The 72,089-nt window shown below is 32.1% G+C and overlaps 5 protein-coding genes and 1 long non-coding RNA gene across 9 annotated transcripts; 3 read left to right on the top strand and 3 right to left on the bottom strand.

The window, feature by feature from the left end:
* Positions 1-20,744: 20,744 nt before the first annotated feature.
* On the bottom strand, positions 20,745-24,754 carry LOC109810052 (Basic-leucine zipper (bZIP) transcription factor family protein). Of its 2 annotated transcripts, none has more exons than XM_020373416.3 (4): positions 24,217-24,745; positions 23,957-24,089; positions 21,956-22,040; positions 20,745-21,544 (listed from the first exon to the last, which is right to left on the bottom strand). In XM_020373416.3, exons 1-4 carry the CDS (start codon positions 24,498-24,500, stop codon positions 21,174-21,176), a joined length of 873 nt encoding a protein of 290 aa, XP_020229005.1. In that variant the 5' UTR covers positions 24,501-24,745; the 3' UTR covers positions 20,745-21,173. The 2 variants fall into 2 exon arrangements, with proteins under 2 accessions (XP_020229005.1, XP_020229006.1); XM_020373417.3 differs by lacking the exon at positions 20,745-21,544 and adding an exon at positions 21,577-21,786 and having other exon boundaries at positions 24,217-24,754.
* Positions 24,755-31,629: 6,875 nt separating this feature from the next.
* LOC109810081 (RING-H2 finger protein ATL74) lies at positions 31,630-33,330 on the top strand. The gene has a single exon (XM_020373460.3). The coding sequence runs from the start codon at positions 32,506-32,508 to the stop codon at positions 33,082-33,084; it is 579 nt and encodes a 192-aa protein (XP_020229049.1). The 5' UTR covers positions 31,630-32,505; the 3' UTR covers positions 33,085-33,330.
* A 5,754-nt stretch (positions 33,331-39,084) lies between these two features.
* Positions 39,085-40,963, bottom strand: CHIL (Chalcone-flavanone isomerase family protein). The gene is made up of 5 exons (XM_020373454.3): positions 40,727-40,963; positions 40,525-40,608; positions 40,092-40,247; positions 39,544-39,770; positions 39,085-39,458 (listed from the first exon to the last, which is right to left on the bottom strand). Coding segments are annotated over exons 1-5 (630 nt in total). The 5' UTR covers positions 40,728-40,963; the 3' UTR covers positions 39,085-39,296.
* Positions 40,964-43,984: 3,021 nt separating this feature from the next.
* LOC145958894 (uncharacterized) lies at positions 43,985-47,518 on the top strand. The gene is made up of 3 exons (XR_014434443.1): positions 43,985-44,352; positions 46,803-47,121; positions 47,233-47,518. It is a non-coding gene; the product is annotated as an uncharacterized LOC145958894 (long non-coding RNA).
* A 1,512-nt stretch (positions 47,519-49,030) lies between these two features.
* LOC109810083 (uncharacterized) lies at positions 49,031-50,185 on the top strand. The gene has a single exon (XM_020373462.3). The coding sequence runs from the start codon at positions 49,312-49,314 to the stop codon at positions 49,957-49,959; it is 648 nt and encodes a 215-aa protein (XP_020229051.1). The 5' UTR covers positions 49,031-49,311; the 3' UTR covers positions 49,960-50,185.
* Positions 50,186-63,536: 13,351 nt separating this feature from the next.
* On the bottom strand, positions 63,537-68,338 carry LOC109810150 (RING/U-box superfamily protein). Of its 3 annotated transcripts, none has more exons than XM_020373539.3 (8): positions 67,624-68,333; positions 67,237-67,537; positions 66,319-66,400; positions 65,337-65,394; positions 64,954-65,042; positions 64,714-64,803; positions 64,556-64,626; positions 63,537-63,909 (listed from the first exon to the last, which is right to left on the bottom strand). In XM_020373539.3, the coding sequence occupies exons 1-8, from the start codon at positions 68,069-68,071 to the stop codon at positions 63,789-63,791; spliced, it is 1,260 nt and encodes a 419-aa protein (XP_020229128.1). In that variant the 5' UTR covers positions 68,072-68,333; the 3' UTR covers positions 63,537-63,788. The 3 variants fall into 3 exon arrangements, 2 of the variants coding, with proteins under 2 accessions (XP_020229128.1, XP_082932582.1); XR_002240714.3 differs by having other exon boundaries at positions 63,842-63,909; positions 64,714-64,808; positions 67,624-68,337; XM_083076456.1 differs by lacking the exons at positions 63,537-63,909; positions 64,556-64,626 and having other exon boundaries at positions 64,713-64,808; positions 67,624-68,338.
* Positions 68,339-72,089: the final 3,751 nt, after the last annotated feature.

Below are 72,089 nucleotides of genomic sequence, written 5' to 3'. Positions count from 1 at the left end.
CCTCGAGATTTGAGGTCAAATCCTTTTCAAGAGGGAGGGGATGATAGACTATGGCCAAGGCCAAGGAATCCAAGAGGTGATATCATAAAAGAACCAAGAGGAATGAGATGATCTTCAAGACCTTTTCATATATTTTGTACATAGTTTCTTTTGTATAGTTTATTTTTGCCTTTGTATTTGTAAGGCACTTTATTTCCCTTTTTAGTAGCTATTGTATATTGATTCTAGGGTAGGTTACTTGGACACTTTGACTCCATTTAACCTAACCTAGAAATACATTCTTTTCTTAGTTTTCTAGTAGGAGTGGCATTAGCAAATTAGAGAGTGTCCTTAGTAAGCTAGAGAGTGCTCCTAGCAATTTAGCCAAAGGTGGTCCTAGGCTAAATTTTTCATATTGGACTCATTTTACTCCTAATTTTTCATAGATTTGATTTAGCTAGGTTCCATTCCCATTGAATGAACCTAACTAAACCAAATTAACCATTTTCAAATCAAAAGGAGTAAATTAATTCCAAGAAGCCGCCCACCTTAGAAGTGTGTTCACACTTGTGTTCACACTTGTGTGAACACTTGGACGAAATTCATGGAGTTTCTTAAGCTTGGAAGCTTGAAGCACAAGCTTCTCCTTGGCTAGCTTACCAAGCAAGCCAAGTGAGAAGCTTGCTCTCCAAGCCTCTTGACCTTGGACGGTTTATCTAGACTCAACCATGGTTCCTAGTGAACCATGGTCAAGACTAGCTCGCTCTCCAAGTTTCCTACTCCTATAAACTTGTAATTCTTTGATTGTAAAACACTTTTGACCAATTTGAGAAATGAAATCTGAATTTTCTCTCTAAATCAAGAGTCACAAAAACCGAAGAGAACTTTCTCTCCTAAGTTCTCTCCAAAGGTGCTTCAACCTTACCTTGGTTCCTTAAGCTTCTACCTCAAGCTAAGGAGTAACCGAGCCACTTCAAGGCTTCTTCTCCATTGAAGAACACTTCAAGGAGCTTCAAAGAGTCATTGGAGTCTTAACCTCAATAGCATTCACGGTCCTAAGCATGGAGCAAGTGAAGGAATCATCAATCTCCTCACCTAGTTCCATCATTTTTGGTATCTAGAGCCTAGTGCTCTTGAGGTTTTTGTTTCTAACTTTTTGTTCTTGAATCCGTGTTGTATCTTCCTCCTTTTACATGTCTCTTTGTGTTGCTGCATGGATCTAGTTTTAATAAATATGTTGATGGATCCTTATGTCACATATGAAGTAATTGATTCATAGTTTTGCTTGTTCCTTATTCTTGAATCAATTTGTGGTGCGCCTAGGTTCCTATACTTGTGCGTTTTGATTTTTGTTTGAGTCTTCTCTATTCCTATACATGAGTCCGTGATTGGACATTGATTTTGTTTAGTGTATGTTTTTGTTTTTGAATCATATGTTTTGTCTAGAGTCATGTGTAGTCCTTTGAATGTCATTGATTCCTAGACTAGCTTGTTTTAACCTAGTTTTTGTGTTGTGTTGATTGAGTCCGAAATTTTTGTGGAATTTTCTTATTGAATCTGTACCTCACCATATATGCTTTTGTTTTACATCATTGAGTTCTTAATTTGCTATTAGTCCTAGCAAATTTCCTAGAGTTAGGTTTCTATTATGTCTTGTTAAAAGTTTGTCAAAAAAAAAATTGTTAAACACTACTCCTATTAGGTTTCTTGTGTCTTGTTGAGTGGCTGAAACTTATTGAAATTTTTGAACATTAAAACAGAACCAAAACAGAGGTGTGAGTGTCTTAAATGCATTAGAAAAACAAGAGAAAGAGTGCTTAAAAATTTGACAAAAAAATAGTACAAAATTGTGTAGCACTAGTTGAAAATTGCATGTGAACACCTCTTGTTTTGTGTCCAATTTTGCTGCAGTTTTTCTACCTTAAAACCGAGACTCCTAAGTGATCAAAAGGCATTTAAAACTCCTGAACATTGAAAGAAAAATAAGAGAAAAATATTTTACTAAAAAGAAAAGAAAGAAAAAGCAAAAGAAAAAGCCAAAAGGAGTGAAAATTTTGCTTAAAATTGCTCTCGGTTTTGATGAATTTTTGCTTACATTTTTAGTTGGTCCAGCCACCTATTTGTGTCTTGTTTTTGTTCATAATCTTAGCTTTTAATTTTGTAATCCATTCTAGTGCCTTTCCTAGGATACTCTTGTGTGTGCTAGCTTCCAAATTTGCCTTAATTTTTGCTTGTCAATTTGTGGAACTCTTTCTAGTCTTGTCTCATTTTCTTCTACCACTTGGTGTAGCCATTCTAAATTGTTCATTTTCAGTTTTAGCACTAATATTCTAGTCTTAAAGGTGGTTGAGTGCTTCTTAAAAGGTGTAGGAGGCCAAGGCAAGGGATATCTACTTGAAGGCTTTGGTGGTTGCTTAGGGAGTTTGTTCTCTCTTGGTGGCAAGGTTCTTGAATACACCTAGAAGTGACTAACCTCAAGGTTACTTCTAAAAAAAGGAGTGAAACACCTTTGTGAGGCTGCAGTTGGTGGCTGAATTGGAGCAAGAAAGAACAAAGCTAATTGTGAAATTTTTTTGTGAAAATTTAGAACAAATTTTAGTGACGGAAATTTTTGATTCTAAAACCTACTTCTCCTTACAAAATCCGTGACTAACATTTGCTTCTAATTAGTGGCTAATTTGTTTTTCTTAAAATTAGGTGCAGCCACTAATTTCATTTGAGTGTGAATTTACATTTCATTTAGAGTGTGAATTTGCATTTCATTTGAAGAAAAAAGTGAATTTCATTTTCTTTGTAATTTTGCTTTCTAAATTTTTGTACAAGGCCTTTGTTAAGGAGTGTCTTGGAGTGCCTTTGGTGTATCTCCATCTCTCCTTAAGAACTCTTATAGCTAATCACGTGTAGTACTTGTGAGAGTGGTCCTTGAAGGTCTTTGGTACCTTTCAAGCTCTCACTTAGGTTTACTTGCTTTCAACGTCTAGTTTATGTTTTCTTGTCTTTAAGTTTTCAAGCAATTTATGTTTTAAGCAATTTATGTTTTCAGTCATTTAAGTTTTCAAGCAATTTATGTTTTCATGCTCTTTATGTTTTCAAGCATCTTATAAATTGTACACATAGGCACTTGCTTATTATTTTTCCTTTAAGAAAAGTTCTTTGTGAAAATTGTTTTGTGCAAGACAAAAGTACAAGGGGGTTTAGAGATTTTTACTTGAAGAGGCTTGGTTATTAAGTGGCTCTTTAGTAGCTCACCTCCCTCCAAAGTTCAATTTGTACTCTTAGACCTCTAAGTGCCAAGTCTAAATCACTCCAAAACCTTATTTTCATAAAAACTATTTTTGTGTGAAAAATATCTCTTGAATTAAAATGTCTCAAAATTCCTCCAATAGTGAAAGTGATGGCTCTCCAAAAAGTCTTTCTTATATCACTAAAGAGCTCAAATCACTTAAACTATGGAAAAAGCAAGAATCCATTGAAAGAGAGAAGGAAAGAATTGAAAGAGAAGGACATCTTGCTTATCTTGAGGAAGAGTTGAGAATTTTAAAGCAAGAGGAAGAAAAATTGAAAGAAGATATGAGAAAACATAGGAAAAAGAGTAGGAGTTCACATTCACAATACACATCTCCTAATGAAAGCCTTAATGTAGGTAACCATTATCAACCTCCCCCAAGAAGAACTATTAAAACTAGGGAATCCAAGGTGGATCTCCCTCAATTTTTTGGGAAGGATGATGTGGAGGCCTACCTTGATTGGGAGATGAAGGTAGAACAACTCTTTGCTTGCCATAGGGTAAGTGAAGAAAGAAAAGTCCCTCTTGCAACCCTTAGCTTTCAAGGGCATGCAATGTATTGGTGGACCTCTTTGGAAAGAGAAAGACGTCTCCACAATGATCCACCTATCCAATATTGGAATGATCTTAGGAGTGCATTGCGGAGGAGACACATTCCCTCTTACTATGGTAGGGAGCTTATGAATAAGCTCCAAAGGCTTCAACAAAGAGATATGTCTGTAGAACTCTATAGACAACAAATGGAGCTTTTAATGATGAGGGCATGCATAAGAGAAGAGGAAGCCACTACAGTAGCCAGATTCTTAAGTGGTCTTAACTTAGAGATTAGAGACCAAGTGGAGCTACTACCCTACAGGGACCTAAATGACTTGGTCCAACTTTGTGTAAGGGTAGAACAACAAATGTTGAGAAAATCTTCTAAAAGAGAAAACTCCCACTCTAGATCTCTTAGGAAAGACTACTTGGAGGAAGAAAAACCTTTTGAAAAGAAAATTATTTCAGAACCCTCCAAAGAATTAGCTAAAAGGAAAGAGAAAAATAAAGATAAGGATAGAGATCTCATCACTCCACACACTAGCACAAAGACTAGTGATATTAAATGTTTCAAGTGTCTAGGGAGAGGTCACATTGCTTCTCAATGTCCTACAAAGAAAGTTATGATCTTAAGGGGGCATGACACTTATAGTAGTCAAGAAGAGACTACTACCTCCTCTTCTAGTGAGAGTGAGGTTGAAACAAAGCTCCAGAGGTCCAAAGTGGAGCCAATTTATCCTTATGAAGGAGAGCTCCTAATGCTTAGGAGAATCCTTCATAATCAACCTAGTGGTACCCTATCACAACGAGAGAACATCTTTCATACAAGATGTAATGTTTTAAATAATGCTTGTTCTCTCATTGTTGATAGTGGTTCATGGTGCAACTGTTGTAGCACTAGGTTGGTTAAAAAGTTGAGTCTAATTACTATGCCACATCCTCAACCTTATCATTTGCAATGGCTTAATAAGGATGGTGACATAGTAGTTAACCAACAAGTGAAGGTCAAATTTTCCATTGGGAAGTATGAGGACCAAGTTTTATGTGATATAGTACCAATGGAAGTTTGTCATATTTTGTTAGGAAGACCATGGCAATTTGAAAAGAAAACAGTACATGATGGTCTTACTAATGAAATTACCTTCACTCATAAGGAAAAGAAATTTGTGTTTTATCCTCTCTCACCTCAACAAGTGGCTGAGGATCAAACACAAATGAAAATAAAAAGAAAAAGTGAGAAAGTAGGGAAGAGTAAAGAGGAAGAAATATCCTCTAAGGGAGTTATGTCTAAAGAGAATTACTTTGTCAATAAAGAACCTATGAAAACTATTCTCTTTATTCATAAAGACCTTAACTCTTACCCTCACGCTGCCACTAGTCTTGAAGAAGAGATTCACAAATCCATTATTTTTAAAGAAAAAGAATCTCAACTTAAAGATTTTGTGAAGGAGAAGTGGACTTCTTTTAGTTCTACTTCTCATGCTACTTCCTTGGTGGTGCCCAAGGTAGATAGTCTTCCTACCTTAGTTGTGTCAATAATGCACCCAATTTATGGAATATATTATTTGTTGGATATAACATCTGAACCTTCAAGGTTCCTTGTGACAAATTCTTTTCATAACTATCCAACAAATAATATAATCCAAAATTGTTTAGGGAATTTCTTAGTAGTATTTTCCTTATTTTTTAGGAAAAGCCTAGCTTACCACATAGGGTACTTTAGGCAAGATATTTTAGTTTTTAGGATTAAGTCTTTAGTGTGCTATAGTTTTAGCTTTAGCACATTTTTAGGATTTAGAAATATACCTAGTCTATGTTTAGGAGAAGATCCTATTCATTATATTAGTAGGTCTAGTATCATAGATTTCTTTAGGGTTCATGAAAGGATTCCTTCTAGGATATTCCTTTCACATTTATTTGTTGAAAATATCACTTCTAATGAATTTCATTATATATTTGTAGGTATGGCCAATAATCATGAGGACCCTCGAGATTTGAGGTCAAATCCTTTTCAAGAGGGAGGGGATGATAGACTATGGCCAAGGCCAAGGAATCCAAGAGGTGATATCATAAAAGAACCAAGAGGAATGAGATGATCTTCAAGACCTTTTCATATATTTTGTACATAGTTTCTTTTGTATAGTTTATTTTTGCCTTTGTATTTGTAAGGCACTTTATTTCCCTTTTTAGTAGCTATTGTATATTGATTCTAGGGTAGGTTACTTGGACACTTTGACTCCATTTAACCTAACCTAGAAATACATTCTTTTCTTAGTTTTCTAGTAGGAGTGGCATTAGCAAATTAGAGAGTGTCCTTAGTAAGCTAGAGAGTGCTCCTAGCAATTTAGCCAAAGGTGGTCCTAGGCTAAATTTTTCATATTGGACTCATTTTACTCCTAATTTTTCATAGATTTGATTTAGCTAGGTTCCATTCCCATTGAATGAACCTAACTAAACCAAATTAACCATTTTCAAATCAAAAGGAGTAAATTAATTCCAAGAAGCCGCCCACCTTAGAAGTGTGTTCACACTTGTGTTCACACTTGTGTGAACACTTGGACGAAATTCATGGAGTTTCTTAAGCTTGGAAGCTTGAAGCACAAGCTTCTCCTTGGCTAGCTTACCAAGCAAGCCAAGTGAGAAGCTTGCTCTCCAAGCCTCTTGACCTTGGACGGTTTATCTAGACTCAACCATGGTTCCTAGTGAACCATGGTCAAGACTAGCTCGCTCTCCAAGTTTCCTACTCCTATAAACTTGTAATTCTTTGATTGTAAAACACTTTTGACCAATTTGAGAAATGAAATCTGAATTTTCTCTCTAAATCAAGAGTCACAAAAACCGAAGAGAACTTTCTCTCCTAAGTTCTCTCCAAAGGTGCTTCAACCTTACCTTGGTTCCTTAAGCTTCTACCTCAAGCTAAGGAGTAACCGAGCCACTTCAAGGCTTCTTCTCCATTGAAGAACACTTCAAGGAGCTTCAAAGAGTCATTGGAGTCTTAACCTCAATAGCATTCACGGTCCTAAGCATGGAGCAAGTGAAGGAATCATCAATCTCCTCACCTAGTTCCATCATTTTTGGTATCTAGAGCCTAGTGCTCTTGAGGTTTTTGTTTCTAACTTTTTGTTCTTGAATCCGTGTTGTATCTTCCTCCTTTTACATGTCTCTTTGTGTTGCTGCATGGATCTAGTTTTAATAAATATGTTGATGGATCCTTATGTCACATATGAAGTAATTGATTCATAGTTTTGCTTGTTCCTTATTCTTGAATCAATTTGTGGTGCGCCTAGGTTCCTATACTTGTGCGTTTTGATTTTTGTTTGAGTCTTCTCTATTCCTATACATGAGTCCGTGATTGGACATTGATTTTGTTTAGTGTATGTTTTTGTTTTTGAATCATATGTTTTGTCTAGAGTCATGTGTAGTCCTTTGAATGTCATTGATTCCTAGACTAGCTTGTTTTAACCTAGTTTTTGTGTTGTGTTGATTGAGTCCGAAATTTTTGTGGAATTTTCTTATTGAATCTGTACCTCACCATATATGCTTTTGTTTTACATCATTGAGTTCTTAATTTGCTATTAGTCCTAGCAAATTTCCTAGAGTTAGGTTTCTATTATGTCTTGTTAAAAGTTTGTCAAAAAAAAAATTGTTAAACACTACTCCTATTAGGTTTCTTGTGTCTTGTTGAGTGGCTGAAACTTATTGAAATTTTTGAACATTAAAACAGAACCAAAACAGAGGTGTGAGTGTCTTAAATGCATTAGAAAAACAAGAGAAAGAGTGCTTAAAAATTTGACAAAAAAATAGTACAAAATTGTGTAGCACTAGTTGAAAATTGCATGTGAACACCTCTTGTTTTGTGTCCAATTTTGCTGCAGTTTTTCTACCTTAAAACCGAGACTCCTAAGTGATCAAAAGGCATTTAAAACTCCTGAACATTGAAAGAAAAATAAGAGAAAAATATTTTACTAAAAAGAAAAGAAAGAAAAAGCAAAAGAAAAAGCCAAAAGGAGTGAAAATTTTGCTTAAAATTGCTCTCGGTTTTGATGAATTTTTGCTTACATTTTTAGTTGGTCCAGCCACCTATTTGTGTCTTGTTTTTGTTCATAATCTTAGCTTTTAATTTTGTAATCCATTCTAGTGCCTTTCCTAGGATACTCTTGTGTGTGCTAGCTTCCAAATTTGCCTTAATTTTTGCTTGTCAATTTGTGGAACTCTTTCTAGTCTTGTCTCATTTTCTTCTACCACTTGGTGTAGCCATTCTAAATTGTTCATTTTCAGTTTTAGCACTAATATTCTAGTCTTAAAGGTGGTTGAGTGCTTCTTAAAAGGTGTAGGAGGCCAAGGCAAGGGATATCTACTTGAAGGCTTTGGTGGTTGCTTAGGGAGTTTGTTCTCTCTTGGTGGCAAGGTTCTTGAATACACCTAGAAGTGACTAACCTCAAGGTTACTTCTAAAAAAAGGAGTGAAACACCTTTGTGAGGCTGCAGTTGGTGGCTGAATTGGAGCAAGAAAGAACAAAGCTAATTGTGAAATTTTTTTGTGAAAATTTAGAACAAATTTTAGTGACGGAAATTTTTGATTCTAAAACCTACTTCTCCTTACAAAATCCGTGACTAACATTTGCTTCTAATTAGTGGCTAATTTGTTTTTCTTAAAATTAGGTGCAGCCACTAATTTCATTTGAGTGTGAATTTACATTTCATTTAGAGTGTGAATTTGCATTTCATTTGAAGAAAAAAGTGAATTTCATTTTCTTTGTAATTTTGCTTTCTAAATTTTTGTACAAGGCCTTTGTTAAGGAGTGTCTTGGAGTGCCTTTGGTGTATCTCCATCTCTCCTTAAGAACTCTTATAGCTAATCACGTGTAGTACTTGTGAGAGTGGTCCTTGAAGGTCTTTGGTACCTTTCAAGCTCTCACTTAGGTTTACTTGCTTTCAACGTCTAGTTTATGTTTTCTTGTCTTTAAGTTTTCAAGCAATTTATGTTTTAAGCAATTTATGTTTTCAGTCATTTAAGTTTTCAAGCAATTTATGTTTTCATGCTCTTTATGTTTTCAAGCATCTTATAAATTGTACACATAGGCACTTGCTTATTATTTTTCCTTTAAGAAAAGTTCTTTGTGAAAATTGTTTTGTGCAAGACAAAAGTACAAGGGGGTTTAGAGATTTTTACTTGAAGAGGCTTGGTTATTAAGTGGCTCTTTAGTAGCTCACCTCCCTCCAAAGTTCAATTTGTACTCTTAGACCTCTAAGTGCCAAGTCTAAATCACTCCAAAACCTTATTTTCATAAAAACTATTTTTGTGTGAAAAATATCTCTTGAATTAAAATGTCTCAAAATTCCTCCAATAGTGAAAGTGATGGCTCTCCAAAAAGTCTTTCTTATATCACTAAAGAGCTCAAATCACTTAAACTATGGAAAAAGCAAGAATCCATTGAAAGAGAGAAGGAAAGAATTGAAAGAGAAGGACATCTTGCTTATCTTGAGGAAGAGTTGAGAATTTTAAAGCAAGAGGAAGAAAAATTGAAAGAAGATATGAGAAAACATAGGAAAAAGAGTAGGAGTTCACATTCACAATACACATCTCCTAATGAAAGCCTTAATGTAGGTAACCATTATCAACCTCCCCCAAGAAGAACTATTAAAACTAGGGAATCCAAGGTGGATCTCCCTCAATTTTTTGGGAAGGATGATGTGGAGGCCTACCTTGATTGGGAGATGAAGGTAGAACAACTCTTTGCTTGCCATAGGGTAAGTGAAGAAAGAAAAGTCCCTCTTGCAACCCTTAGCTTTCAAGGGCATGCAATGTATTGGTGGACCTCTTTGGAAAGAGAAAGACGTCTCCACAATGATCCACCTATCCAATATTGGAATGATCTTAGGAGTGCATTGCGGAGGAGACACATTCCCTCTTACTATGGTAGGGAGCTTATGAATAAGCTCCAAAGGCTTCAACAAAGAGATATGTCTGTAGAACTCTATAGACAACAAATGGAGCTTTTAATGATGAGGGCATGCATAAGAGAAGAGGAAGCCACTACAGTAGCCAGATTCTTAAGTGGTCTTAACTTAGAGATTAGAGACCAAGTGGAGCTACTACCCTACAGGGACCTAAATGACTTGGTCCAACTTTGTGTAAGGGTAGAACAACAAATGTTGAGAAAATCTTCTAAAAGAGAAAACTCCCACTCTAGATCTCTTAGGAAAGACTACTTGGAGGAAGAAAAACCTTTTGAAAAGAAAATTATTTCAGAACCCTCCAAAGAATTAGCTAAAAGGAAAGAGAAAAATAAAGATAAGGATAGAGATCTCATCACTCCACACACTAGCACAAAGACTAGTGATATTAAATGTTTCAAGTGTCTAGGGAGAGGTCACATTGCTTCTCAATGTCCTACAAAGAAAGTTATGATCTTAAGGGGGCATGACACTTATAGTAGTCAAGAAGAGACTACTACCTCCTCTTCTAGTGAGAGTGAGGTTGAAACAAAGCTCCAGAGGTCCAAAGTGGAGCCAATTTATCCTTATGAAGGAGAGCTCCTAATGCTTAGGAGAATCCTTCATAATCAACCTAGTGGTACCCTATCACAACGAGAGAACATCTTTCATACAAGATGTAATGTTTTAAATAATGCTTGTTCTCTCATTGTTGATAGTGGTTCATGGTGCAACTGTTGTAGCACTAGGTTGGTTAAAAAGTTGAGTCTAATTACTATGCCACATCCTCAACCTTATCATTTGCAATGGCTTAATAAGGATGGTGACATAGTAGTTAACCAACAAGTGAAGGTCAAATTTTCCATTGGGAAGTATGAGGACCAAGTTTTATGTGATATAGTACCAATGGAAGTTTGTCATATTTTGTTAGGAAGACCATGGCAATTTGAAAAGAAAACAGTACATGATGGTCTTACTAATGAAATTACCTTCACTCATAAGGAAAAGAAATTTGTGTTTTATCCTCTCTCACCTCAACAAGTGGCTGAGGATCAAACACAAATGAAAATAAAAAGAAAAAGTGAGAAAGTAGGGAAGAGTAAAGAGGAAGAAATATCCTCTAAGGGAGTTATGTCTAAAGAGAATTACTTTGTCAATAAAGAACCTATGAAAACTATTCTCTTTATTCATAAAGACCTTAACTCTTACCCTCACGCTGCCACTAGTCTTGAAGAAGAGATTCACAAATCCATTATTTTTAAAGAAAAAGAATCTCAACTTCAAGATTTTGTGAAGGAGAAGTGGACTTCTTTTAGTTCTACTTCTCATGCTACTTCCTTGGTGGTGCCCAAGGTAGATAGTCTTCCTACCTTAGTTGTGTCAATAATGCACCCAATTTATGGAATATATTATTTGTTGGATATAACATCTGAACCTTCAAGGTTCCTTGTGACAAATTCTTTTCATAACTATCCAACAAATAATATAATCCAAAATTGTTTAGGGAATTTCTTAGTAGTATTTTCCTTATTTTTTAGGAAAAGCCTAGCTTACCACATAGGGTACTTTAGGCAAGATATTTTAGTTTTTAGGATTAAGTCTTTAGTGTGCTATAGTTTTAGCTTTAGCACATTTTTAGGATTTAGAAATATACCTAGTCTATGTTTAGGAGAAGATCCTATTCATTATATTAGTAGGTCTAGTATCATAGATTTCTTTAGGGTTCATGAAAGGATTCCTTCTAGGATATTCCTTTCACATTTATTTGTTGAAAATATCACTTCTAATGAATTTCATTATATATTTGTAGGTATGGCCAATAATCATGAGGACCCTCGAGATTTGAGGTCAAATCCTTTTCAAGAGGGAGGGGATGATAGACTATGGCCAAGGCCAAGGAATCCAAGAGGTGATATCATAAAAGAACCAAGAGGAATGAGATGATCTTCAAGACCTTTTCATATGTTTTGTACATAGTTTCTTTTGTATAGTTTATTTTTGCCTTTGTATTTGTAAGGCACTTTATTTCCCTTTTTAGTAGCTATTGTATATTGATTCTAGGGTAGGTTACTTGGACACTTTGACTCCATTTAACCTAACCTAGAAATACATTCTTTTCTTAGTTTTCTAGTAGGAGTGGCATTAGCAAATTAGAGAGTGTCCTTAGTAAGCTAGAGAGTGCTCCTAGCAATTTAGCCAAAGGTGGTCCTAGGCTAAATTTTTCATATTGGACTCATTTTACTCCTAATTTTTCATAGATTTGATTTAGCTAGGTTCCATTCCCATTGAATGAACCTAACTAAACCAAATTAACCATCTTCAAATCAAAAGGAGTAAATTAATTCCAAGAAGCCGCCCACCTTAGAAGTGTGTTCACACTTGTGTTCACACTTGTGTTCACACTTGTGTTCACACTTGGACGAAATTCATGGAGTTTCTTAAGCTTGGAAGCTTGAAGCACAAGCTTCTCCTTGGCTAGCTTACCAAGCAAGCCAAGTGAGAAGCTTGCTCTCCAAGCCTCTTGACCTTGGACGGTTTATCTAGACTCAACCATGGTTCCTAGTGAACCATGGTCAAGACTAGCTCGCTCTCCAAGTTTCCTACTCCTATAAACTTGTAATTCTTTGATTGTAAAACACTTTTGACCAATTTGAGAAATGAAATCTGAATTTTCTCTCTAAATCAAGAGTCACAAAAACCGAAGAGAACTTTCTCTCCTAAGTTCTCTCCAAAGGTGCTTCAACCTTACCTTGGTTCCTTAAGCTTCTACCTCAAGCTAAGGAGTAACCGAGCCACTTCAAGGCTTCTTCTCCATTGAAGAACACTTCAAGGAGCTTCAAAGAGTCATTGGAGTCTTAACCTCAATAGCATTCACGGTCCTAAGCATGGAGCAAGTGAAGGAATCATCAATCTCCTCACCTAGTTCCATCAAGGGTTTTGGTGTCCCCTAAAATAAACTTGCACCAAAGGAATTGCCATTTACATTTAGAGCCTTTCCATTTACTTAGGAGTGAATAATCAAACACGAAAATGGAAGGTAATTGTCAAAAAATAACCAAAGAAATATTTACTCTTTAGGCAAATCACAATGAAACACCAACATTTTACTAAATTTCTATGGATTATACTTGTATACTATTATTATGACACCATTTTATTCCTTAAAATAATAAAAATAAAATCTCATATTCAATACTTATCATTTATAAACTTAATGAAATGTTTTTTGTAAATTGTGTTTAGGTCAGGTAAAAATGACAACAAGTGATTATTGATCAAATTTTGTCGTGTTAATTCTTTGGCAATTTTAACAAGATAGAAGAAAATGAGGATACTCAAGTAAATATTGCACAAATTTTTTGTTTGGTCAATTCTTTAACAATTTTAGGAAAGACACTAATAGCCTATATTTAAAGCATCTCAGCAATTTTATGTCAAACATTCCCTCATCAATCTATTGTGACTAACAAACTCTTAAGTTGTTCTTTTCCTGTTTTGCCTTGATCAATTTACAACAACTCTATTTGGAGGTGTTTTTTAGAGCTTATACAAAGTTGATTTATAGCATGTATATGTTGTACATCGGGGGTTTCACACACACATATCTTTACATTGAAAAAATATTATCTACTTTAGGTTCAAGTCTTCATGATTTTGCTTTTGAACATCATTTAAAAGGCTTTTAACTAATGAAGACAGTTGTGTGTATATAAATACATGTCCATCTTCTTATTTGAATGATGTGGGATTTTACTTGTATCCCAACAATACTCTTCTTAAACAAATAACCATGATTTATCCTTTCTTATAATGAAAGTTATTAGTCCACGAATATATTCGATGGTAGCCCATGGAATTCAATAACGCTTTAAGTACTTGCACGACAACTCTATCATTGACTATTGATAGTGGGACATGCCTCTTAACTAGGGATGGCAACGGGACGTGTCTGGTACGAGTTTCATGATACCCGTCCTTGTCCTCGTCGAGTATATAATTTTCATCCCCATCCCCGTCCTCGTCGGGTATCCTATATGCCCGTACTCGTACCCATATTCGTAAAAAATTATTATTATTTTTGTAAAAAAAATACAATATTTTAAAATTATTTTTCTATTTGTTAGTACCAGAAAATGAATTCGGAGACACTCAAAATACAGGGGCGCTCGAAATCTTAATTGATTGGAGAATAGCAAAGGAGGTCTCAGAAATGAAGAGGATCAGAGGATACTCGAAGACACTTTTCGCGAAGCTCTCGAAATCATGGAACAAGAAAGGATGCTACTCAGAAGAAGGGATCGCAGCCTCGCAGTCTCTCAAAGCACAAGCAAAATCAGGAAACATTCAAGTATAGTTTCGTGGATTACTCGAAATCCCAAGAATCTGGACATACACGAGGATACTTCGTAACCTCTCAAAATGAAGAACTTAAAGGAGACACGATCTAAGAGTGGTCGAAGTAGCATGGGATGAGGGTCAAAGGCTGCAGAACGGCTTAGGGAAGTTAATGAGCAGTTCCATGAATTATCCAAAGCCGCGCCCGGGAATAAGCCACGATGTGGAAGTTTAGAACGATTATGTACTTCCGGGGCACGTCAGAAACAATTAACTTTCCTGAATCTTTATCTATAATTGTCTATAAATTAAACGAGCATTGCTCGTAGCAAGGCATCAGAAATCTAATTCCCACAATTCTCACACGCACTCCACAGCCCAGCCCGCGCATAAGGCATACTGTGCATATGAGACAGCTTTGGGTACGATTTCTCGACCACTTTTCTTTTCCTTTTTTAGGAGTAGCGTAGCATAGCGTAGCATAGCGTAGCATAGCATAATCTAGTCTAGTGTAGTGTAGTTACTCTGAACATGTTTCGTTATCCTTAAGAATTGTAATTTTGTTACCATTTAATGAAGGATATGATTTCTGCAGTCAATATACATGTCATCTGTTCGACTCACGTTAATTATTATATGCATGAAATTGATTGTACAATTAGCATAGATCTTCTGATGTGCTGAAACAAGCATACATCTTCTGAAGTGCTAAAACTGGCATAGATCTTCTGACGTGCTCGAAATAGTGAGCATAGATCTTCTGATGTGCCAAACCAGCATAGATCTTCTGAAGTGCTCGAAACGATGAGCATAGATCTTCTGACGTGCTGAAACAACACCCTAAATTAACTCTATTCGCTGCTTGTACGAATTTATTTTCTTTCACTGAAAGTCTTCGATTCTGTCATGTCACGAACACCACAAATTGAAACGTGAACTCGTGCTAGTTCGAACAAAAAGAACCTACGAACGAAATCTCCCACAAACACTATTATATTATAATTATAATTAGGTTGTTTCTTATCTCATATTATAATAAATAATCATACATAATAAAATATTAAAATTCTTTAACATAATTAAATCAGAAGTGGGTATTAAATTGGGAACGGGAACGAGGATAGGTATGAGGATGGGTACGAGGCGGGTAAGTATATACCCGTACCCGATTTAATATATCAGGTTTTACCCGTACCCGTACCCAGTCAAACCGGGTATTTCCCGTCAAAGTCGGGACGGGTTCGAGTATTACCCATGAGTACGAGTATATTTCCCTACTCTTAACCTTCCCTGCTACCAAGAGGACACTCCTCCATACCTGGACCCACCGTAGGAAGACTTTTGATACAAGGGATCTTATATCCAAATCTACCTATTAAATCCATCATACTTGTCGAGTCGCTCGCCCACTTGAACCAACGACTCTAATATCACATGTTGTGTATCGAGGGTTTCACATACACATATCTCTACATTGATAAAATATTATTTGTTTTGAATTTGATCTCTCACGATTTTTTACTTTTGGTTATTTTTCAAATATAAACAATTGTGTGTATATAAATTCATGTATGTCAATGAGACTATGACTTTCACAACAAGAAAGTATGAAAAGAAACAAGTGAGAAAGAGGAGATGAAAATAGGGAAGAGAAAAATAAATAAATAGAAATAGACAAATAATATAATAGAAATGAAAATGTTTGATTTAAAAAAAATGAAAAAAAAATTCACAATTGATTATTATTATTATTTTCAATAGGTCATGCTCAATATTCATACAATGTCGCTACAAGAAATGTTACATATAGTGACATATAAAAAGTGTCACTACAGGTATAATATATGTAGGTATATGTCTATTTCACATATAGTTACACACAATTTTAGTGTTGATTTTGAATAAGATTTAATAACATATTTTATGTGTCACTATAGTCTATACATACACTTTTTAATAATATACTAACATATATTATACTTATTGTGTGAGTAAAATTAGTTTTTAGTGACATGTATAGTGTCACTATAGGGTGTGCGTCACTATTTGACAATTTTGTTGTAGTATGTTTTTTACGTTCAGTTTGTACTTTAAATTGATTAAACAATGTTTTAATCGATTGTTTTTAACAACATCCAACTCGGTCACTGTTCATTTACAGCCATTTCTACAAAGAAATTAACATGTATGAGACCCACTCCTTTCAATTTATTTCTTCTACTATTTCCACTCTACTAAACATATCTCACTGTTATTTCTTACGTCTTTCTTCACTCCCTACTCTGTTTATGCGATTTCATTCATACCAAACGAACACTTATGAAAAATGATTTATAACTCATGCTTTTTAACTAATTTAATCAATTCTATGGTAAAATAATTGTTATATATATATTGTTGGAGTTATTTTATAATATTTGTCTGAGAGAATATTTTATGAGAATTATTTTTATAAGGTTATTACACAAGCATATTCCACAATGATAAGATATTGTCCGTTTTGGGCCTAAGTCCTCACAGTTTTACTTTTGGTCATTATCCAAAAAGTCTCTCTTATATTAGAGTATGTGTGTGTTTTATAAGTTGTTATTTTTTTTTTTTTTATTGATGTGAGACTTGTTTATATATTATATATAGGGAGCGTATCAAGTGAGAGGAAATTTATTATGAGAGATGAGAGGGTTAAAATATAACCATTAGATATGCTATATATATATATATATATATATATATATATATATATATATATATATATATATATATATATATATATATATATATATATATATATTCTTATACGATAAAAGCTTATGCCTTATTGAATAAGAACTTAATTGACAGTGTGTTTGGTTTCACGTTTTCCGGGCTTAAATCGCGTAAATAACACGAAAATAAGACGCTATAAATTTTTACTTCCGCGTCAAATCGGTTAAAACGTGGATCGAGAATCCAAACATGCACCGAGTCTTTCAGCCAAACACATCTTTAATCGTGCCTACTTTTACTTATACAACTCAAGTGGTCAGAAAAATTTCACACTTTTACTTCTTATACGTAATATGAGGCATATTTTTCACAAGTCACTTTTACTATCCGAAATACAACTAAGCAAACAATATTGTCTGTCTTAAAACTATAAGTAAAAAAGTGTACTTAGTTCAGTTTATCTAAATAAATAAAAACTATATTTACACATTGAGAGATTTTTTTATTTTGAAAAAAGTAATTATTTTCCTTATTAAAGTTTCAAACGGTTATACTCCGAAAATTGATCAACTAATTATAACATTAAATCCCAATCAACAAAAGATCTAATAGAAATTAAATTAATTGTTTTAATTTAACATATAAAGTTTTAAACAAAGAGGGCCCGAACGAGTTTGGGTTCTCCTTGTTCGGATTCTTTGAGAGAAAGCAATAGATGTGGACTTTTTGACAAAATTAAGACCAAACTTTGGTACTGCTTTGACAAAGTTAGATGTCCCTCCAACGAGTTAGAACCTTAGCTTTTAAGCTAATCTAAGGTACCGGGTATGATAATAGGTAGAGTCTTGATAGGATCTTATATTATTTTTTTTCATACTCATATTTAAAAATAATATTCGTATTCAATCTTATATCTATGTGGATAACAATTTTAATTCTCATCCTCGTATCTACTGGATATCTATGTACTCATACATATTCACAACCTGCATTTTACTTATGTATAAAGTAAATAAATTAATAAAGAGATAACATTTCACACAAACAAACATAATATTAATTTATTATATCTTTAACATTACAAAAATCTAATATAATAATTCTTATAAATAAAAACTACAAACAGATTCAATTCTTGTAAATAAACTTAAAAAAAATTTTAACATAATAAAAGTTATAATTAAATTTTCAACATCATGATCATGTGTTAATAATATTCTCCAAAACCTATGAAAAAATTGTACATAAATTAGTTAGATTAAAATTATAGATTAATTTATATACTATAAATCCTAAAACATAAATATGTAGACATTTGATCTCATCATCGGAATCAACTTCATATTTTTGCAAGCGTTAATCTTCCAAGTTTATATATTGTTTTAGTCTAATAATACAAATAGAAACTACGTGACAAGAAAATGAAAGATTAGACAATTTAAATTAATAATTAAAACTAATAATAAAAAATAAAATAAATTTTATTAAGTAAACAAATTTTAATTATTTATTACCTTATTACTTGTGTTTCAATTAACTTTATGTATGTATAAGTGTCTTTAGAGTAATTTCATAGAGTTTAGAATGATGAGGACTCAAAAACCTACATCCTATGCTAAATGCAAATTCTAAAGTTATAGTTGAAATTGAGATTACCGAAACATTCTTAACCATTTTTTGCAAAATTGGATACTCATTCTCATTTGTTTTCCACCATCAAAGAATGTCAAAAGTAACACTCCTAGGCAAAAAAAATTTCTTCCAAGTAGAACTCTATTTTAAACTTTGTTTGTCTTTCAATTATATCATTCACAACTGAGTCATAATCACTTATAAAATTACTAATATATAGATTATTCAAGTTTGACTCATTGATATTTGTTGGTAAAGTTGAACTTTCCACTATTTCTTTGACTTTAGTTTAATACTCTCTTCAATCAATGAGTAACATAGTTTCTTGATATTATTAATTTCAATTGAAGATTAGCTATCATAAAACTTATGAAAAAAATACTCTAATAATTTCAACTTGTATCTTAAATATAAAATAATAACAATATTATTATAGTAATTTATATATATATATATATATATATATATATATATATATATATATATATATATATATATATAATTGAGCACCATAGTACCTATACCCGCACTCACACTCATTAAATTTTACGGATCTATACTCATTCCGTATTCATTTTTATATAAACAGGTATTTACCCAAGAAGGTATTTTTCCAAGTGCTCATAGGAACCAAATTCATCTTATCATCCCTGTAAGCTACCATCTTTAAGGATGTAATTTCCCACCCTTTTTTTTTATCATTTCATTACCCAAAAAAAAAAGGAGAAACTAAGTCAATTAAAGACCCAATGTCAAGCAACAAGGATGTAATATATAAAGTTCGTTTACAAATTATTCAACCACTTATTATTGATTTTCTTTTATCACTAGCGAGAAAAGACAATTTGTGTCTTGCTAATATTATAAGATGTGGAAACTATAAAACGATTGTAATGCAATTTATTTTTTGAAAAAAATCATTTTTATTAAATTAATAAAGTACAATTTTTGAATTGTTCTCCACTAAAATAAGGAATTGTGCAATCTAGGCATGGCAACGGGGCGGGACGGGGTGAATTTTACGTTCTTCGCCCCTGCCCCTGCAAATTTAAACCATCCCCGCTCCCGCCCCAGATACCTGCCGGAGGTAAAATCTGGGTACCCATCCCCACCCTCGACGGGGTTTGAGTTTCCCCGTCCCGCCCCGCTCCTATTTTTTTTTTCTTTTTTTCTTTTAAATAAATATGAACAAATTTTAAAAAAATAAAAGAAAATTAAAATAATATAAATTTTCATATAAATATTTCTAATTTTGATTTATATATATATAAAAATAATTTTTTAATTATATTATTAAGCGGACAAGGATGGGTATGGGGCAGGTATTAACATCTTCGTCCCGCCCCCGATTTTATCAATCGAGAAAAACCCGAACCCGACAAACACGGATTTTCCCCGTCCAAATCGGGGCAAGTTCGAGCGAATACCCACGTGAATGAGTTAGATTGTCAAGCCTAGTGCAATCAATGTAATAAATAAAAGATAAAAATATTTTAAAATTTATATACACAAAAATGATGCATCACCTTTATATATTATTATAGATACAAAATATACATTATGATCATTTTGTATTAATTTATATTTAATCTATACCTATATATATATATATATATATATATATATATATATATATATATATATATATATATATAGACTATCCCTCATTTTTATGTACACTTTATTTTAGACAATTTTAAGTTTTTAATGCTTTTTATAAAATGTACAATAATAAATGATAAAAGTTAAAAAAGTCTTGATATATTAGTTTTTCCTTTGAATTTCATAATAACCACCCACAACCTTCACTAACCGCATGTATATTCACATAAAGGCATGAAGTATCTTTTACTCGCTAGTTATGGATAATTCCACTATGAAGAAATAACTAATGAACTAAATAAATATTTTCACCGATTCAATAAGCAATCTAATTTTCAAAATGTTAATAATTTTAACGCTGTACAACTCTTGGTGCAATCTTGTCTTCAAACGTGCCACATAAAATACCCGACTAGGCAAAAATAAAAATGAAAAACGAACAGATAAGACAATAGAAAAGTTAAAAGGGACCATGATAACATGAAGCGCTTGCCATTAATTTCTCGCCTAACACGATACCAAACCAGTAAAGTATGTGGACATTTGAGGCCCCCATTCAAGTGGCTTCTTTAAATTGACCGGAGAGGAAACCAATAAAACATGTCTAACCTTTGTTTCCACAAAAAATATAAACATGATGGTCCATCCATGCCATACCAATGTCCATATGTATGAATAGTTTCAATTAAAATTGATGACAAATGATTCTTTAAGCAAGATGGTAGAATTAGAACTGTCACAAACAACTGCTAGTCTGTGCCAAGTGCAAAAATATGTACACAAACTGAGAAGTTTGCATGGAAGGTGCAATTAAGTACAGATTCTCCCAGTAACAAAATAATGTGAAAAAAGGACCAGAATGGATTATACAACTTGAAGAAACCTCAATCGCATTCTGAACTCCATAAATTAATTTAAAAGCCTAACCGGGGGAGGGGGGGACACTGAAATTTATTGTTCGGGAAATAATAACTTTTTTTCTTAAAAGAAAACTGCAAAAAATAAGCGATTATTTTTTCCAGATAAACTAATCCAAACATGCACTTGATCAAATAAAGAATTGAATAGAAAAACAAAAAATCAATACCTTTAGGTCTCACTCATGTCAGACTATGAACACTCCAATAAAAAGGCTGGTGACATGTTGGTCAGTCAAATTTGCATCAAAAGGGATTGTTGATTTTATTAACAGAAATGGAGGAACAATCTGGCACCGGAACATGAGAAACCCCGTTGCCTATGTCCAGTCCCTGAAATTGGCCGATAGAATCACTCGACAACATTTCTGACAATTGAATGTCTAGATCAAACAGAGACTCATGGGAAGTAGGCACATTGGATGATAGTGAATGAAACTGCGGCATTTGCATGGCTTGATGTTCGCTCTGCCTATGTTGTGACTGGTGTGAGAATAACGAAGGTTGATTATATGCAAGTTGATGCATTCCCAAACCATAACTATCAGTATGCATTGCCATCTCTCCAGTTGCAAACCTGAGCCTATCAACTTCTTTCTTCAGTGCTTCATTTAGAGCTGTGAATTTAATAAATTTTTAAGACAGGTGGGATAAAGTCATGGAAATGACTTGAAAATAAAATATATTAGCTGAAAGTTAAACATAACAGAACCACTACTAGTAGGTTGTTGATGGCAAGGAGGCCCAATTCGTTTTCTGGAACGAGGCAGTCTAACAATTCTAAAATGACATATAGAAAAGCATAAAAAGTTTAAAACAATTTCCAACAACTTCTCTGGAAGTAATAACTCCACTCCTTCTGTTGCAAAAAACCAGCAGCAAAAATTCTTAGGATATATGTAACTGATGTCAAAGATAATTAGGATATGTGTAGCTAATGTCAAAGAAAAACATGTATAGCGAGTAGCTAGTAACAAGTGGGAAACATGGATATTAAAATCTGCAAATTTTCTATGGTTGAAACGTACCATCACATAGCTTAGCTTGCTGTTCCATGGCTTGTAACCGAAGCTTCAACTCCGTATTTTCAGTAGTCAGACCAGATGTATCTCTCTGAAAAAAGTCTCAGAAAGAATATGTCTCAGGTAGCATAATATGAAAGCCCGTCATTACCTAAAAGGAATTTAATGAATTGGAAATAAAGTGCAATATAAGAAACAAAAGCATCCTCATTTAAAGAAGAACAAATTCGCTACAAGAATAAAAAGCAAACCAATAGCCAAAGAAAAAATCACCAAAAAAAAAAAATGGGGAGGTTACTATTCCTGACATTGACAAGGCAGCCTATTCAAACTTTAAAGCAAGCAAATCCAACAGGAATTGGATCATGTCATATTACATGACCAACACATCGCAGAGAGAATGATGCAGGGCAGACATCTAAAAGCTGTGTTTCAATTAGACAAAAAAAGAAAGAAAAGGTACCTTAAATATATAAGAAATATTGGCAACATACTCTTTACCCATGTGAGATTTCACCCAATATTAGTGTCAAAAAGAGTCTAAACTTGCTAGCAATCCTCATACACATACATTCACATAATAATGCTTGGTGAACATTCCAAGCTAACACATCAACTGACACATGTGTAAAGGGATCAAGATCGTCTACAGTTTTTAAAAACTAGAGATGATCTCATCCATCCAAATTATTTTATTTTACATCTATAAATAATCTGAAGTGTATTTGATTAAATCTAAACTGTCCAAATACAAACTGCATCACATGTAGTTCGTATTTAGAGTACAGGCAATCAAATTCCTGCACGAGGCAATAAAACAAGGTGTGACCAGCTAGCTACCATGTAGATGTGAATGATGTGATGTGTATGTAACTAAATGTAGGATACTGGAATAATAAATAACACAAGAAGAATGCTTAGTGCACGCTCTTTTCAACATTTAATGGGTCCCTCCAGAATTTCACCCAAGAGTGTATGAGAGAGTGCGTCACTAGCATTTCTCGTGACACAGTTATCAGTAATCATTTGCATTGATTCTCCCTCCCTGACTTTAAGGCAAGGGAGTCTGACTTTTCAAGCATTACATATTAATCACGTGATACGAGAGTTCCTCTGTATAAAACACACTTCGCATGCAAACATGTAAGTCATTCTACTATGCATAACAAATTAACAACAATTACGTCCTAAAAATACTATAAACTCCAGCAACAAAACACGATGACAACTGAAAAGAATACATGTATCACTAGAAACAACTAAGGGAACATTTTGAAAAGCTTATGGGAAGCTTATTTGAGCTCATGGAAATATATATTTTATGACCCTCGTAACTACTTTCTAATTTCAATATGCTTCTTGGTTTAGTTTATCAAAATAATATTCTATTCATGTTCAAATCCATGATATAAACTCTCGTGATATAAAAGCTTATTGAATACTGTTTAACTTATATAGGCACAGACAGTGTAATTTTTAGGTTTACTTACCCTTAAAGTCCTTATAGTTAAAAGTATTCCATTTAAGTCTTTATACATGTCATTTTTGTTTCTCTTTAGCCTATGTATTCAATAGTTACTATAAAAACTAAAAGATAAAGTCTATAAAACCATAAGAACAAAAATGAAATAAAGAAGACATGTAAAAGTACTAAAATAAAATGTTATTAATTACAGACACTATCAGGTAAAGTTCATAAAACTATAAGGATCAAAAGGCTGATTAAGCATTTTTTTTTCCCAGAGACATCCAGTAAGAATTCATCTTGTTGTCACATCATATTCATGAATAGGATGACACTGAAATACAGTAAATTCCATTGGATGTGAGTGTAACATTTTTTACACTTACAGAACATATAAATTAAAATAAAATAAAAAACTATTCTAGTTTGATTAAGTGTATCCCCAAAACACACCCTAAATTACACAGAATGCAGCTAATAATATTTGTTGCACGCGGTTACTTATGAATGAAGCAATGCAGATTTAAAATTCGAGTAAGAACCTGGAAAAGACTTAATTGAGCAGAGAGAGCGGTTGCTTCCGTTTGAAGAGACTGAAATTTTCTCTCAAGCTCCGAAACGTAACACGCCTTCCTCTCTTTAGAGCGCGCGGCGGATTGGCGGTTAGCCAGAATCCTGCATCACATGGCATGCACGAAAGATTCATGAAACATGAAACTGAAACATGAAACCTTCTTCAGTGAAGAATATCGCAATATTTGAAAATTAGAAAGCGCAACGAAGGAAGGAACGATAACGGAACCTCTTGGCTCGTTTGGGATCAACGGTCCACAATTGAGCGAGCTTGTCGGGGGACAAGGCCTTCTTGGCCTCGATGCCTTCGAGCAAGGAGGAGGAGGAGGCGTCGGCGGAGTTGCTCCGGCGGTGGGCGGGGTCGGGCGGCGGAGATTGGGGTTTGGATGGGGATTGGCAGAGCGGAGTGGGATCTTGGAAATGCGGCGGAGAGAGATCGATCTCGAGGTCGAAGTCGTCGGAGATCCGGAAATGCAGCTCCGATTGGGATCGACGGTGGTGAGGGAAGGACATTCTGCTGTGACCGGCTGAGCGGGTTGCGATGCGATGCGATGCCTTTGAACCGGTCACTGCTGCTCCGTTTCCCTCCCCTGCCGCGCTCTCTGTCTCTGCCTATATAAGGGGAACCCCAACGGCGTCGTTTTGGCTTACTCCTATAAAATCAATCAATCAGGAACAGCTTCTATGCTTATTGCTTGCTGCTTTGTTTATTTCACCTATTTTTCTTGTTTCCGTTACACTTTCTTTTATTTATCTCATTCACATTGCAAATGCATGCTCTTAATCGTTTCGATCAAATCCACTTTTATACCACATATATCCGATTCAATTCAATTATATTACATTTTAGTCAATTCATTTAAGCAACATATTAATGAATTTGGTCCTAAATCATACCTAATATGAAAAAAAAAAAAAAAAAAACTTAATCAGTTCTTCTATCCTTACTTGTTTACATAGTAAAAGTCTAAAACCCTATTTTGGTCCCTTATAATTTTTTTTTGTTTCAATGTAGTCTCACTTTTATTTTTGATCTCAATTTGGTCCCAAATTAATTAATTAGTTTCAATTTAGTCCCAAATTAATTAATTGGTTTCAATGTGGGACTTCCGTCCAAATTATTTAAACAGAGTTAACTTTTGGGCATGTGGATGCCACGTAGATGCATACCTGGATGCCACGTGGATGACATTTTTTTTGAAAACACCTGGACCCAGAACGGCCCGTTCTGAAACTAGAACGAGCCGTTCTGGTTGCACTCTTCGTGTGTTAATTTTGCAACTGAAACGGGCCGTTCCAGATGCGAAAATTAACACACCACCAGTGCAGCAGAACGGGCCGTTCTGGTTTCAGAACGGACCGTTCTGGTTTCAGAATGGGCCGTTCCAAAACTAAGAATAAAATATTTTTTGCTTAATTGTGTTTTTGATCGCTCAAGTATTATAATTATGCAATTTTGATCCCTAAGATTTTAATTGAGTAATTTCAATCCTTAAAAATTTTCAGTTGTGTAATTTTAGTCTCACAATTTTTAATTGAACAATTTTAATCTCTCAAATATCATAATTGTGCAATTTTAGTCTTTCTCATGAAAAATTTAATAATTTTAAAATTTTAATATATATATATATATATAATGTTTTAAAACTATATAATTGTTTGCTTATTTAAATTATCATATATTATAATTTTTTTAATGTATCAAATGATATATATTTATTATTAATTTTTAATGGGAGAAACTAAAATCGTACTATTATGATATTCGAGGGACTAAAATTGTTCAAATAAAAATTGAAGGACCAAAATCGCGAATTACAATTCTTTAAGGACTAAAATTACCCAATTAAAATCTTGTGGATCAAAACTGCACAATTGTAATACTTGAGGGATAAAAAATGAAATTAAACTAATATTCTTTATTAATTTTATTAAAAAATATAATAATTTTGAAAAATATTTTTTTATAGTAAAAATTTTAAAATTACTTATTTTTATAAAATACAATTGTCTTATAAATAGAGTAATAATTTTTTCTTTTTCTCTTTCTGTTTGAATAAATATTTAAGTATCACTTTATAATTTTTTGCAACTTATTTAAAATTAGAGGAATAAAATGATAAAAATTAATAAGATAAACATAATAAAATAAAATATAAAAAAAATATTAATATATTTATTTTATTAGATATAACAACATAATTAAAATATAATTAATAATATATATTTTATAAAATTATTAATTTTATATATATAAAAAATGAAACCGGAACGGCCCGTTCTGAAACCAGAACGGCCCGTTCTGGTTGCACTTTTGTTGTGTTAATTTTGCACCTGGAACGGGCCGTTCCGGATGCAAAATTAACACACCAAAAGTGCAACCAGAACGGCCCGTTCCGATTTCAGAACGGGCCGTTCTGGGTCTAGGTGTTATATGATTGATATGTTATATATGATTGATATATAATATATGTTATATGATTGATATGGTGAGGAACATTGATATGCTATATATGATTGATATGTTATAAATTGCATGGTTAGAGTATTGAATAAGCATTTGAATGCTATTATTGAATAAACATTTGAATGCTATTATTGAATAAGTTGTTGAACATTGGTATGTTTCACTTGATTGATGTCATTTGATATCTATGTTATAAATTGGTATGACGATATGTTACGTTTCAAACAAAAAATATATTATATAGGTTAAATTTATTTTTTAGTCTCTCTATTTATTTTAAAATTTTAATTTAGTCTCATTATGTTAATTTGTTTTTAATTTGGTCCTTTAATCTTTAAAAATTGTTCAAAGATGTCCTTTTGTCTAAATTGACACTAACAACGCTAATAAAATTTGACTAAAGGACAACATTTAACATTTTTTAAAAATTAGAGGATCAATTTGAACATTTTAAAATTAGTGAGATCAAATTAAATATTTTAAATATATAGTAATCAAAGTGAATAATAATTAACAAAATAGGTAAACAAAAATATTAAATAGGTAAAATTAAATTAAATTTTTTCTGGACAAAAAATGTGTTAGATAAATTATTATTCAATTTGATTCTTATAATTTTTGAATGTTCAATCTAGTTTCATTATTTTTAAATGGTTCAATTTGAGCATCTAATTTTTTAAAAAATTTAATGTAATCCTTCTATTCTATTATCGTTATAAGTGTCAATTTAGACAGAAGGTAGGGATAAAAATAGGTTAGGCCTTAAACAGGAACATGTGACCTGACCACTTTGAAGTCTGACATGACCTGACCTGTTTAATAAAAATGTCAGGTTTACACTTTTAAAAAAGTCTATTTATTTAAAAATGCTAGACTTAGACTTACAAAAAAAAAATTGTTAGTCTTGATAGATTACCTTATTTATCTATATAATATAATAAAAAAATTAATATGCATATATTATTTGAATAAGATTACTCTCTTTCATCATAATACAAGTGTACGTCAATGTAGATAAATATACATGAATTGTCCTTTTAACAGAAAATAATTTTATCTATTTCGTCTTTGTGACATTATATATGTACCCGATACTCCTCAAATCATCTCATGTATAATAAGTATTTTTTAATTAATAAATTATTATCATAACTATTTTAATTTGTTAAAATATGAGTCGATTATTTAGAATATATCAAATTAGATATAGGAGTTTTTTATAGGATTATCCTTTCTCATTATAGATTTATAGACTTACGACCTATACATGAATGTAAGCCAACATAAATGATTGTGCATAAATTGTCTCTCTAACAATTATATTTCAAAATTTAAATTTTAATAATATTAAATAAATTATATTTTATCACGTAAATTAAAAAATAACTCTTAATAACATATCTAAAAATAAATTTATTGACTTTTTAAAAATTAAGTTTATTGATCTAATTAATATCATTAATATAAATTTGTTGACCTATTTTCATTCTTATCAAAAGAACAATATTGAACATTTTTTAAACATTAGAAGACTTAATTGAATAATTTAAAAATAATGAAATCAAATTGAATCTTAACAATAAAAATGAAATAAAAATATAATTTAATCTATTATATACAAAGAGGCATTTTAGAATATGTAACTAAATTTAATAATAACATTTTAAATATGTTAATAGACTATGCCAAACCTATAAAAACTTTTAATTTTATAGAACAGATTCAATTATATATTTAAAACTTAGTCTGGTGTGATTTATTTTTATTCTTAACAAAAGAATAACATTGAATATTTTCTAAACATTAAAGAACTTAATTGAATAATTTAAAAATAATAAAATCAAATTGAATCTTAACAATAAAAACGAACTAAAAATATAATTTAATCTATTATATATAAAGAGGTATTTTAGAAGATGTAACTAAATTTAATAATAACATTCTTATTGTGGTATATTTTTGTTATATTATTTTTTTAACACATACAAATATATTGAATATATCATTAAATTGTTACACATCATATTACATGTTTAAAATCAGTATCTCTAAAAGGGAAAGATTTTCTAAAGTTCAAACAATAGATAAAATACACAAAATTTCAACACTCTTAGTAGATGATAGGTTTTCTTAAACATATTTACAGAAATTTAATTATCCGATTATATATACAGAGAAAGTTTTATTAGAAGAGAATCTACTCATTCCGTAATGTTTATGCTGGAAAGAAAAAATTATGGGGAAGGAGATTTTTGTTGGGTAAAAGAAGTGTCTTTCAAGTTCTAACAATAACACATCCCAACCATAATGGGTAACTGCAGGTGGCAATTATGGGCTTAAAGCCTTGAACCATTCCTTCTATATTTACCATGTAGGCTCTCACAAGTCACAACCTTTATCCATCACCTAGATAGTGACCACACTAGGCTAATTATCGCTTGTCTTTTCACATTCTTCCCATCTAAAATATCAATGCCCCTTTTCACTGGTGATGATCAATTATGCAACTAAATCAATAGGATCACTACATGACCATTATATTAATATAAAACAATAGAAAATTATTAATCACAAAAATTTGGCGTGAGAAGTTAACAATTTAGTAAAGTAGGCTTGAGAATATATTGGTGGCATTGATGGAGAAAAGTCAATGATGGAAGGGAGATGTGGCAACCTCTGAGAATAATCAGGAATCCGATTGTGAACCTTTTCCTTTGCATGGAGTGGGCCTTGTGGCCCATGACGTAGAAATATGAGCCACAACACCTCTCCCATGTGCCCTTCGAATGAATACCTAACTACTAAAACTTCATTGTAGATTTGTCCTAGACATGCTCCTCAATGTCATAAAGATGGTGATTATCTATTTAATTACTTTTTATTAAACACGACAAAGGAGTTTCTATGTGTTGGCCTCTTTCACTATCACCTAATCTTGTAACATTTGTTTTGTTTTGCTCATCAAACTTGCCTTTGGGACTAACGCATCTCATTATGCCAAAGAAAACTATACTCAGAAATATCAAACACTTCTATAAATTAATGGCGTACTGTGTTGTAATTGCTATTTACACATAAACACAAGTTGACAAATGTTATAAAACTCTAAGCTCGTCCTATTTTAGTCAAGAAATTTTCAGATTAGAAATTTTCAATATTTAGTGACCCCATTTAGAATATATTGCATAATTTTTTTTAAAAATAATATAATTTTTAAAAGGTTTATATATTGTTATTTAATATGAATTTTTGTGATAAAAATATAAAATTAATCAAAATTTTATCTAATACAAATAGCAAGCCAAACTGATACGTCTTTAGAATTTTTGGACTATTATTAAACTAATTAGAAAGTTAATTTTTTAACTAGAATACACCAACTTGATAAAATATTATTTATATAAAGTATTTATCAATTGATGATTAATCCTTATTAAAAAATTCATTTAATCATTTTTAGCAAGATTTTTTCTTTTAATTATGTTTTTTCATATATAATATTCAAATCTTAAAAAATTAAATCTAATATTATTTAGACTAACTAATGACTTATTAATATCGAAAGCATGTTTTTGGTGGTCTTTGTTTTATCAAAAACAAGTTTAATCAACCATATAATTTTTTTCATTATATATATATATATATATATATATATATATATATATATATATATATATATATATATATATATATATATGCGATGTAGATTTGAGTTTATTATTTGATAATATATTACATAATACTTCATTAGTAGACTTTCACGAATTTAATTCAAATAATTTTGAAGTGAAAAATTATTTGATTCAATCATTTTAATTTTTTTTTAAAATTTATTATTCAATCGATTCGACTTAAAACTAAAATTTAACTTAATGTAAAGCAGTTTAAATTAGATTAATTTTCGGTGTTTGTAATATTTTATTTTTCTTTGAATAAAATATTAAATAAAAAATAAAAAATAATTTTGAATATTAAATATCTCATTTACAATTCATTATATAATGAATTATAGTGTATCTCTCCTCTATATGTAAAACAACTCAAACTAGTCAAATAAAGCGTGAAACCAAATTGTACGTATATTGTTCAAATTAAAAATCACGTTTGTGTATCACATTATAAAATTAATTACGTGAGATTAAAAGAAAATATAATTTGAACTACATATATAATATTAAATATCAGCAATAATTCAATAACTTGAAAGACAAAAATGTTTGTCTGATATTTAGGTTAAATCTAATTATACTAAATAATATATTTGTTATTCTGTGTGTTTTGTACGTAAATGAATATTAAATACATATTATTGAATACTTAAAAATAAATGTTCCATATTTTTATTTTAAACATTTGAACTATTTTTAATAAATAATTTATTCTTATTTTCTTAATTATATACTAGATGCGTAAGATAGAACTTATTTAAGAACTTTATTATGGGAAAAGTGAAAATAACTATTATTTTAATTGTACAATAGGGTAAACAATATACAAAATTAAGATTTTCTCAAATTCCTACACACTAGCGGGTAAAAAATTACTTAAACTTTGTTTTTAATGATTGTATTATAAATTTTTCAGTTAAAATATGAAATGTAATAAATAATTTTCTCATAACAAATATATGTTAATCTTTTTAATTTAATAAAGAAGTATAACCGAGTAAAATGGTACTTCAATTACGATTTTTATATTTTAGTCCCTAATTAAAAAATAAAATTGTCAAACTGCTTAATCTAACTATTTTTGGTAATATATGTTAAATTTAGAAATATATAATGTAACACATTTCATATTTTGAATGATCTTTACTTTATTTTGCTTACCCTACATGGGTGATACACTGTAACAATGATAATCAGAGGTGCCATGATTAGCAGTAGTTGTAAATCTGAAATCTCAATCTAACTATAGCCGTTGGATGAGAAAACACAAGAAACGAAGGGAAGAGATAGGTTAAACTTAAAAGAAATGTTTGAGTGGGAGAAGGATTTGGTGCTTGGAATAAATATGCTAATTTTGAATAAGATGGATCAGGTACCATAATCAAAATTCTCAACAGCCTTTTCCTGATTCTAAAATTAAAATCAACCATCCTCACTGCATGCTATAATAAATGCAAATGCAAGGGGACAACAAACACCCTGTCTTGCTTTCATTTCCTTACATAATATCTCTGTCCCAGTTGCTTCTGCAACTCCTAAACACTACAAGACAAAACCACTTCCCATAATATCCACACATCATACACAAACAATCAACCATACCTTCTTTTTCTGTCACAAATTTTCAGTCTCTTACTTTTTTCTTCTTTATATATGCTTTTGCTCTCAATAGTATGAAGAAAAACTCCAACCACTCCTGTTGGAGGCAAACATCACAATTCACAACCCCGGTAAGACCAATCAAAATCTTCCTCGGCCTACATAGTCATGCCTTGCATCATGGCTTTTGCTCTATGTGAATTTCAATGGACATGCCATTAGTGTCTTGAGAGTGTCATAGATTGAGTTGCTTTTCAATTTTCATCCTCCAAAGTCTCAGATACTATTAAGTATTCAGTATTCAGTATTCACCACCCTTTTTCCTTATTACCAAAGAGATGCTTCTTTGAGAGCCTTTATCTAGTGGGATTCCTGACAGATATTGCCATAACTCAAAAGTTTAAAGTCCTTCTCTATTTCTTCTTGATAAGAAGATATATTATTCAAAACCTTTCTTGCTTGCTTCAGTACACTTCTCTGACAATCATCAAAATTCTCCTGTCCTCAACACTCCAGTGCAAGAACTAGTGTTACATCGACCAAAATCAAGGTTTTGACAAGCCAGAGATGCTTCAAACCTCTTTATGGTACTACAGCTTTTGCTTCAAATTTTCCAAGCTCATTTCTCCAAGCAGCAGATATAGATTCTTCAGCTGATAGCAAAAGGGTGTACAAGAATTCTGAGTTGGTAGATTCTTCAGCTGGTATCAAAAGGGTACAAGAATTCTTAGTTCAGTAGTTCACCTATTACAATTGTTGGCGTTTTTGAAGTGGTTGACACATAATGGCTCTTCATCACCGCTTTTTGCTTGACACAAATTCAACCTCACCTGCACCAGCTAACATGAATAGGACAAGAGAGACTTTCACTGGTGAGGCAAATTTTGACACCAACATGGTGATTATCTTGGCCGCGTTGCTTTGTGCACTTATATGTGCTTTGGGACTGAACTCAATTGTGCGATGTGCTCTAAGGTGTAGCCGAAGGTTTGCTTTTGAGACCCCAGAGGAAACTGCAGCACGTTTGGTGGCAAAAGGCCTAAAGAAGAGTGTGTTGCATCAGATCCCTATAGTTGTTTATGGTTCAGGTAGTGTTGGAATTGCTGCCACAGATTGTCCAATTTGCCTAGGGGAGTTCGTGGATGGGGAGAAAGTAAGAGTGTTGCCAAAATGTAACCATGGATTTCATGTGAGGTGCATAGATACATGGCTCCTCTCACACTCATCTTGTCCTAATTGCAGACAATCTTTGCTTGAGCAGCCAACTATTTCTGGAGCAGCAGGCACTAGTCACCATGCTGGGAATGCCTTGGGAGGACATCAACATGAGTCTTTGGATGTGGCTGTAGAAGTGGTTGGCTAATTGCAAACTTAATCCTCCACCCTCAGAATTCAGAGAAAGAATGGATGAATAAATGGAGACTAGTTGGTTTTATCCTTGAATTTGAAACTTTTTTTTTAATGTATGTATGAAGAATTGAAGATGTTGGGTTGATATTCATATTGGTGTCGGAATAGTGCATGTATGGATTATGGTTTTCGAGGCCACTTTGTTTTTGCATGTTTTCCTGACATACGAAATAGTTTTAAGAGTTTGTGTGGATACAAATTTGAAGTATTTTTAAGAGTTTCTTTACTTTAAAAAACTCTTATAAATCTAAATCTAAAGGGATTTTAAATCTTGAATGCTGGTTGTTTGTAAATAGATTAAGATGCATATGATGAATGACAAGTTAAAACTTGGATAATTGGATGGGCATTCTCTACAGAAAATAGAAGAGAAGAAATATCTTGTCAAGAATTACTAGTTCAAACTTTTGAGTAATTAACCATCCCCTCCCCCCTCTTTTATTTTTATTTTTTTCTTGATTACTTGCCTAAAGCCTTTCTTTATTGTACCTGTCTGATGGGCACACTAAGTCTTCTAGTAGTCCAAAGGCCAAACAAGAGCTCCGATCCAATGCGCTGGTGAAGGGATTGGTACCTGCAAAAGGCATTCCAACGCTCAAGTCAGGACAAGCTCGAATATCTAGGATAATTAATGAACAATGACGTTACCTTTTGACCTGAGACATTTATGGGCCCTGGACCTGATGGGCCCTGCAACATATTTACTGTATTAGGTAATACACTTTAATCGACTAATTAACCCCTAATCTCTGATTAAGAATATCAAGTGATGATAGGCCGATCCAGGTGGCCGATTGACGTTCGGCTACCTGGTCCTACCATTCGGCGGCCGATGAGGTGGTGGCCGAACCCTCCTACCTGTACACCAGGTACACTTATGATCTGAATTGAGCTCAAGTGGGTTTTAAAAGTATACGAAGTAGTTAGTGTATGTGTAAGTATATATTATATATTTAGTTCATGATGAGCATTTGGATTGCAGAGGTAACTAAATCTATAACTGATTATCCGAATCCGAATGGCATGTGACTTGGCAATCAATATCAGAAGACCATCAATCAGACATCCCATGAAAGGTCATTTATTTGCTCAATTGCTCTGCATGTCAAAGCAAACACCGATGCTCTTTTCCCCTTCCATGTGAGTAGCATATTCTTTGATAATGGGAAATTCACATGGTCCAAATATTTCAATCGAAATAACCTTAATTAGTACAGAGAAACAACCTTAATTATTATTACAGATATAAACCAAGCCCTGAATAAGCACCTCAAAAAGACAGCTCGAAATCTGATTCCAAATCTAATCAGAAACTTGTCAATAAGCAACAAGCATAAAAGCAGAAGCGAGAACTTCTTTAAAAATTACTATCTTTCCACGTGGAAGACATGTGCCAGACTCTCTAGTCAATTATTATTCAAAGTGTTTGCATAGACAGACAGTTGCTACACATTTCGAAGTTACTTTACATCTGATATTTTAAAAAAGTTCAAAATTTGTCTTCTGTCCATTTTAATGCAGATCACAAGGCATAAAGAGAAAACATCTCTTTTCATTCCACTTTACTTATTTAGTCAAGCTTCCATACGCCAACATTCTTTGAAGTACAACATCCATTTCATGAATCGGGATTCAAGAAACCCAAATATTGTCATGGTGATACCAGCAATACAATTGAAATTTTGAAAACCTATCTTTATTCTTTTATAGTACTCTTGTCAATCAACCGAAGCTTTATTTAAATTCTCTCTCATTTTAATCCACCACTTAGAGGCTGAAAGACTTGGGCATTTATCCCAATTCCCATAGGTAAATCTTCTTTAGTATCCACTAGAGATTGATGACAAGTATCGTATCACTTGATGAGTTGAGTAGGGGACATATTGCGGTCAATTTCTCTGGTCTTAATTTGTGTGATTTCAAGGTTAGTAATTTGAAAATAAATAGAAAAGGTTCACCTTGAGCATGTTTAGAGTAGAGGCTCCTATGATAACCTTGGTGGTTCTATACTATGAACAAAGAATGAAATATCAGGTCTATCACAATAAGTAGATGGTAAAACACCGATTTTAGACGTATACATTTTTTTTAACTCACAAACTGAGATGTAAGTAACTCAAGAACTGGTTTGGCTCACTACCAAACACACCCCTCACACATTGATAAGAATTTGAGTGGTTGTAGCCTAATAAGCTCAACAATTATTTATGAAACTTTGATACCATTTTTAAAAAGTTTAAATTTGAGCATAATTCAATATTATAAAAATAGTTTGTATGGGAGGAATTACTCTCCACTTCATAATGCCTACATGGCTACATGGGTTTAATTAATTAACCTATGGTCTACTTCAACATTAAAATCCTTATCGGTTTTATTATACAACATGACGTGTGAACATTTTACCTACAGAAATCCGATGAGTGGAAAGCAAATGTGAAGAAAAGAGAACCATTGGCTAAGTTAGTCGTTAGATAAGGGAGACCAATTTTGCCCATTTATTTAGCCTTTTTTTTCTTTCCCTGTTTGATTTGAAGGGCAATTTGAGTACAAGAGCATATATAACAACAAATAATCATGATTTTTCTTCTGTTCACAGAATGGAATCCCAATCTCTCTTTCTTCATCTCTTCTAATATCCTTCGTGGGCTTCTTAGGCCCACATTTTGAAAATAAAAATTCATTTCAGCACTACCCATGGATTTCAACCAATCAATGGGAATTGAGATACTCTACAGCTTGAAATTGACATTTTTTTTTCAGGCATTATTCAAAGATGGACCATTCACCATCATCTTTCCCCTCCTCACATACCTGTTTGATAATGAGTGTTATTGTTTTTGGGAAAATGTTAATTAATACCTTGGAACACAGGTCAAGGAATCAAAAATAGTTTATTTATTTATTTATTGAAAAGTGTAACAACACTCTCTATCATATAATTTTAATATATCAATGTTTTAAGGGCACTAGATAACAAGCCTTTTCTTTTTAGTATATTATTTTTCATTCAATTTGAAGATAATGGGGGTATCCGGTTTTTTTATTCCTTTTTTGCTAGCTTTCCTTTCCTTCTTAGCATTTGGGCTTAAGTTGGGAAACAGGGTCCTATGGCCTACTTCTGGATTAACCGTTTTGGTCCACTAAGCACACAATTTGCACATGGATCATGATATATACACTTCTTTTTTTTTCTTTTTTTTTTTATAAGTACACACCCTTTTTAAAAAAATAATCAAATTCTTAAAATATTTTCATTTTTATTATTTTTAATTATTTTTAATTTTATACTCCTAACATTTAATTTAACACTTTTTTTACATACCTCTTTCTCTTATTTTCATATGCACCCCCTTAATTTTTCTTCAATCCCACCTATTTTGGTAGGTAATTTTAATTCTTTTAGTTTTACATTATTCTTTTTCCCTTCCTCTTTCAATTTTCTCACTAATTTTACTATTCGCATAGTACTCTATAATAGTGAAAATGTATTTTTTCATAACACTAAACTTAATGTTAAGGTTTTTGGAGGGGTGAAAGGAAAGGAAGTGTTGGAAGAAAAAATATGTATCTAGTTTGATAGAAACTGTTGAGGGAGCTACACGTATCTACAATGTTGTCGCCTACCAATTTTATGATTTGAGTGCATGTGAAAAAGTGAAAGAGGTGACAAAATAAGAGAGTAATATAAAAATCGAGAGAACTAAAAGTACCCACTAAAATATGTGAGGAATTAGATAAAGATAAAATAGTGCATGTGAAAACTGGAAAAGAGAAGGAAAGAGGTGTGTGAAAAGAAAAAATAATAAATTGAAAGTTAGAAATATAAAATTAAAAATAAAATAAAAATATATAAATATTTTAAAAAATAAGGGAGGTGTACTTAAAAAAAAAATGAGGTATATATATCATTAGCCTGTGCACTTGTACAAATGCATTAAACAGGTCAACTATTTACATGACGAAGACAGGTTGCACCCAAAGGTAACATTTGTATGCACATGTAAAGTTGAGTGCAAGATTGAGACTGAAACACTTTCTCTCTTTTTTTTTTCTTTTTTTTTTATACAAATGCAAGATTGACCCTGAAGAAAGGAGCGTCTCAGAGTTGAAAATGAATGCTCCATGACCCCATGTTTTCGATTTGGATATGGAACTTTAGATGATTGAATAAGAACTAACATATTAACAGTTTGTACATAATGTGTGATGTACCATACTCTTCCTCCTTACATAAGGGTAACATTTTTCTTTACTTTAAGATGTGTCAGGAAGTTGAGTTTTTGAAGTGGAATAGAGGTGAGGAGAAATAGTTTACTAAGTGGAAATCGGGATCTTACGAAGAAATATAAAAAAATTATTTTGATATATGAATGTTTCATTTTAATCTTTGCTTATGGATGCAAAAAGAAAAAGATAAAACAATATCATAGTTATTTTAGTCCTTGAAATTTTCATATTAATTATTACTAATGGAGGAGAGATCCTTTTATTGTAAGAGTAAGTCTATCTATGTATATTTCATTCAATAACTTATGTTTTATATTAAATTTTAACGATCTTATCATTGAATTTAAATTTTTTAATACGCAAGTCAAGTTAATAAATTTTTAACAAATTTGAATACTATTTGATATTTTGTTTCATTAATTTAGATTAACGTATACAATGATTTTTTGATTATCCATGAATCTGAATTAACAAAATGAAATATCAAATGGTTTTTAAATTTTTAAAATTTGCAGACTTGACCTATACATTAAGAATTTTAAATTTAATAGTTAGATTGTTGAATTTTTATGTAAAACATGAATTATTAAATAAAGTAAGTTTAGGTAGATTTACTCCTGAAATAAACAAATTCCTCCTCATTACTAATGTGAATGTTATGTGATGGGAGAACATGACATAATATTACTAGCATTCACTATTGACAAAATACAAATTCAATGATTTTTTTAGTAACTTTTCTCCTTGGTAGCATCACATACTTTTAAGAATCAAAGTGGTAGTTCACCTCAATTGTGATTTGTAATAATGAAAAATCATAATTATTTACTTTTTAAATCAAAAACCAAAACTACTTCTAACATATCTCAAAATATTGCCTTATTCCAAAGCTTAATTAAATACCATAAGATAAAATCCTTCTCATATTTGAAGTTCAACCTATTTTCTTTATAATGTTCGAGAAGATTTATCTTACATTAAAGTTGCACTATTTAGAAGGACATCAACATGAATTCTATGATCATGATTCATGAGTAATTATAATTCAACCTCCATGTAAACTCTTGTTTGGTTAAAACGAAATGAGTGAAAAATAGGAAGGAGCGAATAAAAATATGATAGTGAAAATAAGTTGAGATATTTAGCTAATAATAAATAAGAAGGTGAAAAATTAAAAGGTAATGAACTTCACTCTTTTTTCTCTCTTTTTTTAATATATACATTATTTCTCACTTATTTCTTAATATTTCTCCTCAACCAAACTAAATTTTCACTTTATTTCTTTTTTATTTTCACTCATATTTTTCAATCCTCTATTTCTCACTTATTTCTTTCTTTTTTATCAAACATAACTTAGAGTTCAAATAAGATAGATCACAATTTGGGCTACACTTGGAATAAGAGATGGGTTCTGGGCCTTAACGCTTTTAGTGGTTAATAAATATTAGAACTATATGATCCTCCTATTAACTATATCGTTAGAATTTATTGGTGTAGGTACTTAATTTTAATACTCTGTTGTTTGGAATCACTAAAAGAGCATCAACATTATTCTTCATAAAGAAGTTCAACCATAAAGGTAAAATAATAGTGTATATATAATAAATATTAATTTTGATTAAAATACTAATTTTAATATAAAAGTTAAAACGATTTATGTGTAAACAAAAATTACGACAAAAAACGTGATCAGCTTCAAAATTAAAAACTCAAACTTGCAATATACCGATGATTAACTCTTATGATTAAGTGATTTCTAACAATATGAAGAATAACCATACATAGAGCATTCAAGGATTTGGCAAGTTACAAGATTAACATTATTCCAAAAAGTCGAAAAGCAGAAATCCGCAAACATTGCGTGGAGAAAATCCCAATTACTACATCTTTGCAACACAACACAAAACCCCAAGATTACACAATGCAAAGTTATGTTCACTTGGACAACTCCACGGAGAGAGTGCTAGCAAGAGAATTAATGGTTGTGGAAGACACTGCCCTTGATCCACCAAGGTACCATTTCTTGATGGCCTCTACCACATTGGCATTCTCTATCACATACTTTGAGTCTTCTTTCCCCTCCAAAGTGACCACAATCTGTACAACAAACACAATAATAAACAATCAAGTCATTTGCTAAAGCTGACTCCAATATCAGCAATAATCCATGCTGCTACTTTACCTCAGCAGTGGCAGAATTTGCTGGGAAATGGTATGTGATCGCTGAATGTTTCTTGAAGTACTTAGATTGGAAAAACTCAACAACTTTTTCCAAAGCTTCTTCTTCTTCATCCTCATATTTGTCTTCAGCTGCCAACCTATCCCTCACAGAACTCTCAATCTGAACCCCATATTGTGCACCCTTGATCTCTTTGATCACCACAAGTCTAATAAACTTCTCCACCGGAGCTGTGCATATATACATTGGTCATTCACTACTTAGTAGTATGTCCTAATGAATAAATAATATATGCACCAACGGTTGAATGATTTTCACACTATCATTCAACATCTCATTCTGTCATGTATAATAAGTTTATTGACTTCAATCATAATTATCTCATATAACGGATAATTTTTATTGATTGTAAAAGTATTTATGCTGATTGCTGACAATACATACTTATTAAACTACATTAATATTCCATTTATACCAATTAATAAATAGATGGGCTCTTATTAAAAGATATATTTGACAGAACTTTGGGATTACTATAGATCACAACTTACCAGAAATGAGAGCATCGAAGAACTCATCATTCTCTTCCAGCTCCTTTGCAGATTTTCCTTTAAACTGCTGCAAGTGGCTTACTACTTCAGTGTCCAAATAAACCCCAATTGAATAGAATTTCACATGGATAAAGTGGATCTCCATGTCGGTGATTCCTGATCAAACAAGGAAATCAAGTTGTGTCTACTTGCTACTCATAAATGAATCAAAGCATAGCAAATACTCCAACAGTTATATTGGTGTGGAAAAAAAATTTGAAGTCAATGATCTAGATCCCTTGCTTCCTCACGTTTCAATTTTAAACTTGGATCGAAACATTAGCTCATATGAATATCAAAAAATCTAGACTTTATCCCATCTTGAGAGTCAAAATAAGAAAAACACTTTGTAATAACAGGGTAGGAACATAAATAGAGGATATAAGCAACTTACCTTTACCCAACAGAGATAGGGGCTTGGTAGTAGTGATCTTGGAAGGATAAGAAATTTCATCAATAAATACCTCTTCAGTAGCCACTGAAATTAAATTCACATAAACAATATCTCTTAGATATAATCATATAACGAAGCACCTAAATCATAAAGAACCGTTAGCAACTCATTGGATTGAGAAGGGGATAGAGAGAGATCTTACTAGTTATGTTTGATGAAGATGGAGATAGAAACGGGAAGAAGAGGGGTAAGTGAACAAATATGGAGAGAGCTTTTGATAAAGGGTGAGGTAGAGATGTCAAATAAGGCTATTTATTAAATCCCCTCTTCTTGACAAGGCCGAGTATTAGGGGGTAGGTAGGAGAAAGTTGATGCACCAGTGAGTTTACCAATTGCTAACTTTCTATAATTTGTTGAGGGTGGCCACTACCTAAACTCATCACATCAAGCCCCCTTAGTTAGATTAGTGAATCTCTTTTGTTTCTCATCTTACCATGGCATGTCACAGCACAAACAAATAATATTCCTTAATTATATTTTTCATTTGAACAGTGACATTTAGATGGTGTAACAATAGTAACTTTATCCAAGAAATGAAATGGGTTAAGCATGTTGATAATGCTTACTTTGCAGTCAATTTGGTTGCCTTTGACTAGTCTTGCGGTAGGTGGCACGAGCGCCACCGTTGATTCTACCAACCCATCTATAAACAATTGTATTTTGTGCAGCTCAATTTTGTACTCTTGTGTTGCATTTGCATTCTCTTTTGGCCAAAAGAACATTTCCAAAAGAACAAGAAGGCATTAATGGTTCTAAATTTATTAACAACTGCTTCAATCCAGCCATCTGCCCTGTCTTACCTAACATCATAAAACGAATTGCTGGTGGGACTCGGAAAGAGTAATGCCACTTTAAATATCTTCGTTGACAAACATATATGATTTTGTTTTTTATTTATTTATTTTTCTTTTAAATATCTTCAAGAAGGCATTTGGAATATATTGAAAATACTTGGGGAAACTTAATTTTGCATCACGTTCAAAATGCTTTTTTAAACTTCGAAACACATTAAAAACATCCTTATGAAAATTTAATTTCGAAATGTAATAAGTACACTTTAAAAATTTAATTTCAAAACATATTTTTTTACAATGACGAGGATAGAACTCTGCTATTATATCGAAGTGACTGTTTCAGAACATATTAGAAACACTTTTCGGGAAAAATAAAGTTCAAAACATATTTAATTTTAAAAAATTTAATTCCAGAATAATATTGAAAGAAGCAATAACTCACTATTCAATTTAATAGATTTGATTTTGGAATGACAATTAAAAAAATAATGAATGTGCGAATAGTAACAAAAAATAATGCAAAAGAAAACAACGGCCTTCTTTTGAGTTTTGAGCAGTCTTCCCCTTTTAACATCGAGCCCAAAATCCTCCGAAGCTCAAGACCTCGTTTCATTAATACCTTTCTTGTTGTTACCTTTGGGCCTAGCCTTCGGGCTTGCAATGAATTATTCGATCAATTTAATTGAATTTATATATATTACACTTCCTATAATTTAGGTTAAATTATATTTTATCTTATTTATTAAATTTATTAATTGAGATTGTTTAATATTTATTTTAATTATGTAATATATTATATGATATTTTATTAAATAATAATATAATAATAATAAAGAATGGATCTTCTAAATAACTGTGATTACTATGTTTAACTATAGGGTTAAAGAGAGATTAGGGTTTTTAAAAGAGAAGTTTTTTAATCAAATCCTTTTTATACCTTTATTTTCATGTACGAGCTTTAGAGCTCGGAGAACAGAAACAAGAAGGAAATTAATCTGAAGTGGTGCACTCATCATTTAGAGCTTATCTAGGTAAGGAAGAGTAAGAAACCTCGCTCTAAGTGTGAGTTTGTATGCCAAATAGTGAAATTGATCCCCAATCTTATGTATGTTATATACCTATGTATGAGGTGTTTCCCCTAATGTTTTTATTTTATTCCCTATTCTTTTCACTTATAATTAATTGCATGAATTGTTTGAATGAATAATTAAGTTCATGTTTTGGATGGAAAATTTTATGATTTAAGATCCGTGTGGGTTTCTGTGAGAAACCCTAAAGGAAATTATTGTGATGATAGTGAAAGGATAGTAGTTATATGTGTAAATTGTATCTTTTAGAAGTGTAACGTAACTTATGAAGATTTCTTACCGATGGGATTGAGACAAAAGAGTTTAGGTATGAGTTATGTCTTGTTCCAAAAATTCTTATATGAATATACTTTGGTATTTATGTTATTTCTCCGTGTGTGATTAATGAATTTGAGTTCCAATTGTTAGGTTAGAAAGTACACATTTGAGGCTACAATTTAGATTCAAGAATAACATAAATACAGTTTAGACTCAATAATCACATAAAATGTTAAGAAATGACCAAGTTATGTGAATTAAAAGATGAACCTCATATTCTGTGTGCAAAATGTAACATGTATACATTGTAAGCCTTTGACTAGACTTAAATGGCAAAATTAAGTTTACTAAGTGCATTATCTAATGATTTGTTCGATGTGTATTATTCCTACAAGGAAAGCAAGGATATTTGGGAATCTTTCATCCTTAAATATACTGTTGAGGATGTGGTAAGGCAACGGTTCATCATTGACAACTAATATTGTTGGACAATGATCAAAGACAAAGACATCAAAGTTCAAATCATTGAGTACCGTAAGCTACTTGAGGATTTAAAGGTTAGAAATATTACATTGGCTGATGAGTTTGTATCCGAACTACTAATTGAAAAGTTGCTTGAATCTTGGATGGGCTGTAAATAACAACTGAAGCACAGACACAAGTAGATGTCTCTATCAAACCTAATCACTCACATCATCATAGAAGATACCAACAGGAAGGAATGTGTTACTACAAGATTGAAGGCATTATCTACAATAGAAAATATGTTAGAAGATAAATCAATTCATAAAAGGTACAATAACAAATATGATCACAATAGAAAAAAGAAATTTCATAATAATGTCTCACAAAATGTTGTATCTAACCCCTCCTTTAAGAAAAAAAGGAAATTGTTATGTTTGTTGAAATCCAGGACATTATGCATCCCAATGCAAATATAAAATGTCAGGAAACAACAATCCTCCTAAGCCTAAGGCATACCTAGTTGAAGGTGATGATATTATTATTGCGATCGTTTCTCAAGTAAATGTTGTGATCGATGTGAGCAAGTAGCTAGTTGATTCTAAAGCTACCATGCATTTACCTCCTACACTTCTGTGGAAAATGGAGAAGAACATGTGTATCTTAGTGACTCTAGTACTACTCCAGTGCTTGGGAAAGGAAAGGTACTTTCGAAACTCATATCTAGGAAAACACTGACTTTAAGTGATGTGTTGCATGTGTCCACTATTAGAGTTAATCTAATTAGGGATGGCAAAATGGGTTGTGACCCGCGGGCTGGCCTGTTGGCCCGCCAAAAATTAGCGGGCTAGACCCATTATTTCAACTCGTCAACCTGCCAAACCTGCCTTGCCAAACCTGCCAACCCGTTGGGCCAAATAGCGGGTTGGCCCGTCATAACTCGCCAACCCGGCCTAGCCATCCAGGGTTTCTTCTTTGTAGCTAAAAAAATCAAGTTCAGTCGTCCCTAACTTTTCTCCACAGCTTAAAAGATTAGAAGGGTTTCTTTTCTTCCCTTTCCTCCACAGCTCCACTCCACGGATGAAGTCCACGTAGTACATAGTCCATAGATCCTCGGTGATTTCGTTCGTCGCTTTTTTCCTCTTTGAAGCCCTCTTCGGAAAGTGGTAACTTCATGTTGTTCATTGTTTCTTTTCTCCCGATTTTATTTGTGCCTTCTGCTTCCTTGATTTCCATTTCTACTTTTAAATAATACATTATATTTATTTAATTAAAACTATTACATTTAGCATGTAATTTAATAAGTTATATTTTGTTATACTGTACGTACATGAGGACATTAATTATGCAATTGGAAATTGTAGATTTGCAATGTAACTAAATGCAATTGGATATTAATGTTTTACTTCACATTACATTAATCTAACCAAAAATTGGATTGAGAAAAAATACACGTACGTCCTGCTAGAAAACTCTTTTCCTCCTCTAAGTAATTAAAATTTAATCTTTTCTGGAACTAATATCAACTAAACCGGTTCATAGCTGCAGGGACAAATAATTATCAAACAATTAAGGTATATATATATGGCACTAGTTTTGATCATGTTTATTATCTTATTTGACCAAGTAATAAAAATTATATATCTTGCAGCCTTTAATATTAAATGTGATGGAGTCTTAAAATGCATGCTTAATTAATTATGCTAAACTAACTTAAATGAGCCAGCTTATGGATGTATTGAAACTAGTTTGAAAATATTTAATTTGATAAAAGTGAGCTACTTAGTATTGATAAATTATGCCTTTCATAATTTAATCTAGCCACTTGCTTATTATTTTTGTGATATTATTGTGAGATCTATTTTTAGTTGTATTGATTAGTACTTAGTAGTGTGTGTTGAATAACTTTAATAGGAATATTTAGATTTGGAAATTGAAATAGAAGAGTCAATTAGTAAACCTATTATTGTTTGTGATAATGAAATTGAGGTAGAGGATGTTGAAAAATATTTTGAATCCACTGATGTTCAACATGATAAGAAAAGGGTCAAGTCCACAACATCAGATTGTTGGAAATTTTTTACTAGGATGGGAAAGGGTGATGATGGAAAAGAAAGGGCAAAGTGTAATGGTTGTGGTAAAACTTATGTAGTTGGTGGCAAAACATATGGGACTTCTCATTTAAATCATCACATTCCCAAATGTGACAAAAGTAAATCTGAAGATATGAGTCAAATGATCTTAGACATGCAAGGAAAGTTGAAATCAAGAAAGATAGATCAAATGATTTTTCGTGAGTTGTATTGTCATCTAATGATGAGACGTGGTTTGCCCTTCAATTTTATTGAGAGTCCTGAGTTTAAGGTTTTGATAGCGTATTTGAATCCTGATGCAAATGCATTTTCTAGAAATACTTCTAAGGCTGATATGTGGAGAATTTTTATTAGAGACAAGGCAAGGCTTAAAAGTGAGTTGGATACCATTCCTAATAAGATTTGTTTAACTTCTGATTTATGGACATCTTGTAATACTGAGGGTTTCATTAGTTTAACTGCTCATTATGTTGATCTAAATTGGAAGTTAAATAGCAAGATTCTTAACTTTCATCATATGCCTCCCCCTCACACTGGTTTTGAGTTATCTAAAAAGATTGGGGAATAGAGAAAAAAAATTTCTCTATCACTTTGGATAATGCTTCTGCTAATGATGTTCTACAACAGGCGTTAAAAAAACAACTTGTTTTGCAAAAAGGGTTGGTATGTAATAGTGAATTTTTTCACGTGCGTTGTTGTGCTCATGTTTTAAATTTGATTGTTCAAGAAGGATTAAAGGTACTTGATGGCACTTTGGATCAAATTAGAACTAGCATCAAATATGTAAGGGGTTCAGAGAGTAGAATGATCAAATTCAAACAATGTCTTCAAAATTTTAGTGACATTAATTCATCAAGTGCGTTGTGTCTAGATGTACCTACAAGATGGAATTCAACTTTTTTGATTCAAAGTGCTCTTAAATATCAATGTGTTTTTGGAAGTCTACATTTGGTTGATGAAAATTACAAATATTATCCTTCAGATGAATAATGGGAAAGAGCAACAAAGATTTGTAAATTCTTGCAACCATTTTATGAAATTACAACATTAATTTCTGGCACAAGTTATCCTACTTCCAAATTGTATTTTTTACAAGTTTTAAAAATCCAATGCCTTTTAATGAGAAGTGTAACAGATGATGATAAAGTTGTAAGAGATATGGCTAGATTGATGATGGAGAAATTTGAAAAGTATTGGGATGAGTATAGTGTTGTGCTTCCATTTGGTGCAATTTTAGACCCAAGGATGAAGTTAGAAACATTGGATTATTGCTATGAAAGAATTGATTCGCTTACTTGGGAAATAAGATTGGAAAAAGATTACATGCTTTTCTCCCATTATTTTAGCCATGGTTCTAAATTAAATGCTCAAAATCTAAAGCGTAAGGATGTTTCTTCATCTTCGATCAATAGCAAACCAAGCCTTTTTTATGTAAGTTATTTACTTTAATTTATTGAAATCATGATTTCCTCCATATAAATATTATGTATATTTCTAACTTATTTTTTTTCTTATCATATAAGGAATTAAAAATGTGCAAGCTTCAAGTTGCTAATAAATCTGGAAGGACTCAGCTTGATACATATTTAGATGAACCCACTTTAGATCTTGATTTTACGGAGCATATGGATATACTACAATGGTGGAAGAATAATAGTCAACGTTTTCCGGATTTCTCCTTAATGGCTAGGGACTTGTTAAGCATCCCTATTACCACAGTTGCATCTAAATCTGCATTTAGTACTGGTTCTCGTATCCTTAACAAGTATAGAAACCGTCTCTTGCCTGAAAATGTAGAAGCAATTATTTGTGTTTCTAGTTGGAAGTATGGTTTTAATTCGGGTAATTCATTTAATTCAATTTTTATTCTTAAATGTAATTATTTATATAATTTTGATATTCATTTCAACATCCTTACTTTAATTTTTTTATGTTTAATTTATTTTGATGTAGAAGATGAGGATGAAGATGATCAAGACAAAAAAAATAGAGACAACTTCTTCCAACGGAGCTTCTAATATTCTTGAAATAGAAAGTCAAAGTTGATTAATTGTGTTTGGACTTGTTTTGTGGACTATAAAAAAATTTAGATTATTAGTAATTTGTAAGTTTATAATTTAGTTTTGATTTTGGTGTAAGTGGACTAATTTCTATTTAATTTTGTTCTAAGTTTAGTAATTTGCTTTTATTGAACATATATTATGTACAATATGTATGCATTTTTAATTTCATATGGTTATATTTATTTATTTGTAGTAATTTTTTTATTTAAACATAAAATATATTTTTTCCATTTTTTTACAATTTTTTTGTGGTATGCGGGCTGGCCTGCCGACCCGCCAGTCCGTCCTTAGGCAGGGCGGGCCAACGTTTCCAACCCGTTTTTCATTGACGGCCCGGTCCGGCCTAGTCAGTTTTTGGCGGGCCATTGGTGGGCTGGGCTGGCTCATTTTGCAACCCTAGATTTAATATTATAGGAGGATAAAAATATAATTTAACTTTTTATTTTATATTTAACCTCCATTAAGTGTATTTAAAAGGTCACAAAGCTTTTTTTTAAGTATATGATAAATTAGTTTAAATTTTTTAATAATTTTTCAAAAAAAATGTCTAAGATAAATTTTTAATTGTTGATAAAAGCTTAATATAACTCTATTATACCATCAATACTCAAATTTAATTTCACTTTCACATAATTGCATACTCATGATCTCTTTTCATACAATTATCTTAATACATCCCCTTAGAATTTTCACAGGAACTCATAGACCACAGGCAACTCAAATCAAATCAATAAGCATTAATACACAAAATTAATCATATATAAGCACAATTACAACAATTATAAGGATAGAAGACTCATTAAGAAGACTAAAACATTAACCTTTTTTTCATTAACCTTCAGTTAAAACTTACTTAATCACAATTACAAAACCTTTCCTTCACTTAATAACATAAATACATCATTTAATTAAAAAAAAAACATTATTCTCTGGTTGCTTTGTTTTCAGATATGTTCGATATTTAAAATAAATAAATAAAAGTAGATGAACGAAAAGTAATTTTAAGAGACGATAATAAAGAGATTTTCTTGTTACTAGATCATTGATGAATTTATCATTTATTTTATGAAAATTCGAAAATTTGATCTTTATTGTTAAGAAGCAGTTGCTATCCAATGATCATGGATGAAGGTGTTACAGTAATTTAAAGGAATATAAAATAGAGTATTTATCTTCGTTATTCCGTTGCATAATCATTATTGCTTTATCCCAACTCAACTCACAAGCAATTAAAAAAAAAGAAAAAGGGAAGCAACAATAATTGCGTAGGCTTGCATAGATTTTGCACGTTTAACGCTGACGTGGAAAGCATGGTGTGGACGTGTGATCCACGTCGCAGTCTACTGGCCAAGCTTTCGACGAAGCAAGTGGCGGCCTTCGCAATCCATGCACTTTTCGCGTGCCACCTCGTGGCATTCTCTGTTTCGTTTCTTTGCGTGGCACCCAATCCCCTACACTTGGTAAATCCGACTCCTTTGTCCCAATCCCATCTCCACCGTCAGTGAAAAGTAATCAGAACGCGTGGGCAGCGTAAGCCGAAACAGAAAGCCGCACTCGTGGAGTTTCCAATTTCCATATCACACGCGAGCTCGTGGAGGAAGGCAGGAAGGCACGTTCCCATGCAACCGGGGCTCGTGCCATTCCAATTGTAATTCCAGTGTCCCGCGGCCCACGCTATTAAATAGAACCTCGCGTATAAATCCATCGATCGAAGGAAAAAGAGGAGTTAGGATTGAAATGGTTAATCGCATTGAGCGCTGGAACAGAGAGGAAGAGAAATAGGAGTCGCAGTCGGAGTCAGAGTGTGAGAGTCACCTTTGAATCATTGCAATTTATGCGGCATTAATTTTGAACCTCTCCTCTTATACACCTTGCTTCAAATTCAATTCTCAATTCTCAATTCTCAATTCTCGAGGACGTGCCCCAACCCAACCCAACCCACGCACGCTTTCTCTTTTCTCATTCTCCCATGGCCTCGTCTCTGCGAATTGCTTGCGCCGGAAACAACCCCAATCTCCGACTCAAGAATCTTCTCTGCGGAGGGAAGGCCCCGCCGGCCTGCTCCCTCGCCATGCCCAGTAAGAGGAGGATCTCGGCGGCCACGCGCACCGGACTCGATTTGTACGGAGCCAAGGACGCCGTGGAGGGGCAGGAGAGGCTGGACCGCTGGATGAGAGAGTCGGTGGTGGAGATTGTCAAGAGCTTAAGGGAGGCGCCGCTGCTGGTGCAGGTTCACGCCGGAGCCCCCTCTCTCACCACGGACAAGAAGGTGGTGGTGGAGGATTGGGAGGCCGTGAAGGAGAGGTGGGAGAGCGGAGACTCGCCGCTGCCGGAGGGGGTGATATTCGTGGAGGAGTTGGACGGCGAGGCGGCGGAGGAGGACGGAGGAGAGAGGACGACGAAGGCGTGGGGGATTGTGGTTCAGGGGAAGGGCGTCGGGTGTGGGCCTGTTTGTTATCTCTTGAAAACGAGCCGGGTCGGGTCGGGTCCCGGTCCTGGAATGGGTGTTTGTTCGACCCATTTTTGCTTAATGAAGGTGAAGAATTTTAGGGAGACGGTGCAGTCGCAGTTGAAGAATGTGTGGCTGTTGCAAAGCCAGTGCCAGTGGCAGCAGTGAATGGGGTCTATCTAACTGTACAGTTTTCATTCAATAATTTTTTAGCCACGGTTGTTGCAACCCCCCATGCCATTATAGATTATACAGGATCGACTGTGGATCTGTACAGATTGATTGAATACCTTTTTGGGAACTTAATTATTCCTCAAATACTAGTTTTTGTTATTATGGATTGATTCCATCAAAGGCTTCCCCTTTTCTAGGGGCTTTCTTTCTTGTTTCTTCACTTCAAGGCCTTCTTATTATATCTATATTTTATTTTATTAATCATTATATTTGTTGATTTCTCGGTACATTGTATTGTTGAATATGAGATGGAATCCATTAACAAATGCATAGAGCACTATGATAATTAAGTTGTAGGATTTAGTGGTCGTATTTAAAATACTAAGGTTCTCCTTTGTTCATCGTTATTTAAAATTAATCCCTATTTGTAAACGTGAAATGCGTGTTTTTGAAAAGTATGTGTTCACATTTGTGGCATACCATACCATTACGTTATCCTGCTTGCCTTACTAAACATGTTAACCAGGACCAGGAGGTTATCATTTTCCTTCCGAATGCATATCGGGAATTAAACTAGTAAGTTACTCACACTTTTTCAAGGATTCTATATACTTGTACTTACATCAATTCATTTATATTAAACACAAACTGATATTTTATTTTACTTAAATAATAATATCAAATAAAATTCAATGAATTTAACAATTCGTAGAGGTGATAAAAATAATAATTAAATAAGACACAAATGAGAAAAAAAGGACAAAGTATCTAATAAATAGATACCGACGCATGTATTGTGGACTTCTATATAGAGTCAAACAATTATTACAATAAAATACAGATGTAGAACATGATATTCGATAAAAGAAACAATGAAACCTTCTATTTTTCTTTACAAGAATCTTTTGTATGATAATAATTTATCGTTAAGATAAGTTTTTAAGTCAACAAGTAAATACACGAATGACACCATAATAATTAGTTGTTACCATAAATCAAAATAAGTAATCAAACGTAAATTTGTTCCACACGACAATCCAACATTAATAGAAAATGATTCAACGAGTTTAAATTTAGACAAAATGATGTTAATATAAATTCAATATAAAACTTAATAAGGATCATATTAATATACTACTTGGTCAATTAAACATCGACCAATTCCCCCTCTTAATACCTTAGAATCAATCATAATTTTATTATTATATATGTTTATTTTGAATAAAAAAAATGAAAAATTTTATTATTTTTTAATTAATAAAATATTTAATTTATATATAAAAAATATAATTTAGCATCTCTAAATCTTTTATTCAAGTTCCGCCATTGCGTTGGACTGAATTAAATGGGTAATTTTGGGAAACTGGGAACCTTTTACGTGATGGACTAAGATAAATAAATTAAACTTTGCTACTATTTTATGAACACAACTGAGTTAGTGGAACAATAAGGTATAAGAAAATACTATTCGTAACACTTATAACAGTTAAGCGCATAAGAACTATTCGGTAACACTTATTCGGGTAACAGTGACGCACATAAGAAATAATGAGCGTAATTTATTTTAAAATATTATATATAAATAAAATTATAAATATTACATTAAAAAGTTTAAATATACTTTTAGTTTATGTAAAATAAATGAATTTTCATTTTGGTTTCTATATTTTTATTCTTTTAAAACTTGTAAATATTATTTTTATTATTGTAAAATGAGTAGATTTTAGTTTTAGTTTTTATAAAATATTTTTTTATTTTAACCCCTCTAAAATTCAAAGTTATTTTTAGTTGCTAATAAACATTTTAATGTACATATATAATGCTTATTTTAAACATTTATAAAAAAAATATTTAGATATTACATACTGATAAAATATCATGAATAGTTGTAAGTATCACTTGAGATGATCACATAACCTTTTAATGAATATATAAATAATTAAAAAGAGTCATATAATAGTAGTGAATAAAATAATAGTTTCAAATTTTAAAAGGATGAGAAACAATGATTTCTTTTTAACGGACTAAAATCAAAACATACTCATTTTGTATAGGTCAAAACATATTTAAGCCTACAAAATAAACACCCATTAAGAATGAAAAGTGAATTAAAAAAGAAATAAAATATAAAAAAGAAACTAATAAAAGACAAAAATAGATAACAATTGGGAAATTCAAAACATCATATTTAAATTATAACTTAAGGGGTGTAAAAATAACAAAAAATTCATACTTGTATTATCTTTAAAGTAGCGAGTAAATTACTCATACAATTACAACTACTTAAAAATTGTTCATATCATTAACAACTTACTTTTATTTTATATTTTAAAAATCAATGGAGACACGAAGTGTCTTTTTGACATTAGAATAGATAATAATAATGTATTATGTTGAATAAATAATATTGACTAAATTATATTTTTGGTACTTTATCTTATTTTTAAGAGGAGTGTTCAAACGACACCGGTGTAACTTTTATAAAAATGAAGTATCAAATCATCTTGGATTAATATAAAATTTTGTATATATGATCTAAGAGTAAAAAACTTTCAATCTAACGGTTGGATTTACAAAATTCATATTTAATATAAAGTTATTGCGTGGTGTAATACTTAGTAAAAGTTACACCGGTGTCGTTTGAACTCTCCTCTATTTTTAATATTTAGTTTGATTTTTTGATCTCTCATAAAAGTTATTTAAACCCTTTATCTTATAATTTTAAATCAATTTGACCCTTTTGAAACCATGATTATTTTTCATTTTGTAACATGATTCTTAATCAATTTTTTATTGATTCAAGATGTAAATCTTATCTCATTATATTCACTTACATAAAACTATTGAGTTGAATTGATGTTTGAACAAAATGTCATAAACATGATCAAAATCATGTGAAAATGAGTCTGAAAAATAATTATATTTTTTTAAAAGAAAATTATTATATTCATTTTAAGTTGATCGTGAAATTTAATATGATAATAGAATTAAGTATCCTTGACTTTGATTGTTAAGTAGAGTTAAGTATATGGGGTTATTTGGCCGATAAAGCTCCAAAACTTTAGTACGTCAAGTAAGGTTGATCCTCAACATAAATGAGCCAATTCATGACCTACAAATAAAAAATAGAAATAAATTTTTTTAAAAAAAAAAAATTTAAAATCAACCATGATTATCTATTCGATCATTTTAAGTATCAAACATTTTTAAGTTGATTAACCAAATACACCAACTAAATATGAAACTAAAAGTATTACAAACTATATACCACAAGTGCAAAATGTGTGAAAAATGTGAAAATATAACCTAAAGTTGCTCTAAACAATTGAATTTTAAAATATTTACGAGCCAACCTATAGGCTAAATGGGCCAAATAGAAAAGGCTCGTATCTTAAATAGGACTCATATTTTAAGACCAATAGACTAGGTTAAACAAATGATTTGTGGGCCTTAATTCTCATGTTTTAGGGATGATGATGGGTGAAGTTGATACGAGTTTCAATATTTTTGTCCTTACTTTTGTTTATGTTCTCGTATTTTATATTCATATTTGTCTCCATACTCAATAGGTATGGAATTTGTATCTCAACTCTATTATCGTAGGGTATCAAGTATATTCGTATCCATTTAGAAATAAATTAAATATTTTTTATAAAAAAATATTAAAAAAATAAGAATTTTAAAATAAAGTAACAATTATAAAATTACATTAATTATGTTTCATTTGAGAAATTTAAAATAAATAATTACATAAATGTCAAGTAAATTTTATAAAAATAAATTAATTAAATTTCTAAAATTTCAAAGCAGGAATGGAGACAGATACGAGGTGGGTAAGTATATACCCATTCCTATCTCCGTATTCGATTTAATAAATAAGATATTATCTATATTCATATCCGATCAAATTAAATATTCTCCATCAAAGTTGAGATGAGTATTGATTTACTTATCATCCTTATATCCAACATTACTCCTAAAGTATGTGATACTTGTTAATATACTAGAATAATTAATAAATATCATTTTATGATATTATAGTGAATATATATATATTTTGGTACCAGATATTCATAAAAGAGGAGCGAAATATTAATATTAATAAAAGAAAGAGGAGCTGAATTTTAAAAGATTATAAATTCGTTTATTATGGGTTCTATATTTTTTGTTTAAGTATCCCTCCATATCCTTGTTCTGAAGCATCGGTTTCTACTATTAATTGGGCCTCGGGATTTGGGATTCCTAGACAAGGCAATGATTTTACTTGGGCTTTTACTTCTTGAACTATTTTGGTTAGCTCAGGAGTCCAAGGTTTTGGATTTTTTCTAAGCCTATTATAGAGGGGTTTACATAATATTCTAATGTTTGGGATGAAATCTGCTATATAATTTACACAACCCAAAAATCTTTGTAATTGATTTTTATCTTTTATTTCATCGGGAAATTTTTCTGAAAATTCTATACTTCTTTTTATAGGGGTAATGGTTCCTTGATAAATATCATGTCCCAAAAATCTAATTTTTGTTTGTGCTAATTTAATTTTCTTTTGTGAAATAACCATCCCATTTCTTTTAATTAGATTTTTAAATATTTTCAAATGTTTTAGATGTTGTTCAATTAATTCTAAAAATATTAACACATCATCTATATAAACTAGTGCAAATTTTGAATATGGGTTTAATATTGTATTCATTATATTTTGAAATTCGGAGGGGGCATTTTTTAGTCCCATTGGCATTACATTCCATTCATATTGGCCAAATGGTACTATAAATGCTGTTTTGTATTTATCTTCTTCTTTTACTTTTATTTGATAATAACCACTTTTCATATCAAACTTTGAAAATATGGTAGCATTATAAATTTTACTTATTAGTTCTGACTTATTAGGAAGAGAGTATCTTGTGACACCCTTACTACCCCAACACATATATTGTAATAATGAAAACTTAACAAAAATAATTTTCAATTTCGGTAAAAGGGTTCACATGAGAATCTTCAAAATTGTTCTTCAATAACCACAACGATAAAAATGAAACGTGAGAGTTTACAAATGATTTTCAAAAATAATATTTACAATTCTAATTTCATATAACAATCTATGTCCTAAATAAAATCCTCTGCCCCGATGTCACAATATCAGAGCATAACCACAACTCAATTGTTAGCATTCTAGATGTCACTCGTAGCCGGATCTTCCTCACCTAAAATATCCACAAATCGCACGGTGAGAAAAGAAAACATATATATATATAGCACATAAGAAAACACAACATATTATCTCATTATAACTAAATATTCATAAATATTTCAACATATCGTATTTCAATCAATCATACATCGTCATCACGTCATAATTCTCAATCACACCAATCATCACAAATCTTGCACTTCACACTATGCCAAGGTCACGCTACCCATTTAACAATCTCAGGCCGTGCTCACCCCTGATATAACACTGTGCCAAGGTCACGTTATCCCTATCCCAGGGTCGTGCTCACCCTTGACATGTTAACCAAGGTCACGATACCCACGTAACAATCCAGAGCCGTGCTCACCCCTGATATAACACTGTGCCAAGGTCACGTTATCCCTATTCCAGGGCCGTGCTCACCCCTGACATGTTAACCAAGGTCACGATACTCATGTAACAATCCAGAGTCGTGCTCACCCCTGATATAACACTGTGCCAAGGTCACGTTATCCCTAACCTAGGGCCGTGCTCACCCCTGACATGTTAACCAAGGTCACGATACTCATGTAACAATCTCGGGCCGTGCTCACCCCTGGTCATAGGTGTGAAGAACCACAATCACATCTCATTCACATCCACATTCACATCCACATCCACATCTACATCCACATCCACATCCACATCCACATCTACATCTCAATTCCACAATATATACACAATCCACACAAAATGGTGATTCACATACCCCTCAAGTAATTCATCATCTAGATCATCAAATAATATAACAATAACTTTCATAAACTAATATAACAAACAACAGAATTATCAATTTAATATAATTTTAACGTAAACAGTAAAATCCCCAATTGTTCCAAAACCTAACTCACAGGCACTTTTCTACAATTTCGTTCTCCCTCTCAGATCACCATTCTTACAAATTATTAGCATATCTATAATCCTCAACACATACAGAATCTAATGGGATCCTCAATTTCTCAAACAGAAATCATCCAATTTTTCACAACCTAACTTACAGACACTTTTCTATAATTTCGTTCTCTCTCCCAGAGCATCATTTTTACAAGTTAAACATATATTCGTAATCCTAAATATATATAGAATCACATAAGATAATTAATTCTCCAAACATAAATAATTATAAAATTATTCATAACCCTAAGGGTTCTTCCTCTACCCAATTTCCTCATGTAACTCTACATATAAATAATCTCCTTTTCCCCCGTACCTGGATAAATAGGAACTCGGGTAGAACCTTCTCCTCTTTTTCCTTAAACAAGGATCGGAACTAAATCTGGGATAGAACCTCATCCTCTGAGTTCCTCTTGGTCTTCAGAGAGAAGAAGAGGAACGAAAGAGAGAACAGAAGAGAAGAGAGAGTGAGAATGAGAGGTGTGTAGAAATGAGAGGATTTGAGGCCTATTTATAAGATATTTCGCCCAGCTACCACTACGGCCCGTTCCAAAATCGGAACGGTCCGTTCTGGGCCCTTCAAACCTACGCAAATTTTTGAACTGGAATGACCCGTTCCAAAACCAGAACGGCCCATTCCCAATCCCAGCAGAACGGCCCGTCTCCCTCCAGAACGACCCGTTCTCCAAACCAGAACGGCCCGTTCTCCCTCTGGAACGGCCCGTTCTCCAAACCGGAACGTCCTGTTCTCCCTCCAGAACGGCCCGTTCTGATTCTCAAATTTTGGGCCTTTAACTTATTCCAGAACGGCTCGTTTCACTTTTGAAACGGCCCGTTCTGGGCAACGAACTGGGCCTACGTCCTATTGAAAATTGGGTTGTTACATATCTTATCCATTTTAATACTTTATTCAATGGTTTATAATTAATGACCATTCTAGGTTCTCCCCTTTTTATTTCTGAAGCATTTTGTACATAAAATGTTGCACAACTCCAGGGAGATTTACTAGGTCTTATTAACTTTTTATCTAAAAATTGTTGAATTTCTTTTCTACAGTATTCTAGAGTTTCTTTATTCAATTGTACTGGTTTAGCTTTCGTAGGGATATTCTTTTCCACAAATCCTTCTTCATATGGTAATTCTATTTCAAAATAATTTCGTTCCCAAAATGCATTAGGAACATCTGAACATATTTCTCTTACTATTTCTTTTTCAATATTTTCGAACTCTTTTTTAATCTTTGAATCTTGCAATTTTTCTTCAATTTGTTTATATTTTATTTCATTTTTTAAATATTTTATTTGTTCTGTTTTTGCTTGTATTCTTGTTATAAAATTTTATTCATTTATATCTTTTACATTATGTATTGCTTTTGTTGTTGCTGGTTTTATAAATTCAAATAACAATTCTTTAAATTGTATTCCTTCTGAAGTTACTGTAAAAGGATATATTTGAGTTAAAAAAGGTGTTCCTAAAATCATTTCTTCACTTATATCTGGAGTTAAAATAAACGTATTTTTAAAACAAGTCCCCTTATTACAAATATATGCTTTCGAAAGTTTATATTTTACCTTTAATCTATTAGAGTTTGCTGCTCTTAGGATTTGAACAGTTTTTTCATAATATTGGGTTGGTATTAAACCTTCTCCTATACAATTTAAATCTGCTCCCGAATCTACTAAAGCTGTAAAAGTTTTATGATATGTTTTTCCAATTTTTAATGTAGCTTTTATTAACCATTTTTGCTGTATTATTTTTATCTGTCTTATAACTATATTTTCTTCTGAATTTATTGACGTGGATGGTTTATCTTGTTCAAGGATTTCTTTTATTTGTTCATTTTGTTGATAAGTTGTTTGTTTTATTTCTATTAATTGGGTTTTTATTATATTAATTTCTTCTTTTAATTCATTTATTTCTCTTTGCAAGTCTTTAATATTTACAGGTTTCTCTTTTATGGAAGCTTTCTTTAATATTTGTGAAAAATCATATCCACTAAATTCAAGAGTAGTAGATTCTTCATGGGTTTTGTCTTCTAATATTAAATCTTTTAATTTACTTAGATATTCTAGTTTTTCTTCTTCATTTGGAAGTTTTTCTACTATTTCTAATATTAATTTTGCTTCGGACGTAATTACATTTATGCTAAATGAACATGAACAAGGATTTTCCTCACATTCACATTCACTTTCTTCTTCACTACTTGTGCCTATATTATCTATATATTCTTCACTACTATTTTCTTCTTCTTCACTTTCTGACTCATAAAGTAAAAGTTTTGCAATTTGCTCTTTTAATTCTTCAGACATATTTAAATTATTTATCTTTTCTTTAACTCTACAATCTTTTTTCATATGACCATATCTTCCACATTTAAAACAAACTATTCCTTTGTTTTTATTATAAAAGGTTTGTTTTTTAAAATTTTTATTATTATTAGAAAATTTTTTCTTCTTAAAAGGCACATTACTTTTTCTAAAAGATTGACTTCTTTTAAAAGGCTTTCTAATATTCTTTTTATATTTTCTTGATGGGGGTGTTATTCCTTCGTACCCATATTGAGCACAGAAATTTCCTAATTCTTTTATTCCACTTTCTTTTTGTCTTTTAATTTGTTTTTCTAATTTCATATTATTACAAATTTCTAAAGCAGTAGTTTTTATTACCGCAATTATCCTTCCATAGGTTAATTCTTGTAAGTTTTCATCATAGGTTTGACTTAATTTTTCTCTAACTTTCGTAGCAAAAACTGGGGGCAATCCTGCAATAAATTTTTCTTTCCAAAAATTTTCTTTACAATCTGCCCTAGTCATTACCATCATAATAAAATTGTCTACATACCATCTAAAATCTCCTAAAGTGGGACATCTTAAATTATGCAAGAGGGTATTTGTTTTATTATCAAAAATATTCGAATCTCCCATAAAACTTTGAATTATAGATATTATTAAAGTTTCTACCATTAATGGGATAGTTATTCCTTCTTCAACTTTTACTATATTTAAAATATAATTTCTTTGTTCTTGGGTAAGATAATTATCCCACCATCCTTTTAATGATCCAGTAAATCCATCTATTAAAAGTTTTACAGTTTGAGCCTCATTATGCTTTGCTCTATATGCAGAGGCAGCCATAGACATTTCATGGGTTTTTCTTAATATTTGATGTTCGGTTAATCCATCTATATTTCATTCAGTTATTCCTTCACCATTGAAGGCAGAAGGACTTTCTAAATTTCATTCTTCAAATTGTATGTCTGGCAGTGTAGGTCTTCTATAATAATTTCTAGTAGTGGGCATATTGTTTGTGTTGGGATTTTGATTAAATTTTCTTTGTATTCTAAATATATCATTTTCTAAATCTTCTGGGTTTATACATCCTATTTCTTCTTGAGGAATTTCTAATATTTTAATGTTTTTTATATTTAATTTTTCTAATTTTTTATTAATTTCTGTTAATAAATTTTCTGTATTACTTCCTAGTTTAAATTATTTATATTCCTTATCCATAAATCTTGTAGGAGTTATTAATGATCTTTCTAAAGGTTTTATTCCTAAAGGATTTACATTTTTTATTTCGGATTTTTCTTCAAAAATTTTTATTGCCACTTGATGTAATAATTGATTTGTATAATTTAATTGACTACGAACATTTTGTATATCTAGGACTGATATATTTTCATCTAAATTTCTTTTTCCTATCATCTTAAAGGGTGACGCTATTACCTCTTTATTTTCTATATTTGGAAATCTTACTTCTTCTAAAGGAGGTATTTCGCTTATTCTTTCTTCTGATTTTGTTTTCCAAATCTTTTCAGCATGTTTTAAAACATTTATACTTAAAGTTTTTAAACAATTTTCTTCAAACCAATTAAAATAAGGAATATTTTCTTGAATTTCTTCTAAGTATTTATAATAAGATTCTCTGAAATTTTTTAATTCTTGTTGGGAGAATGTTTCAAAAAACCATTTTCTTTTGTCTTGGTTTTCTTTTGCTAAAAATTCTTGCTTTATCATATCTTTATTTATTTCAAATTTTTTAATTACATTTATAGAGGTATCTATATTAGAGCTGTCAAAACGGGCCAACCCGGCCCATGTGGGCCGGCCCACCTTGACCCACTTTAAAAACGAGCCAACCCAACCCGGCCCACTTGTAATTTTTTCAAAAAAAATTTGGCCCGGCCCGGCCCACCACGGGTTGGTGGGTTATACGGGCCAGCCCACCAGCCCACCAAAAATTAAAAAAAAATTATTAACAAAATTCAAAATTTTAAATTAATTATAAATTAACATAATAGTCATAAAATTAACATCATTAATAGTTATAAGTCATAATTCATCATACAAAATTAAATACAAATCATGATAAAAGTTTAAAATAAAAATTTTCAATATATCATCATACAAAATAAACTACAAATCATATTCAAATTTTTATTGAAAAAAAAAATGGTGGGTTGGTGGGCCACCCGGCCCACCACGGGTTTAGCCCGGGTGGGCCGGGTCAAAGTGGGCCGGGTTGAAATATACCCACCTACTATAAAACTTCAATTTTTTTGGCCCGGCCCGGCCCATTTTCAAGGTGGGCCGGGTTGGCCCACGGGTCCCGGCCCACTTTGACAGCTCTAATCTATATGTTCTTCTCCTTCTAGTTTAGTATTTGATGGCGAATTATGAGTTTTAGCTTCTTCCCAATTATATTCTGGTGTGGGTACTGTATGATCTGGTCTAATTCCTCTTAAATTCATAGTTTTATGATATGTAAAACTAGATTTATCTAAGGATCTTCGTGCTGTATGAAAGGTTTGAGGGGATGCTTTTGAACTTTCTCCTATTCTTAAAGAATCGATTCTTCTTAATGGGGTAAATGAAACTTCTACTGTTCCTAATTTATATTCAATTATTTCTTCTACTTCTACTGGGTCTGGAGGGTCTGGTTTTAAAATATCTTCTATTTTCCATTTTAATCCCATGGTTATTTCATTATGCTTTAAAGTTTTAGGAACTACTGCACTTATTTTTTCAGGGTTTATTAAAAGCATAGTGGTTTCATCTTTAGGAGACATTAATAGAGCTCTAGGAGCTAAATGGGTTTTCATGACTTTATAATATATTCTATATATTATTGCTACTGGATATGAATTTTTATTCCATTTATTTTCAAGTATTTTAACATCCAATATTAAATTATTATCAGTATTATGAAGACTTTTAAGGGCTACTGAATAGTTCGGATAGTTATTAATGTACACTGGTCCTTGATGTAAATTTGTTTCAAACATAGCCAAAATTTGACTTTCTAGTTCAGTTGGCCTATTATCTCTTAAGGCTACAAACATAGGCGTGTCCATGCCTAATCTAAATAAGGGTTTTATTGCTATTTGTATTGATCCTATATGCATGTATTTATAATTTTTTATATGTTCAGCTATTAATGCTTTAGTTATTAGTGGAATTTGTTCATGACTTGTTTTAAGTTCAATTTCTTTATTTACTGTTTTTATTATGTATTCAGTTGTAAATTTATCTGTCCATTCTTTTTCATAAATATTTGAAATTTTTAACTTTGGAAGGGTCCACTTATTTAACTGATTTTCTATTTCTGGAATTATTAATTCGTGTTGCATCAACTGATTCATATTATTTTCTTCACCATTTTTCATATCTTCTTCAAACTTTTCTTTTCCTTTAAATATTTTTATTAACCTTTTCATCCTATCACACAAGTAATTCTTTCACGGGAACACCTACGGGTTTTACTGCCTTTCCTCAGGACTTACTACCACTCACTGGCTTACCAACGCTAAGACTACCCACAATGAACTAGGCAAGGTTGGGCTAATAAATTTATTTTCAGGAAAGTCTAAGTTTGTAGATGATATTCCAAACGATATGAAGAATAAAATATGATTCAATTATTAAACATAATTAATATTCTCAGAACTTATACTTACCAATAATGGTGGCAGAGCCTCCAAGTTAGGTGCATATAAATCCTTTAAATATTATATATATATATATATATATATATATATATATATATATATATATATATAATACAATATAATAACAATAGTGGTAATATACTAATATATTATAATAGCTATATCAACTTAAAAAAAACATGAGACTTAAAATACAACTTAAATAAAATGAGTTGTTAAGGCATCAAATCTGAAGTATTAAAGGCTGGCTATTTTTCTTTTGTCAAATATATTCCTCTGGACGTTAGCCATAGAAAATAAATATTCAGTGCTTACCTTACAAAAACAAATAGAAGGGATTAAACAAAAATATTGTTTTTTCTTTGTGGTATTACTTCCCTAATTTGTCAGCAGACATGCAACAATACTCTATCATATAAATATACTCTATCATATATATATATATATATATATATATATATATATATATATATATATATATATATATATATATATATATATATATATATATATATATATGTATATATTTAAAAATACAACATTGTAAGAATGTGATTTTTTAAAATTAGTCTCACTCATGATTAATGATTTTATATTTTCATTACTGGAAAGAATATGTTACTCTCAGTTAGGATGGCAAAAATATCCGCACCCGCAGGTATCTGTGAGTAAAATTCGTTACGGTTAATAAATGGATAGGCTAATTGGGTACCCACAGATAATGGGGACGGATAATTTTTTACCCGTTTATAAACGGGGCGGGGATGGGTATGATGATATCCATACCCGCGGGTACCCGTTTAATAATATTTCTTAAATATCATAATTATCCTTGTACCACATAACCCTAAAATTATACTCTCTCATCTTATTTTCTTACAAAAGTGATGTTGACGAAGTTACCAACATGTGTTAAGCATGTTATAGAATTATGTTGGATGTAATTTAATTGATTTTCTAGCTTTGATTAGACCCATAAAATTTATGTATTATAAGTTATTTACTTTCATTTGAAATTATGAGATTGAATTATTGTAGTTTTATGATGAGACTTTAACTTACTTGTGAGATTAATGTATATTAAGTTATTAATTATCTTGCATTTTTATTATTATTTCAACAAAATTAACGTTAAATACAAGCTCAAAATTAACAATGAATTTTTATTTTTTTAATATTTTAATGACATTAAATATAAACTTAAAATTATTTATAATATAATTTTTTTAATTTATTAAAATATTTATAAATATCCATGGATATCTATGGGTATTTAAGAAATTCATGGATACTCGCGCGGATATGGAATAGATATGGGACCAATTTTCATCTGGCGAGACGGGGACGGGTTTACTATTACCCGCCCCCACGGGACCCATTGCCATCCCTACTCTCAGTCTCACTCGTCAAAGTCTAAAGCCGAATACGGTGTAATATAATTTAAGGTCACAAACATTTTCACTTGAATAAATCTGGTCACTTAAAAATTAAAATAAAAAATAAAAAAAAAGAAAATATATATTCTGTTAGAGTATGTATAACAAAATGATTAGGGAGATACTACAATCTCAACGAGCACAAAGCATGGAAAAGTAAGGTTTATATATATTTACAAACTCAGCTAGCACAGTTTTGTCGCAAGGAATACAACAATGGAATTACAAAGAAGAATTTCTGTTGGTATGTCAGCGATTGAACGCTCAAAATGTAGTGGCATCTAGTACAAGTATTTGATGAAGGTGTGCTGCAGATCTAAAGCCAATTAGGTGCCATCTTGCTGGAGGCAGGTTTTGAAGGATCATCCAAAACCTTGGCCAGGGATCGATACTGCAACTTTACACTCTCTGCATTGTCCAATGTCTTCACCACATACCTGTACATAAGTCTTTTGTTAACAACAGAAGCAAGTTTTACGCATTTCCTTCAAAGTAACATAACATATTCAGGTATAAAAGCACACGTATGAGTGAATATGTGGTTTTGCTCTCCCTCTGCTGTCTATCTTACCATGTTTACTTCATAGATATTTACTTTCAACAAAATTAATCATAAGCCACATAATTATTTCCAAATCTAAACCCACGAATATGCTATTTTTAGAAAGAGGTGAAGAATTTTTTTTCTCACCCCCCCCCCCCCCTCTCCCTCTCCCCCAACACACACACAGTCGAAACAAAACCAAATGTTACAATGAAATTCAATTTTTGCAAGTCAATTCCCAGAAAGCAACATGCTGCTACCAAGTTTGCTATATTTTTTCTATTGGGTACACCTCTACAAGATTGACTACTGGAATCATGAAACAATATTGTTAAATCTAGCACTTTTTTATACATTATGACTTTAATATTTCATTCGAAATTATTTATAATATACATCACAGAAGTCACTTCACTTCCACTAGATTCTATTTGGTCAGTTTTAGGAAATAATGAATAGATTAGCATGTTTATATTAAGAAATACTAAATTAACATAGCAAAGAACGCCTTGATGGGAAAAAAAATTATAGTCACTAACCATCCATTTAGGCATTGCGTTGTTACAATAGCTTCGCGCCCAACAAATCGTTGTGGTGTCCTTTTGTTTCCCTGATCCATTTTCTCTCTTAATTATTTCCATTTACCGAAAAAAGTTAGAAACACTTGTGCGTAAAATCAAGCCTGTTCACACGCTACCTTTATGATGACCCGGTCCATGACAGCAAATGGAAACTGAACACCTCTACTCCTCGATGTTTCCATAACAGCTGCATCTCCAAAACCACCCTGTCCTATGTAAAATATATTTCATATTAAAAAAGGGGGAGTTTCAAGGCAAAAAAGACAACCAGCCAGTCAAAGAGGTTCCTGATCGTCTTTTCATCTTCATTTCTCTCTCTAAAGTTATAAACATGGTACCGGAATGGAGATAAACACCTGATCAAATCTCTCTCTTCTTCTTTTAGGTGACCGGTAAAACTGTGTCTCCTCTTCCCGACGATATGCCTGCACAGCAGCTCGAAGTGCTGACCAAGGCAGCCAGCACCCCAAAAAACAAAATGGAAGATAGTAAGTCAGAATTGCACAAGATAGTATTATTCAGTACTGCACTTTGAGATATCTTTTATGCAGTGTTATCAAAGCCAGTCAATATTCAAGGAATTGGTTGCATAGTTTTTACTTAATTTAAAGTTTCAAAACCTAGGAGACAAATAATGTCAATAATACATCATAATTTGGAGTATTATGAATACATATAGTGCACTTTAGAAGGAAAAAAAGGGCATAATTTGAGTACAAATAATTGAATTTTTGCTTACATAGGTTTGGAGATATTAATTCTTCAGTCGTGGGTTGAGAACAAGAGCAGCAAGCTTTCTGAGAATGCATCACAAAACAACCATATTAGCTAGTTAAGAACATGGCAAATCCTGAACAATAAAAATAGTTTCTTATATGAAAAATGAAACTTTTTAATAAAAAACCGAAGTTGAAAATAGCTAGCTATTAGTCACTTTCACCTACCCAAACAGGACAAAGGTAAATTTTAACACGTGGGAACCATGTGTACCTCTCAAAACTTATATTATAACCAGCTATGGGTTGGTCAGCAACCCAAAGATATACAGACAAACAGTGCTTTTGTGCTATAATCAACATCGGGCTAAATAATTTGCAATTCAAGTCTACTAATATTACAGATGAATACAGGGAATATCCCAAACTCGTCTTCTTGGGTAATCCACCAATCCTCAAGAACCATAAATAGACATTGATTCTTACAAATAAACAGTAGAATTTCCCTCCAGTATCATCTTGCGAGCAAAGCAGACATTTTAACTCAATACTTTGACACTCAGTCAAGAGAAGAGCAGAAGATTCTACTCCATCACAGTTCAACATGGTAAATGACAACTATTATACTTTTTTCCCCTTAGTGTATAATTTTGACAAATTTTATACTGTTGTGAGTACAGAAAAACTTAAATGCACATACAGTCCAGGAACAGTTAATGTAAGCAGAAGCAAATTATTGCACACTAAGATGAAAGTAGGATGCACAATACAAAAGCTAGTTTAATAGGCTTATTTATATGACTCAGCTGAATTATTTTGCAAAGTAAATATTTACAATATAATCACTAGACGCTTTGGGACTCCTGCAATTCTACTGCGTGGAGGCATATATATCGGAAAAGAAGTTGAAAATTACCAGCTCCATAGTTAATAACATTTTTCAGATGGCTTAGTCACAGAAAAGGTCAGTCTGAAAATTATTGCATTTGATGGCTTAGAACCCACCATTCTAATAACATGCTGTATTCCACCTCCACCAAATGAATGTCCACATGGTAATATCATCGCATCATCCATAAGAGCACCCCTTTATTTTCAGAGAATGACATCAATCAAATATAAGTTAGTAATGAGCGTGAATAAGCAAGCAAGCAAGATATCAGCACATTAAAACTTATGTTATTGTATGCTGTCAGAAAAGGAATAAATGTAAAAGCATCAAATTTGATTTTGTTATTCTGCATCATTTGATTTTAGACCTTAATTAAAATAAAATAAACAAGGACCTATTTTCAACAAGTTGGACAAATTTTTTTTTACATGCAGGATCTATCAACAGATGCTAATAGATAATCTCAAAAATCTTAACTGAAGGTTCTTCTTTCTCCCCATTACACAAGTTTTCTGTCTGGCAACACCAAACTGGTAGAGAAGAACTTCCTCTAAAGGAAAGAGAAGGGAGATGTTTACAAGGAAAGTAGTTTAAGGGAACAAGTCAACAAGCTGGTTAAAATGGTATACAAGTTCACTTTACATGCCATTTCAGGGCCGCCAATTTGATTAAATTATTCTCCCACCAAGGGATGGTTGGAGAACAAAAAACAAAAGCAAATTATGGAAGCTAATCTTGCATAACTCCGCGTAATCTGAACGATCACAACATAAAAGAAAGAACCTGTTGCTCACTAAGGTCCTATTTAGATAAACATTTCTAAAAGCTAAAATCAACTTGCACTTCAGCTTTTAGAGAAGTAAGATGGGAAAACTTCAATAAAAGTTAAACAGCATAAAAATTGGTTTTAACTTTTAAACACTTGATTCAGTTTAACTTGTTATTTTCTTATATACGAGTGTGGATAGAAAAGTTTATTGAAACACCGTGTAAGTTTCCCGTCCTAGGGTATAAAATGAGTTAAGACTTACGTAACAGGATCTGAAAGAATTGCCCTGAGTGACTCCCCTGACTCGCTGGAATACATAACATCCTTTCTCCCACTAAACCCGCAACCATTGTCATCCACCATAACTTTCTGCACAGAAGCCCCTTCACCACCTTGAAGATAGTGCGAATAGTACTCCTCACAGTCAGTCTCAGCAACAGTACCAGAATTCTGAGACTTACCTAACCCCTCTTGCCGATGATCCTCATCACCACCACTCACATTGTTATGCACCAATTGCCCAATGTCTCCACCATCCTTCACCAATAGTTCTCTTCCGGAAACTACAATCCAAAAACAACAACAAAAATCAAAATCAAAATCAAAAACCCGCCACACTCTGAAGTCTGAAGCTAAACTAAACTCATACCATAAGCGTGGGCTTTCCCGTTCGCAACAGCAGGCAAATTACCATCGCCGTTGTTGTTGTTAACGTCGGTTTTGGTTCCGTCGCCAACGAGTCCTTCTACTTCGGCGTCGTCGTCGTCATCATCGTCGTCATCTTCGTCATCGGAATCGTCGTCCTCGCTGGCGCTCCAATTGCGGGCGTCGGGCGCGTCGCGGCGGGCGGAGCAGTCGGCGTAGACGTTGGCGCGGCGGAAATCGGCGCCCTGGGCGGCGAAGAAGCGGTCGCGATCGATGAACATCTTGTCGTCGATGAATGTGCCGAGTTCGCGGGATTTTGGGCCCCGGTCGGGGACCCGACGGGTCGGGTCGGGGCAACTGAAGCGGAGAGGGTTGTCTTGGAAGACGAGAGGGGAGTTGAGACCGTTTTCGATCCTCTGGTCGGTGACGAGAGTTATGTCTTCGGAGGACATGGTGCGAAGAAGAAGAAAACTAGGGTTTGCACAGTGCAGGCGGTGCTTGCTGCAAAGTTAAAACGGCGTCGTTGAGCTTCGGGAGGGGATTCAACTGTTTGTTTGCTACACTCGCAGCGAGCGGAGAGTGTTTTGCTTTCCTTTCTTCTTCCAGATGCCGCTGGGAGTCGGAGATGAATTGTACGACGAGTCGTTTCTGTGTAATGACGTTTGTTGATGATTTCGTCCCCGAACGACGTCGTCAGGGGGGTCGGTGTTGAACTGTTTTCTTTGTTATACACTCGCAGGATTTCGCTTTCAGTTCGGCCCGATATCTCCACTGGGCCTAGACTTACGTCATGCACATGCGGGTAACGTGCCACTTTTAAAATTTCTTAAACTCACAAATTAATAATAAATGCTCATTTATATTAAAATACACTTATATATAGGGGTGAACATTTAATCGAGACCCGAATCGAACTTGAAAAACCTAATAAAAAATATTGCTTTTGAGTGGGTTCGGGCGGGTCTTATGGATAAATCGGGTTAAAATTTTGATTTTATACGGGTTATATTGGGCAGGTTCGGTTTTGAATTTTTAAACCTGCTAAAAATCGAATCTAACAAAAAATGAGATAAGTTTAAATTTTTATTACTTTTATATAACTAAACAATAGTCCAAACTTAAAAGTCTTTATTTCAAGTATAATATAGTCATTAATTTGTAACTTATTTTTTTCCTTTTTCTCATAACTTAGATATTTATTTTGTCTTCTCCTTCCTCATTCAACTTCTCAACACATTAGTCCAATTTTAGAGTTATCTTTTTGCTTCTTTCTTTGTTTTTCTTTTCCATTTTCTTATCTCCATTTTGAATACAACTTGTGCGACTGTGATTTCTTATGGGTTTTGTAATCTAAGTTTAGATTTCTTTTGCATGTAACAACTATGAATTTTATCTTTTATTTTTGCTTCTTTAGTTTGTAAATGTTTCATCTACGAATCTACTTACACCATCTATTTTCACCTTCATTCTATTTTTATACACTATTTTAAAAATATTTTTTATCGTTTTAAGCTTCATCTTCGTTAAGATAAATTGGTCTACAAAAAAATTCAAATCCGATTGTACCCACCTGCTCAAATCCGAATCCGTTTCAACCCGAACCGCCTCAAATTGAAAACTCAGTCGGTCAGATATGAGTCACATTTTTTCAAAGTCGGTTTACAACGGGTTGGACATTTTTCACCCGAACTCGACCAAACCCACCCGTTGCTCACCCCTACTTATATATAGTACATTGATATTTTAAGGGAGGGTGTATGTTAGGTATAAAGACATATTTCGACTGTTTTGGGGGATATATTTCAATTATTTCAACTGTCGAAACAATAAAGTAACACCAACCTTAATCAAGAATAAATGCAAATTAGTATGTAATACACTTATATTAATCCTGATCATTCAGGTGGTTGAGATGATCGAAACAATTATATTGCATATATGCTTCTTGCATAATGTTCCGATATTATTGATCTCTAAAATTATGAAATAATTTATGATAATTAATTTATACATACTTAGCTTTCTTGAGGCAGACTCAATACTTTCAATTATTAAAACAATCAAGATGGTTAACACGATCATGACGTAGAACCATTACAAAATGAATTACATAATTGATAAAGAGAATAAACATGATTAAGAGGATAACATGTCATCAATAGCCGTATTACCTAATTGGTAATAAGGAATCAAAATCTAACATATCCAAACTCATTATGATCCGTATAAATAGTTACACAAAATGAAGTAAATTTATTATTCATCTATTACTCACCTATATATTTGATTATGTCTTGACTTGAATATCAAAGTATCTTTTGTAACTACTTCACCTCTTAGAGTTATTGGCAAACAAGAAGTTCAAAGAGATTGATATTAGAGATTTACTTGTGTGCCTTCAAATAGATACATTAGGTTTAGATTCTTAAAGTTTTAGTTATGAAATAATTTTTAAATGGCTCCCTAGATTTTTTTTTCTGATAAATTTTACTATCAATTTTTTCGATCCAATAATGATGATAAGAATATGATTTAAGAATATATAAGGACTCTGTGTGTTTAAATACAAAAATTGTAATTGAATTTGATCAAGATGTTGGTGTAATTGATTAGAAAGGTAATTCAAGTTAAACAAAGTTAATATACTTATAATTAAAGATTCACTAGTGGAAAAAAAAACTTTTAAAATTGGTTCTCTAACCGATTTTAAAAGAGCCGATTTTAAAAGTTAGACTTTTAAAATCAGTTATTTAACCGATTTTAAAAGTTAACTTTTAAGATCGGTTATTTTATAACCGATCTGGAAAGTCTTGGCTCCGAAAAAAATAAAACTGGAACAGGTTGTTAAAAAGGCCTAAAATGGTCGTTTGGAACGGGTCGTTCCAGCATAGTTAGTCATAAGTTAAAATCTATCCAGAACGGGTCGTTCTCCTTGTAGAACGGGTCGTTCTCCTTGCAGAACGAATTGTTCTCCTTATAGAACGGGCCTTTCTCAATGCAGAACCCTAAATTCAAAATTTTCCAGAATAAATCAATAACGAAAGTAGCCAAAATAAACCAACAACGAAAGTAGAGACATGAGAAGAGCATGAGAATGTTACCTTAATATAGTAGTCTTGCAAAAAAAATGAAAAGTTGGAGACTTTAGATGAGAGCACGAGAGAGTAAAAAAAGGAATGGAGGGAAAAATCAATGAGAATGAGAATGGAGGGAAAGATAAAAGGTTTCTGACGATACTTTTAAAATCGGTTATCTAAGAACCGATTTTGTATACTACATACAAAATCGGTTATTAAATAATCGATTTTAAAAGTAGCATTTTTAAAATCGGTTCTTAAACAACCGATTTTAAAAGTAACACTTTTAAAATTGGTCATAAAATAATCAATCTTAAAAGTATTTTTAAAATCGGTTATTTTATGACCGATCTTAAAAGGTATGTCTGACATAACTTTTAAGATTGGTTCTTTTGTAACCGATCTTAAAAGTTGTGTCAGACATAACTTTTAAGATCGGTCATAAAGTAATCGATTTTAAAAGTGTTCATATTATTTACAAAATTGCTACCGCGTCACTTTTAAGATCGGTTACTTTTTAACCGATCTTAAAACTTCGATTTTAAATCCAATTTTTGTACTAGTGATTGAGTGTGAAAATTAAGTAAGTGATTTCTCATAAATTAGACTTCAAGACACTTGTAAGAAAGAAAGAAAAATCAGTATGATTCTCTCAATTTGATTTAATAATTTAAATTTATTAACAAGTACTTTTTGGTGTTTATTTTTATGAATCATAATTTGATGACAATACAATAAACAACAAATAGATGTTTAAATGTTAAAGTGCATATTCAGTAAATGTAAGAACAATTGCACAATGAAATTTAGGAGAATTCTTCCCATAATAAAACACCTGCAAGAGTTGTTGAAAAATAATATCTTAGTGTATGTTTAATTTAGATGAGTGTTGACAAAATTGAATTAAAAAAAACCGTTAATATTGACTTCATAAACTTAATTTTGGTTTAAATCGATTTTAAAGTGATACAATTTATGTTTTTATATTTCTATTATAAAAGCATGTTAATAGTAAAATTCAGTATAATTTTTTTTCTCCTAACAAACTTCAAAACGAGTTTCTCTTACGCCATTAAGATCATCTTAAACTAATATTAAGGTGAAAAATCTATGTAGACAGTGAACACCTTTAAGTAACTGGTGCAGGATATTGACAATTCAATCATCAAGTTTACCCCCTTCACGAAAAATGAGTAATCTTAGCAATCTTATCTCTTGTCAGTGTTAGTAAATTATGAAAATCGTGAAGCATACTATATATCAAGTGCGCAGGATAGAGAAAAGCTATCTTCTAATCACTCTTAACCCAAACAAATTGAATTCCTTCCTCCCAAGCAAAGGTAAGAGTTGTATATATGGACACAATGGCCAATGTTTTGAGCAAAATCCAATA

Source organism: Cajanus cajan, chromosome 6 (assembly GCF_000230855.2).
Source record: "Cajanus cajan strain Asha chromosome 6, NIPB_CcT2T_4, whole genome shotgun sequence".
Taxonomy (NCBI): Eukaryota; Viridiplantae; Streptophyta; class Magnoliopsida; order Fabales; family Fabaceae; genus Cajanus; species Cajanus cajan.
This window is presented reverse-complemented; position numbering and strand designations above follow the sequence as displayed.

What these genes read in the sequence shown, in the direction of transcription:
- LOC109810052 (XM_020373416.3), bottom strand. Translation starts at nt 24,500, where the DNA reads ATGTCCTTCCCTCACCACCGTCGATCCCAATCGGAGCTGCATTTCCGG. An exon ending in GATCCCAAACGAGCCAAGAG is followed by an intron (nt 24,090 to 24,216) that starts GTTCCGTTATCG and finishes CATGTGATGCAG; the next exon opens with GATTCTGGCTAACCGCCAAT. An exon ending in GCAAGCTAAGCTATGTGATG is followed by an intron (nt 21,545 to 21,955) that starts GTACGTTTCAAC and finishes TTAAATTCACAG; the next exon opens with CTCTAAATGAAGCACTGAAG.
- LOC109810081 (XM_020373460.3), top strand. Translation starts at nt 32,506, where the DNA reads ATGGCTCTTCATCACCGCTTTTTGCTTGACACAAATTCAACCTCACCT.
- CHIL (XM_020373454.3), bottom strand. An exon ending in CCTATCTCTGTTGGGTAAAG is followed by an intron (nt 40,248 to 40,524) that starts GTAAGTTGCTTA and finishes TTGTTTGATCAG; the next exon opens with GAATCACCGACATGGAGATC. An exon ending in CTTCGATGCTCTCATTTCTG is followed by an intron (nt 39,771 to 40,091) that starts GTAAGTTGTGAT and finishes ATATATGCACAG; the next exon opens with CTCCGGTGGAGAAGTTTATT.
- LOC109810083 (XM_020373462.3), top strand. Translation starts at nt 49,312, where the DNA reads ATGGCCTCGTCTCTGCGAATTGCTTGCGCCGGAAACAACCCCAATCTC.
- LOC109810150 (XM_020373539.3), bottom strand. Translation starts at nt 68,071, where the DNA reads ATGTCCTCCGAAGACATAACTCTCGTCACCGACCAGAGGATCGAAAAC. An exon ending in TGGACCGGGTCATCATAAAG is followed by an intron (nt 64,627 to 64,713) that starts GTAGCGTGTGAA and finishes AAAATGGATCAG; the next exon opens with GGAAACAAAAGGACACCACA. An exon ending in ACGCAATGCCTAAATGGATG is followed by an intron (nt 63,910 to 64,555) that starts GTTAGTGACTAT and finishes ACTTATGTACAG; the next exon opens with GTATGTGGTGAAGACATTGG.